We start from the raw sequence: 72,089 nt of genomic DNA, 5'->3' as shown, positions 1-72,089 counted from the left end.
TCTCAGGCATAGGGCACACATATCACTCTACCTCTAAACCTGGTGTTCCTGGACGCCCCGGCTGCCTGCATTTTAAATGCATCCCACTAAAGCCAGACTATCCAGGCTGGAGGACAGAAGTAATGAGACGTGACACTGCCCAAGGGAAGGAAAAGGAGGCCTAACAGATATAGGTAATCCTTCTCACCAAGCTAACGCCTCTTAGCCTCTCGCCCCGGCTGTCACATGAACCCAGAAAAAGATCCAGGAGCCATACGCATATAGACAAATGCAGACACACTAGCAGCGTAATCATTAGAAGCTGTCAGCTTTGCATTCATACATGTGTTGTTTGAAGAGAACACACTGTTCAGTCACAGCACTAAAACCTCTGACAGGTAAAATTAACATCGATCATCTCATTACAATGCAGCGTTCAGCAGGGAAACCTCATTTTTCTGTTACTTTGACACTCACCACCAACTTAAACATTGTTTAAGCAGCCGCTTAAGCTAGCCCCCCAACAAGGACAACACGCACCACCAAACCGCCAAAACTGCTGAAGAACAGCTTGAGGAGGCCTGGACATGTTAGAGGTAGCTTGTAAGCACAAAATAAGGCAGGTGGTTTCAAACATATGGTCTGCACCAGCCACACACACTTACAATAGCTTCTGCATCGATCGATGTGCTAATGCAAGGCTCATTTATCACCATAATTCACTAACAGATGTTGGGCGCTATGATACCATTACCCCAGTGTTTGCACAACACAACCCGGGTGTATGACAACAATGTCTCAGAGAAGACCTGACTGATATTATCTGCATCGATAGAGAACATGATGGATTGTTGTGTACTTGTAAAGGTTTATGAAGTGTAGCACTGATGGCTGAGTAGAAGCACTTCTGCTAAGCAGTTACAGACGTTAATATACTCGATGTAGCGGTTGTGGAACAAGAGATTAGGTCGGATTTATTTGACAGATTAAACTTTAGTTGAACTATCAGCCACTGTATCAAAGGATCACACAACATGGCTTTAATGGAAATCAATATAAGCCACGAGTGAGCGCGACTATTTGTTTTCACTGTTTATTTCTTTGTTGTGTATTTTGTTGCACTCATGACGCCAGAGGTTGTATCGAATGTTTGGAGGTGCAACAAAAAAACATTTATTACAGTAACACAGACTGAAAAAGGACTATGATACTGATATAAATGAAGCTTTTTCACATGTTTACTGTTTGCTGGAGCTGAGCTTTAAAGATAATTTTGGTTTTGGTTGAAAAATGCAGCATAGTGCCCTTCAGACCCTGTGCGCTGTACTATTTATTTAAATACACCTAATAAATGATCAATAAACTAGTAATTAGGTCATATTATTTCAGATCACATGAAGACACTTTTGATACGGTTAATTAATTGTGTAATTGCAAAACTCAATAATCCACAAAAAAATTAAAAATTCTAAATGAGATTTGAGAACATTATTTATCATTACAGCTTAGAACAGCATGAAGAGGGCTGAGGGCTAAAGGCTGAATGAGCGCAGGCATGTGGCTCCTGGTTAATGCATCACGTCAGTGTGTAAGCGTCCACATCAGATCTGATTGCAGAAAGATAAAAGTGAGGATAAGTGAGTAATAAGTTTGGTAAAAACTGATTTAAACCTTTAGTTTTGTGTTGATTAACTAAAATTTTATTCAAATTTTGCAAACAAGTTAACTTTCTCCACTCAGTTCATTAGGTACATGCTGCTAGTACTGGTTTTTCTTCAGAACTGCTTTAATTCTTCATGGCTCAGATTCAACAAGATGCTAAAAATATTCCTGATGTGACAGCATCACACAGTTGCAGCAGATTTGCCGGCTGCACATCCATCATGAGAATCTCCCGTTCCACCACATCATAAAGGTGCTCTGTTGGACTATGCTTTCATGTTGCTAATGCGAAACTCTGACCTGACCATCTGAATTTTGCAGCAGAAATCAAAACTCATCAGACCAGCCAACAATTTTCCATCTAATTTGGCAACATCTAATTTGAGTGGCTTCCAGTGTGGTCTTCTGCTGCTGTAGCCCTTCTGCTTTGAGGTTCTACATTCAGAGATGCTTTTATTTTTACATACCTTGTGTAACCGGTGTGTTCGTACATTGTTTTTGACAATGAAAGGTAAAAAGAAAGTAAATAACTTGCTCGCTCCAGCTCCTCTCCCACAGGGGAATTGTAGAAAAGGACGCTGTATTTATTTTTACATTAAACATAAAGTACAAACTTATGTGCAACATATTTCACACAGATCAGAAAAAAACCCCCACCAGGGTGGATAAAGATATAATTACTGTTCTAAAAGAAATGACACGAGCTCCCACAGGGGAATTGTAGAAAAGGGAGAAGCCGAAGGGCTACCCCAAATTTATAGGGCTGCACCAAAGAAGAAGAAGAAAAGGATGAGGCGGGGCTCTAACTGATAATGAAGATAACTTCAGGCTTGGAGGTCCTAAAAGTCAAGTATACCAGGAACAGTTTTGTGTAATTGTAACAATATATAATTTATGTATTAATTTATTTGAGGGACTGTTGCCTATTTACACACAGTGTATTATTTACTAAATTACCAGAGTAAAACAGTAAATTACCAGTTAAGCGCAGCATGTTTTGAGATGCAGCTTGGAGGAGACACATGTTGACAGGTGTCAACGCAAAACTTTTGCGAGATCTCGCAAAACTTTTGCGAGATCTCGCAAACGTTTTAGCTGCATTCTTTGGACGCTGGCTCGAAGCCGACCGGGAGGTCGAGGCACGATGTGCCGGGTAAGCGGTGTTCCTCCCGGCTATAGTAGGTCTCGACCTCCCGTTAGCTTCGAGCTAACTAAGAAGAGTGCGGCTAAAACTTTTGCCGAGGTTGTTTTGCGAGATCTCGCAAAAGTTCCTACTCTGGAAGAAGTTCATACTGAAGCTCAGAAGTTCAGAACAGCAGCAAACATAATTGGTATGTAAAGTGCATTTATTTAAATTAAGTTCTGCTTACATTTACTAATGTATATTTTAAGGTGTACCAAAAACACACCAAACTATAGCTGCAGAATCATTCAAGTCATCCAGTTAATTTACTTTTTTGTGGGTTTGTCTCATATTTATCCCATTTGACATCAATACAATCTAAAGAAAAAACACACCACATTTCAGGTCATAGGCCACAAAGTTTGCTTATATTTACGACATATAAACGTCAGACATGTAGACATCTATCTTTCAGTGCTGTATTATCCTCCTCGTCAAGGCCCTGACAGCGTCAGCAGCACAGAGGGTGAGGCTAGGCTGGGCAGGGCCGGGCGGTCCAGAGAGGATCAGGGGAGGTAAGTCACCAAAGCAGGAATTAATGAGCATTATAGTATTAGGTAAAAATAAGTCCCACCTTAAATCCCTCAGGATTCCTAAACAACCACCAGCACCTGTTACATATGATGAAGAGGATCACAGAGGAAGACCAGGCTCCTGTGACAAGACAGATAACTGAAAAAAGTCTGCGCTGTTTGTGTAGCTGATCTAAAATCAAAGCTTGTGAAATGATATCAGTGCACACTGTAGTTTACTGTTGTACTGAATATTTCAGCTGTACATATCTACTTTTTATACAGGCTGCTGTGCTGTTATATTTTTTATTATTCATTAAAAATATTTAACTTCTTCCAACATAAAGAAATACATAAATTCGGGGAGTCGGCTCTAAACCCTTAAAACCGAGACAGCAGTCTTTTGATCTTGATTTTTAATTGCTGTTTCTTAAAAAAAACAGAAAATATGTCTTTAAAAGTCACACATGAAAAAAAAAAGACAAAGATGATGAAAATTTTAAATCCTCTTAAATTTAATAATGCAAAAAAAAAAAATCACAAGAAATCCAATCCTCCACATTTCTGTGACCTCATTGGGTTTCTGGGTGTTATCTTTTACCTTTGTTCCCCACGTAGGCAGGTCTGTACAAAGCTCTGTGACCACAATTAGCAAAGAAAAGAAAACAAACAAACCAGTGCAAGCAGTGATTTGCTGGGCTATTTTTTCTTTGGCTTAAATTAGAGTTTGCCAGCTAACCGTGAGCTTGTGGTAAGCTGATCCCACAAACAGGGAACATGATACTGTCTGGAGGTGGTTCATTGTGCTGGAGGGAACAACAACCCAACCCACCTGTTAGTGATACCTGGAAAGCACAAATGTTACAAATAATAGGGCTGAATTTTCTTTTAAAGACCCTGTTGCTTTGAGCCACTAATTAATTCACAGAGTTCAGATTTCTCTTGGAAATGCTGTAATGTTAAGAAACCAGGCACTACGAGGAACAGCACATGCCTCAAGATTACTGACTTTTAAGAGCTTCCTTCAGGGTTCTGGAAATTAAATCTTCTAAATTTGCAATTGTGAGTGCTTTAACTGTGGTTGAATTTCATAACTGGGGTTATTACAGTTAAGTAAAACAAACTAAATCAAAGGATAGTTAACGGAAATGAAAAATAAAAGCTAAATAACTGAAACCTGAGACCTACAACACTCTGTATGAAGAAACCTTCGCAGGTTTGGTCTAATTTGGTCACATTTGTCATGTTTACTAAGATTTTGATGTCTACATGACTGCGAGTGAAGGGTTTGCATTAGAATATTTGCTATAAAAGGCTTAAATTTGACAAATACGACCTGAAATTAAGACAAAAACTGAAACTAATTCAAAAACTAAACCAAAATGAGCAAACCCTGTAAATGAAAAGACAAATGTAAAACTAAGTAAAAATAAAACCTGTAAATTATTCGATTAACCAGTTAGTCATTGGCTTTAATGAGCTGTTCCTAACGCTGAATAGTCTGAACTTATCAATACAGTGGTTTAAAAAACTAAGTTCACCTCATGATTAAACAGTTTAGCTGCAATAACTTGAAGCAAAATCCTCTTCTGTGTGATGTATCAGTGTCTCACATTATTGTGGAGGAATATTACCCCACACACCCCTCACACTCTTCACCCCGCTGCCTTCTAGCAAGAAGTACCGAAGCATCCGGGCCCTCACTGCCAGACTGCGAAACAGCCCAATGTTAGACTCCTGGACACTTAGTGACTGGACTGGCACACACATGCTTTCATACACCAAGTTACTTTTTGCACAATGGTCAGTCTTTTGCACAACCAACTGTCATTTTTGCATGTTTCTACTGCACTGTTGTGTCTGTATCGTTCTGTTCTGTCCCGTGTTGATTGTCTGTTATATGTGATGTGTAGCACCATGGTCTTGGAGAAACGTTGTCTCGTTTCACTGTGTACTGTACCACTGCACATGGTTGGAATGACAATAAAGCCACTTGACTTGAATTTTGCAGAGTCATATTGACATATTTGTGACTTGAGTTTGCAGGTATTCATTCGTGCAGAGCTCTCTTAAGGTTAAGGATTTTAATCAGGTTAAGGTCTGGACTTGCTGGCTGGATCATTGCAAAACTTTGATTCTTTTGTTTTTCAGTCATTCTGTTATATATTTCCTGCTGTGCTTGGGGCCATTGTTCTGCTTCATGACCCAGTTTTGGCGAGTTTTAGCCATCAGACACATTTGACTCTAGAATATTTTGGTATACAGAGGAGGTCATGGCCGACTCGGTGACTGCGAGGTGTTCAGGTCCTGTGGATGTAAAACAAGCCCAAATAATGACCCCTCCACCACCGTGCTGGCAGGTCGCATGAGGTGTTTGTGCTGATATGTTGTTTTTGTTTTTTACCATGGTGATGTGCAGTATGACCTAAAGTCTCCACTTTGGTCTTTTCTTTCCAAAGTACTTTTTTTTTTAAACTTTTGTTTTGTAAGGATACAGTTTGGCAAACTGAAACTGTGCATGCATGTCCTTTTTACAGAGACAAGGTATTCTTTTCCCAAACAGTTCATTCTTGTTCAGTGTTTTTCTAATTGTACTGACAAATTATGTTTAACAGGCTAGCTAAAGTTTCTAGGGTCTGAGATGTAACTCTTCTGATTTTGCCGTTTCTCTGAGTATTGGTCTGAGCTCGTTTGAAGGTCCACTCCTGTCTTGAGTTTTAATGCACACCTGAATGCTCCAGACCAGCGAGCTTTCAAAACCTCTGCTTTTATGGGGATGCTCAAACTTGCTTATGATCAGTTCATTGAATCAAGCAGCAGTAGTCTCACCTGGCTGTTACTACTGCTGCTTGGTTCCTATAAAAGCATTGAGGGTGTCCTAAGTTTTTCGCAGGATTGCATCTAAATAAAGATTTTGTTTAGAGGCCACAACATTTCTCAAAGGGTTTGTTCAGTGAGGCATCTTCAGTTATACCAAAGCCAATTACATATTCTAGGTCACACCTGTACAAAGGTATGACTTTTCCCTTATTTATTCTTTGTATTCACCAATAACCCACCAAATGTTGTTACTGTTATCTCCTATCAGTATTTTCCATCCATGCTGACTTTATATTACCTGTGTCTATATAATCAAGAGATCTTCTTTTCTCTTCTCTTTACACCCCACAGCAACAGATGAGGAAGTCACTTTTGTCGTTTGTTTGCTGAGAGCTCCCGGCTTGAGCTGAGAGGTAAAGCTAACATGCAGGAGTTTTGGGGGTGAAGGGAGGGGAGGATGCAGAGGGGGTGGACCTGTCTGAGTGGAGACTGCATAGAGTTGTAAATGAGCTTGTAATTAGCTCTTACACATTTGCCTGGAGGGAATTAGTGTGTGCGTGCTTGTATGTGTGTGTGTGTATGTGTGTGTGTGTGCGTCATTGTGTGTTTTTTAACCCCTTTTCCTTAGAATAGGGGTTGACGGCGATAAGCAGATAATACTAATTACTTCTCCTCCCCATTGCTTGTTAATTGTGGTTGGTGTGGATTTATACAGCGTGGTAATACTCCCCATTCCTCACACACACACACACACACACACACACACACACACACACACACACACACACACACACACACACACACACACACACACACACACACACAAAACAGATGCATGCCCCCTGCTTTGTTGGCAAAATCAACAGGTCATTTTTTTAATCAGGATATTTCTGTTTAAGCCGCTGATTAATTATGCCAGTTTGGTGCTTCATCATATATTAGTCCAGCCAATGAGGCAGTGTGTGTGTGTATGTCTGGTTGTTTTAATATATTCATGGAGGTTAAATACCTAGAGCCTGACGGCTTTGGGGTCAGACCTCAACAGTATATGGAAATGAAAATGCTGTGAAGAGTAATAAATGGATTAAACCTCATTTTATTATTACAGGGTGTCTCAGATACATGACTGACTCAGACCAGGGGTTGGCATAGTCCTCTTTTGTTAAATAACACATTACAGTAAAACTTGAAGGACAAATGTCAGCCTTCCTGTCTCCATTTCTTTATGATTTTTTTATGATTAGCATCACACCATTCTGGGAACCCAGTGACTATCATATGACAACTATGAGATCCAGGTTTGTCTTTCTGTAAACAAATCAGGCAAAAAAAAAAAAAAGCTAAAGAAAAATCAGCAGCCGAAGTTCAGCAACTGGATCTATTTCTGCTCTCCTGAAAAGTGATCGATCACTACAAACATAAACCAGAGGATTTCCTCCAACTTACTGCTGTTAAGAATCAGCGTATCGTGTTAAGAAGATGAAACTTAACCCAGTGTGTATTGGGAAAAAGTCAAGGTATACTCTAGACAGACTGGCAGTCTGTCACCTTGTTAACACCCATAAGCTGTGTCCCAATTCAGGGACCGGAGTGTGTATTTAAGACCAGGTACATCTCGATGGGCAAACGACACTCGGTGTGAAAACTCTGCTTCATCAGGAGATTTGGAATGAGCCACAAACATACAGAAAATGCAGATGATGTTTTTTTAAGGAAAAATGTGGAAATCAGTAAACTGGACAATATTGTTTGCACATATACATAAATAATATTAGAATATTGTAGATGCTACAGAACTATTTGTAGAGGCACCACTTGAGTAATTGAGCAAATTTAAGCACAACAGCAAACATAACAATCAGGAAAACAGAATTACAAAACAATAAGATGACATAGTTAAAATATGATTAGAATAAAAACCTATGCTGTTCACAGAAAGACACAGTTAGTTTCTAGTTGAGATTTAAAATCTGTTTTGTGAGGCCGAAAGCCTGAACTGTAGGAGGAGGCTGCTCCAGAGCTTTGGAGCTGCGTTTGCTGCAGCTGACGTCAAGAGAAAAAAAAAAAAAAACAGTCACAAATACCTTATAATGGCTCAGTATACTTTTATTGTTTTGACAATTCAGCTTTTGTTTTTTTAAAGTAAAACCTAGATAGTCCCTAAAATTCTAGTTGTGCCTTTTCATAAAAGGGAAATGAATATAGAGTCATGAAAATCAATTATTTAAATGATTTTAGGAAAAGGCTGCATCATAAAAAAGTAGTAGAAGAACACGACAGGGACTAAATGTACTGTAACCAGTAACTGAGGACATGCCAATAAGCAAGTCATCTATGACTGTACAAATTATTTTTCTGCAGTAACTGTGATTAGGTTGAGATCAGGTGATTGACTCAGACACTGATGAATATCTCATTTCTTGGCCTTGAGAAACTCTCGGGTTGCTCTCACAGTTTGCTTTGGGCCATTATCTCATTGCACAGTGAAGCCCTCTCTGATCAGCGTTGCAGCTTTTGGCTGAATCTGAGCAGAGAGTACAGCCCTGTACACTTCACACTTCATGCCACCTCCACCGTGTTAGACAGTTTTCTTTCTCCAGATTTCTCTCTCCCCATCTTTCTGCTACAAGTTCATCTTGGTTTTCTTCTTCTTCTTGAGTGTAATATGTGGTTTTCACCTTGTTGTAAATTTCCCTTCATGAAAGCATCTCTTGACTGTGGCGTTTGACAGTGACACTCCTACTGTACCACCACAAGAGTTGCTTGACTTGTTTAGATGTGGTGAAGCTGATTTGATTAACTATGGAAATAATTCTGTGATCATTCACTTTAGTTTTCTTTCCGATCTTTTGGTGTCTCTGAGCTGGTCAGGATATTCACTCTTTATAAGCAATACCCAGATTATTGATGTGGCCTCTGCTAAAGTTTTTGCTGTCTGATATATAGTTTATATTGTTTTTTCACCCCACAAAGGCCAAAGGCCTCCCTTACATCAACAAGTCGGACCTCCTGTTGAAGCTCCAATAATAAGATTTTTTAAAGTTTCCTAAATCACCATTAATGTACACATGGTTTAGTTGGATATAATTAAAATAAAAGTTGAGCTGGAAGCATTTTATTAAGAAAAATTACAAAACAATAACTGTACTTCTGATTTCACATGTACTGTTGGGATTACATAATTTGCAGTGCCTCAATAATGCAGGAATCAAAAGAACTCAGTGAAGTGTTGATATTTACAGTACAGCACTAATTACTTTGTTATTTTTATGATACAGGCCTTAGTTTTGTTTAGAGGCAACATTTTATGATCCCTTTTTAGTATCTACAGTAAAAAAAAAAGAGTCACGGTGAGTGATTTTCTATTTTAAGACTATATAAAATGAACCCTCTGAGCCTCCCACTGCCTCCTCCCCTCCACAAACACATGCATAATCTTTTTATTCCTCCATCTTATTATTCATTCTGCTCTAACGGCTTGGGAGTACTTAAGCAGATTTTGGTTCAGTCTGCTCTCAAAGTGTTAAACAGATTGGGTAGGGGGGTATTTATTTTAATGAAGGTGTGTGTGTGTGTGTGTGTGTGTGTGGTGGTCAGTGGTCAAATGTCTGAAACTTGGATGGGTTAGATTAACTATGAGCATGATCTTCACTGAGCTCATTTCCCCCTTTCTGTGACAATGAGTGTGACTGACACACACACACACACACACACACACACACACACACACACACACACACACACACACACACAGCTAACCACCTTTCCATTAGCTCACCAATCCCACCTGGTATTTTAATCTAGATTTAGGCTCTAACACGTATCAGATGATCGCCTTCTGCTTACAAAGTAATTCTACACCCTTTCTATACCCTAAACTCTCGTAAACAGCATCTCAGGAACAGATCAGATCTGGAAAACCTCTAAAACATTAATCAACTACTTATTAAAGGAAAATCAGCTAAAGACATTTTAATAAACTGGATCTTTGTCTCCATTCAGAATATTGGAAATAAAGTATCCAAATACACATTTAGGTGTTTATTTTAACACACTTTGTTTATTTGACATTTATGCAAATTGGTGTGTGATTAATGAGATACCTCATTTGCACATTTTAACAACTTGCCTTTAGAAAAATAACTTTTATAATGTAGTAACAAGCTGGAGAAACTTCATGGTGATATCTGTTACTTTAAAGAATTAGTTTACCAATTAAAAATGTATGATCGCTTCATCCTGTATTTACATTTTTGTTCTGGACAAGTTTGGAAAAAGATGTAATAACAGATATATAATGCCACTTTTGAATTCTGAATTCTTCTTTTTTTTTTCTTTGACAAGGGAATAAACATCAGAATAGGGAGAAACATGTAGTGGAAAAACATAATTAGATAATCCAAAATGTCCAAAATGTTTTAGAAATTACATCTTTGACCCGTGTTGTGACTTTTGACCACCTGGCTCATAGCTGTCTGTAGTTGTGCTTCAGTTCTTAAGTCAGGAATTATTGTTTGTCTTTTACCATATCCAGTCTCCATCCTCGGCGGATCACATTTTATCCTTTTCCCTGTAAGAGCTGTTTTTCATGCAATAGTCAAAATTTTGAAGAGGTGGATATCCTCTCTTCTAATCATTCCACTGCTGATCCCAGAAAATCTGCAGAGGTCCCGCAATCTAATAAGATCTCATAGATGATGATTGCTGTGTCTTACACGTGGAGTGCTAATCACTCTCTAATCAGTACTCAGTTTTTTCCCCTCTTACACTTGAAGTTTTAAACACAACATTTCTGAATACTTGTAATATCAAAATATAACTCGTTATGTAAGTAAACAACTGAAGAAAGAAAAAAGGTTTTACTTTGTTCTCCTTAATTTATTTGACCAGTTGCTGGTTGCAGGTTACTGGGTTAAAATCATTACTTAAGTACCTAATCAAGGCAAAATAATCATTTTAAAAAAGATATAAAACGTTTGCTCTTTTGCAGCCGTGGGTCCTGAATATGCAAGCCTTGATTCCAAAACTGTTGGCACAGAGTTTTGGAAATAAAAACAGAACAAAATACCTTGCAAATGTCATAAAACAACATTTTATTTGCAATAGAACACTGGGAACATCAATAACAAATGTTTAAACTGAGAAATTTACCCTTTTTAAAATAAAAAAATTACATTTTACAGTGTTCCAACTTTTTGACAATTGCAGTTGTGAATTGTGGAAAAAATATTCAACCTTTGAGAGTAAAGGCTTTAAACTTAGTTTTTGTTTGGTTTTTTGTTTTGTGAAAAAAGGTGTTCAAAGCTAATTTTCATGTTAATCTCGTGGTTGTGCACGTTTGATGTGCACACAAAGGTAATTATGTGTCAGCCTGACAGTCTGTGTTTCACATGAACACAAGGTTAAGAGTCCAGATGTTCTAGCTCAGCCTTTGATGTCTGCTGGGCTCATATCTCTATTCTAGACAGAGTTCGAGACAAAAATTTAAGCTCCTTCTACTTATTTTAAAGCAGATGATCCTTCACCTGACTGCAACCTTTATGCAAAGTTAAATTTACTCTAGGGAGTAATCGGTGTCTGCCTGCGGGGGAACTTTTTGCAGACCCTAACTCCACATCTATATAACAGCCTAACTTTTTCCTCAATGTTGTGCTTTGTGCAGATAAAGTTTATGTTTGCATTGCAGCTGACAGATGCTTTCAGGGTCCTTAACCTGATTAATAACAGAATTGCCCTCAGACTGATTAATGAGCTGCTGAGATCAGAAGGATTGAACCGGGCAGCGGATCATTAATTCCGTGTCCTGGAGTCACTCTGCTGCACGTCGATGTCCAGGGGCGTTTTCATTATGTCTCGGCCTGACGAGAGGTCGCAGAGGATAGCCGATGTGCAACCATGTCTGCTTTAATTACAGGGGTATTAGCTGGTGGGGAGATCCCTACAGCTTTGTGTCCGACATTCCCTCTGGGCCAAATGTCCAGGCAAATGTGACATTTTTTTTATATCATGCACTGTAAAATCGAATTAGTTCCCAGAACTCAAAAAAATTAAGGAAACTCGTTGCCTCAAAAAAAATTGAGTAAAGCTTAGCTAAAAATGACTAAATTAGGATAACTTATTTATTTTGAGTACTCTGTACAAGCTCATTTGTTCCCAGAACTCAAGAAAATTGGATCAAGTTTACGTAAGATGACCAAGTTAGGGCAACTTACTCATTTTGAGTACACTGTACAGACTTGTTAGTTCCCAGAACTCAAAAAAATTAAGGAAACTCGTTGCCTCAAAAAAACTAAGTAAAGCTTACTTAAGGTGACTGTTAGGACAACAGCCATCATTGCAAGTCTGCAGTATTAAGAATAACTTGATATTTCTGACTGTACAATACGAATTGTTTACTTACTGACAAACATTTCAAGTTCAACTAAATGAAAAAACAATTTGTGGTAACCTGAATATGATTAAAAATAATTAACAACACTTTTTGTAATGATGTTAAAATGAGCCCAACTTTTATTTTCAAACACAACAAAGTATAACAGCCAACATACTGGACACTGTTCTGCTGAACAACAAACAATTATATTGCCATCACTGTTATAATTTCACAATGAAACAAAGTCTCAGATGTAATTATTCTGAAAATAAGTTTAGGCCTACCACAAGTTTGTTTTGTACTTACATTACTTATATAATAAAAATAAAATATTTGTTGTTCTGTCACAAGTGCAGTCTCTGATTTAAACAACACATTTGTTTTTCATTCCAACACATGAGCTGGAATGTTGTAATGTTTTAAGGATGCTTGTTTCCAGTCCGGGCATTACTGCCTGAATGACTGTCATGGATCGAGGTGATCCAAATGTAGGTGCAGAAGAAAGTCTTTAACTTCCCTTAAGTACAGTGGCAGTGGATGTGGGTTGGAGATGCAATGAGCTTGAACCTGCAGGCGACCATCTTCACTGACCACACCATCTGTGACGGAGGACTCATCTCCCCTGGTGTCCTGCAAGCAAACAATCATATTTTTTGGAACATGAACTTAATTGCTTTCTTAAAACATTTTTTTCTGCATTTGGTATAAAACAGAGAAAACAGATTTAGACAATCTCAGTCTCCCTCCCCACCGGAGAGGTGACATTCAATGTCCCACTGTCAGTCTGGATAGCCGTGACCACCACCCAACACACAATAATGTCATGAAAGCATCATTTTAAAAAGAACTATGCAAACATGGCCAATAACTTTCATTCTAATGATGTGCAAAATGATTTGGGCACAAAACTAATTTTGCTGTTAGAAAACTTGCAGACTTCACTATTTACAGTGTAGACCCTCTAAACTAAGTTTGGGGGATGTGATCTTTCAAGAAATGCAGACAAACTGTTGTTTGTTTACTTACACAGCATGTCTTGTAGAATTAACTGGAGTCACCAGCAACAGCATCGCACAGTCATATCTCAAGTCTAATAACAGAAGACAGGAAAAGATCAGTAAAGAAACAACTTCCCCAAACCAAAGCACAAATAAAACAACAAGTAAAACAGGCTGATCTAAAGTATGATTAAAGTTCAGCCTGATTAACATAAATGTCACTGACAGTTGCTAATATATTGGAAAAACAAAATACTTACCACTGAGTTGATGTATTTCTGTCCAACAACAGGAGTGCTGGTCCCGAGCCTCAAAGACAGTAAGAAGCAAGCAGAGGGAGAAAAAGCAGAACATTTTTCAGAAACCGATTTGATCCTTAATGGCTGTGCAATTATTGTAACATAGAGTTTGCTTATGTTGTTAAATAAAGTCTAGATTTGACATTAATAGTCTCTGAAAACGTTGGAGCATTTTTGCAAATATGTGATGTCTTGATAAATTAAGCAGATATTTGAAATTTACACAGCTACATTGTGGCCTGAAAATATCTTAAAAGTTTATTTTGTGACCCAGAAAAAGTTTTTAGCCGCGCTCCTCCGCCATTGCCGGGCTTACACAGGCTCCGACAACCACAGCTGACAAATGCGATCCTCCTTTTCCCCAGACTACCCTTTCTGGGTCACAAAATAACCTTTTAAGATATGTTCAGGCGAGAATGTAGCTGTGTAATGCTCAAATATCTACTTAATTTATCAAAATATCACATATTTGCAAAAGTGCTTCCACGTTTTTGGAGAGCTCTGTTATCCACCAGCGCGATAGCTGACCGGGAGGTCAAGGCTCGATAGAGTCCGCGAGCACAGCTAACTCCTGCCTTATTGTTTTCAAACCCCTGCGGTCTTTTGCTACTCAGGTTAAACATGATATATATAATTAGTTAGTTAGTTAGTTAGTTATGGCGATGGATTGAAAATACCCCCCACCCCTAATGGCTGCACCTCCCGAAGAATTTTGTCTGGGCTCTTATCTCACTTTTTTTTCAAACAATCAACAGAAAATTTCACAGACATATTTTTATGTAAGGTTTTTAAGGCTGTGGTGTTAATTTTTAAGTAACATGAGCCCAGCGGCAGCAGCAACGCTAGGCTAACACTAACTAGCTAGCTACATTATAAACCTGGTGCTAAACTAAGAGAAGCCACAAAATCAGTTTGAATAAGAGTAAACATTTACTCACCAAGTCAGTGTATCAGGTAAAGATTCACAGCAATGAAAACAATAATATCTTGAGCTGACGCTTTTCCAGGTTTGCTCAACATATTCCATAACAAATGCACCATGAACATGCGGAGGACGGTAGTGACAGGGCATTTTCAAAACACATCTTTCATCCTTCTGCACTGAGAAGCAAAACTTCCATCTTACTTTGTTTTTCCAAGTTAAGACAACTCAAATAAACTGAGTTTATCAGCGTTTTTGCATAAAATGTACTGGTAACTTATTTAAACTCGAGTTCTAATAACAAATTGATAAAAATTGAGTTCAGCCTATTTAATATTTTTAATTAAACACAATATTACATTTTACAGTGTGGGACATCCGGGTTTCATTGTGGCATCCAAGTGTGTGGCAGAAATACTGTCAGATATCAGACTATCACTGGTGACATAAAGGCAGAACAGCTTTAACAGAAAACCTCCCAAAAAATTTTGTATTTATTTTGCATTTTTTGAGTCTTGATTGGCCTCCTCTTCAGACACTGAGCCATTTTGTGGCCTGAACCCTTTCTTGCCCAGCTTTCCTCCAGCCCATCATCCAGCAGGGCTCCAACTCCACTGGTCCATCTCCACCGATTAACCAACCTAACCTCACTTGTTTGCTCACTGCAGTCATTCTGGCAGTCAATGTATCCTCAGGCTAAGCCAAACAAGCTGATCAGCCAGCCACCTCTGTACACAGTACCCCCCACTAAGAGGCTAATGGCCGGGATGTATAATCCTTCTCAAAACAACCACAGAGATGCTAATTGTATCCCGCTATAAATACTGGCCGACTCCTTGTCCTCTTTCTTCATTTGCCTATAAACCTGGAACAGCCTACGCCCTTCACACCGGCTTCCCCGAAACAATTTGCACAGATACCCGGAAAAACTCCGTTACATAAGACAGGCTCTAGATAATTGAGACAAGTGTCAATAAACCTGCAGCATCTGAAAAAGGAGAGCGGCAGAGAGCGCGCGGGGCTTTACGCACGGATACAGCATTTCATGCGTCTTTTGGCCACTTCTTCACTTCTTCTCTGAGCTGCTGCGAAGCAACAGGTCGAGATGTTCCCCCTGCCGATGTTCACACCGGACCAGGTAGCTCGGGTGTGCGAAAACCTGGAGGAGACCGGGGATATCGAGCGCCTCGGTCGGTTCCTCTGGTCCCTGCCAGCCGCCGTCCCTGGTTCCGCCGGGGAAGCGCTCAACCGACACGAGTCCATAATGCGAGCCAGAGCGCTGGTCGCGTTTCACGGAGGGAACTTCGAGGCTCTTTACCAAATCCTGCAGAGTCACCGTTTCACGCGCGAGTCTCACGCCAAGCTGCAAGACCTGTGGCTGGACGCGCACTACCGAGAGGCAGAGAGGCTCCGTGGGAGACCTCTGGGCCCGGTGGAGAAGTACCGCATCCGCAAGAAGTTCCCGCTGCCCCGCACCATCTGGGACGGCGAGCAGAAGACGCACTGCTTCAAGGTAGGGTTGTGGTTTCACTCTCGTGGCTTTTGGTGAGAGAGGGTTAGGGTCGTGATATTCCAAACTAACCCGCGTGTTCCCTCATTTCTGAGGAAAACACGGACTCTGCAGTGCCAGGCTGCTACAACAAGCATAAACATTTCTGCAAACTACACATTAACTAATAAATCAGAGCTTTTTAACATGACTGTTGTATTCGTGGTGGCTGGTCTTTGAGCTGTTAAAATGATGACGGTCAGAGTCATGGATTTCCCCTCAGATCAGAAATTTCTGAGACTTTCCTACTTTTTAAAAAAAACAAAAGTTGAATAATTTCATTAGTTAAACTGTTTTTGTGCAGATATGACAAAATTAATCTAAGCTTATCTGTATGATGCAGCTGCGTGTGTGTTTAAAATGAAAGTTCCACTGTGGATCTGTGTTAAAATTGTGGTTTCAGCAAAATTCCTCTTCTTTTTCTGTAGCCATGTTTACGAGAACAATTTCCAACGCACACCTTGCAGACTGCTGGTTTGCACAGCAAGACTTCTTCTGTTAGATTTATAAAACTTTTTTCTTGTGACACATTAACAATGCTTTCCAGATGTGCAGAGAAGCTCGACTCAAAAGAAAGAAAGAAAGAAAGAAAGAAAGAAAGAAAGAAAATGTAACATTTTGATGCCATGAGATTTGTTGCAGTTCCTCAGGAGGCAATTTGGCGACATTTTTGCCTTTTAAAGTGCAGTTTATAAATCACAAATCGGTAAAAGTATACAAAGTACAGCTTTAAAGATACAAAATAGTATGTTTGGGGGAAGTAAAAATGCACTTTTCCTCTTGGAAGTGTGTGTCTGAAAGTGTGAGCACCCTCTAGTGGCAGGGTGGTGAAGTATCATTCAGAGTTAATCTTTAATTCCAACCCTCAGGAGGGGTAGCTTCTCCAGCAGCTTATTAAACCACTTAGCATGATCCAATTTAGTGGATAAACATTGTTATGTGTGCTTCTAATGTAGATTGTGTTTATATATTTATAAATCCGGACTAATGTGATTATACCAGGTATCATATAAGAGTGATTATTGCGGTTTAATAGGATGATATTAAAATAACACTAACCACTTTATTGTCGTCACCTTCAGTTGATCCGTCATATGAGACACGTGGAGTCTTTAATGATCCACATCATTTTAATTCGTACCCAGGAAAGAACTCGCAGTTTGCTACGAGAGTGGTATCTCCAAGATCCGTATCCCAATCCGTCCAGGAAACGCCACCTGGCCCAGGCCACCGGGCTCACACCTACGCAAGTCGGGAACTGGTTCAAGAACCGCCGGCAAAGAGACAGAGCTGCCTCAGCAAAGAACAGGTATCTCAGAAGTTCCACATTTTATACAAGTTATGACTCAGAAAGAGAGAGAAACCCCGTTTAGTCAAGTTAAAGAGACTAATTAGGTGAAGTGGCTGTACTTGTCTGAAGATCAGCTCTGACACTCACACTCTTAAAAACAAGACTTCTCACTCTTCTTCTCTTTTCTGTCCCCTGATGCAGGCTGCAGCAGGATCCTTCCCTCCTGCCCTCTGAAAGCTCTCCCAACGGCTCCCTCCAGGGACGCCACCATCACCCCCACCTGCTGCCCGCCTCCCCTCGCCACCCGGGCAGCCCCGAGGCCAGCGACTGCAGCACAGAGCCCGAGCCCAGAGGAACCGGAGCCTCCACCCCGGAGATCTCCGTCAGCAGCGACAGCGAGTTTGAGTCTTGAGACGAAGGACTCTCTGTCGCAGACGGGCAGACTCTTGTTATTGTCTGTGATCAGACCCAGACACACTTACAAAGACACTTGAACTTTCAGCGGTGGGAGGAGGGCAAGGATGAGACCACTTGTTGTGGATGTGAGTGGACAAAGTAAAGATATGCACTTAAAAAAAAGCACCATGGCACATGACTCTGACTGTTATGTATTAGTTTAATGTGACTCAGTGCTGTAAAAAGATAAACATCCAGTTGAGTTTCAAACTCTCAGGCGAAGTATTTGTAGAGATCATGCCTATGAGCTTTAGAAGAGATTTTGAATATTAATATTTTAAGGTCGAATGCTATTTTGGTAGAGACAGTTTTCACAGTTTTTATGGAAGCTACAAAAAGAAAAATGCCTTGTGCAGGCTGTTACTGTATGTCAGTATGTTAACACGCACATTGTTTCATTTGATTATCTTCAGATAAGAACCAAAAACAAACTGTGAAAATCCCCTAGAACTGGCAGAGACGTCCCCACACAGTGTTACAGTTTTATCACTCCTGAAAAATTACATTTAAAAAATGCACAGCTGCCAGTGATGGCACACTTAATGATAATAAAGGCACATTTATTAAAATTAAAAGCAGCCGGTAAATGTACAAAATCTATCTTGCTGCGCTGCAGTTTGCATGTTAACATAGGGACGTACCAACTCAACACATTTCACTGCCTTAAAATGGAACTAAGGGCATCACTGTTTTGCAATGCAATAACAAGCAACACGTTTAGAGAGACCACGCACACATGCTGCTTAAAATACAAACCATGTCATTGTGGGCTGTTTTACCTTTTTCGCTGATCAAAATCTGCTGGAAATGCTCCTGAGCTGCTCTGATGATGACGAATTCCTGCAGGAGCCGACGCAGAGGTGAAAGAGGAATCAGAGAGAATAAAACACACTCGTCGGTCTTAACTCAATGTGCCTATTACATCTGAGAACAGTGAGACCTAATCAGGCATGAGACTGTCCTCATGACAACGACACACGCAAAGGCCTACTGTTTGCTGTCTTTCTTAACGACCATCATTTCTCATAAAGTATCGTTTTAATGATAAATGTGTATTTTGTAATGTTTTGTGTAAATAAATGAACCTATTTTTATCCAAAGCGATGCAGTCTTTTTTTTAGCTGTGATCAGTATGAATACACTGTGTTTGTCTTTCTTTAAATCACCTTCAATATCAAAAAGCTTGAGCTTTTTTCACCAAACAAAATCAGCATGAAGCCACAGATTTACTCAAGGCTTACAAAGAATCAAATGTAGCCTGTTGAATACGCTTTTAAGTATCATATTAATATAAGGTGTAAAAATTTTGAGTTTTTTAAACTACTCTGCAGTGGGTTACAGTTACAATTGCAATACCAGGACTTATGTAGTTTCTTAAATCACCTTTAGTGTTAATAATAACTTGAAGCAATCATTTTCTGTGTAACTTATCAGTCTCTCGCATCACTGTGGAGAAATTCTAGCCCACTCATCTTTACAACACTGCATCAGTTCATTCATTTATGCACAGCTCTCTGTCTCACCACAGTATTTCAGTCAGGTTGAGGTCTGGACTTTGGACCATTGCAGCCCTTTGATTCCTTTATTTTTTCAGACTATTTGTTGTAGATTTGCTTCTCTGTTTGACATCATTGTCCTGTTGCATGACACAGTTTCAGCCAAGCTTTAGCTGTTGGACACATGACCTCACATTTGACTCTAGAATACTTTAACAAACAGAGGAATTTGACTCAGTGACTGCGATGTGTTCAAGTGCTGTGGCTGCAAAGCCTAAACCATCACCCCTCCATCACTGTGCATGAGGTGTTTGAGCTGATATGCTGTGTTTGGTTTCGATTTGTGGTGCCGTGCACCAAGCATCTGCAGTTTGGTCTCGTCTGATTTGTTCACATGCAATTTTGCAAACTTAACCTGTGCTGCCATGTTCTTTTTAGAGAAAAGAGATTTTCCAAACAGCCCATTCTTATCAAAAGTTTGTCTAATTGAACATTTAAAATGCTAACTGAGGCCTGCAGACTCTGAGATGTAGCTGTAGGTCGTTTTAAAATAACTGTGAGCAGTAGCGGTCCTAGCCTGTTTGGCGCCCTGGGCGAACACTCCCTCTGCCCCCCCCCCCCCCCCCCCCACACACACACACACACACACACACAAAACATATTAAGGGTTGTAGATTAACATAAAGCTGTTGTACACACACACACATATGAAGAGAGAGAGAGTATGCATAGTATGCAAACAGCTACCAAACAGCCATCATAATTCGTCATACAATGAGAACAGGACAAATCAACAATTGACACTGACTAATTAATATTAAAATCTGTAACATAATGTATTGTTTGGAGTTTAGTCTGTTACTGTTACTATTTTTACCATTTCTTCTTGGAGCAGCTGTAATCCACATTATTTCCTTAGGGATTAATAAAGTATTCTGATTGTTTCAGGATGACCTGCCATTATCCAATCACACATCTGCTTACCTGTATCTTTTGCTCGTTTCTCCTCCTCTTCTTTTCTCTTTTATATAAACTGAGGACCTGATGGCTTTGAACTTTTCTTGTCCATCTTCCATTGGTTTGAATTTTGCACTCCAGTATGAACACAAATCCACCAACCCGAGGATCACCACAACATAACCTAATAGACCTACACCTTAGTTCACAGATTTGCTTTGTCTAAGGTGTATTTCTGAGATTTCACACAACCCAGGATTCAAATCATGAATACATGATGGACTTGGATTTACAACATTATAAATGAAATGTGCTCTATTTGGAAGCAGCAGGCCCCCCTCCCCTTTCGACGGATTGTGTGTGAGACTTTAAATCATCAAACTGTAAATTTTAAATTGTTATTGATCCCTTTACCCCGAGTCCTAAAGTGTATATTTATTTTCTTACTCCTCTTATATTCATTTTTTGTTTACTTGCACTGCTGTAACTCGTCGTCTCGTCTCTCTATATACTGGACTGTATGTAGCGGAGATGACAATAAAGTTTACTTTGACTTCAGCAGCGAGCAGGCGCACCGAGGGTTCTCTCGCTCACTTTTTGTGTATAGAATTTCGAAAAAACATCGGTACAAATTATAAGTCTGTATCATGATGTCTGGTGTTTTTGTGTTTGTTTTTATTTTGTTTTATTTTGCGAGTTGGTTATTAGATGCTGCTGTCAGAGAATTCCCTGCCGCCCCGCCCTCTCCTCCCTGCGCCGCAAGCAGCAGGCGCACCTCGCAAACGGAGGGCGCCCTTACTTCCAGCAAATGGGCGATAGAGAACCGATCGGTGCCTGTACCATTCCCAATATGCGCTGGCTGACGTCGGGGCAGCATGAGTACGAGCATATATTTTTTTGGCGATGCCGGTGATGCCGCCCCCACCACGATGCCGCCCCGGGCAACCGCCCGTGTCGCCCGTATCTAAAACCGCTACTAACTGTGAGCATTGTAGTGGCTTTTTGCTGGGAAGATAAAGGCATTATGTTACACACACATGTATGCTGCAGCCCAACAAAATGCCAAAACTTCTGCTTTTAGGGAGGAGCTCACAAATGCTCTTGATCAATTAATCAAATGCAATTGATCTGCAGCACGTGATACCAGCCCTCTAAATTCCCATGAAAGCAGTAAGGGGGTACTGTGAAAATGGTCTTTTTCACATGACAGTGTATACAGCCATCTGAGAGAGAGAGAGAGAGAGATAGAGAGAGAGAGAGAGAGATAGATAGATAGATAGATAGTACTAGCTATCTCTTATAAGCTATAAGAGTTAGCTAGATAGTACTAGCTAACTCTTATACTAACAGACACCATGCTAGCATACGTTTCTGAAGAGAAATGCACAATTCACAAATGTCTGCAGCTTCCATAAAAAATACATATGTTTAAATGTTGTTTGGAGAGACTTACCTGACTTACCAGGAACAAATGCTGTCTGTCTTTCACAAAAAAGACTTGCTCCTCTGTAGATGAGGTTGGTTCTCAAACTAAACAAAGATGGCGGCCGGAAATAGACGTTTTTTTACCCTAAACCTATAAGAAGTAGAAGCTAAGCAAGCTGCATGACGAGCAGAAAGGAGCCATGTCATTACAGGGGTTACAAAACAAACAAAAAAAGGTAAAATATTAAAACAGGTTTCTTCTGGCACTCACCCATAATTTGGATTCACGCTAAATGTTGTGAAATTGCTGAAATTTGGGAAATTACAAATGACTTACTGTTTTTATCTTGTTATTAAAGATAACACAAATAGACATTTAAACTATACATTTTAATCATATGTTGCTCTGTAATTTCAGTTTAAAACTATGTCAGCACTGACAGAGAACATCCTGCTGCCATTCAAAAAGTTCTGCACCGTCAGGCTGTTATAGGTTAAAAACTACTCAGATATTGGATGTGTAACTTTAAAAAAATGAACGAATGGTATATAGTACAACTTAATAAATATCAGACCTCCAACATATTGTATAGTATTATGTTACAAGGCAACAAAAACAAACAAACAACAAACAGTTCTTTACCAACCTCAAAGTGAACATATACAGAAACGTTTTCTCAGCTGTGACTAAAGGACATTTAAAGGTAAGTGAAATGCAAAATGTGCAAAATGTCAGTCACATGTTTGTGTAAATTCCTCTTTTCTTATCTCATAACAACACAGTGTAGAATAGTTCTTCTTCCTGCCTGACCACAAAAATGGGTGTTGTCACGCTCAGTAATCCCACCCACACCAGAAGGAGCAGCAAAACAGACCTGTCACTTTTTAGCCACTGCTACACTTATGTGCAATCTTAGGGCTGCACATAACACACAATCGGCTGTGTGTCAGTGAGGTCCCTGTGCAGACGGGTGGGGGTATTTTGATTTTTGCAATATTAATTAAGAATGGACAGCCAGGGGAGGAAAGTGGTGGTCAGTGACAATGGGACAGGGGTAAGTCAAGCAGTCATATTACCACATAGTCAGATATCCTGCTAACAGTACTGGATGTTGTCTTTTATTTTTCTTTCCATGAGCGTTTAGTTTTAGCGTGAAAAATATTACTAATCATGTTAACTGCATGTCTCTTTAAGATATCTTGATGCAAAGTAACCTTTTGCATCGATGTCTATCTTATTTGTTTTATTGTCAATCATCTGGATCATTTAATGGCAAATATGTGAAGAAATCCCGGGTGTGAGACAAAGTGCACTGCTGTGTGATTCCACATCTGTCTGGACTTGTCACTCCTGCCTTCAGTATGCGCGCACCACCATAAATGGCTGTGGTGCTTTGAAGTGAGCAGACATTGGACAAAAACCAGGAAGAGAGACTTATCAGAGGAGATAAAATCACAGAAGTGGCACTCAGTGGTTGATTTCCGGAGGAAGATGCGTATTGACAGACTTTACTTGCTGCATCCAGAAACGACCAGAGTCGTGTTTTTACCCCTGTTAGGAATGCATTGCATCCCTCCAGGCTAAGGAATGTGTGTCTGTGCCCACATGGACAAGTTAAGACAGTGTAGTAGGAGGAGTAGTTATGGCAGATAGGAAAGCATGGGAAATTTGGTAAATCTATTGCTGTTTAAAGGCTGCGTAAAAAAACCCAAAAATCACACACTATATATATATATATATATATATATATATATATATATATATATAGTGTGTGTGTGCTTTCCAAATGAGTGCCAGTAAACGTGATGAAATTGCTCTCGCCACTGTCTGTTAAATAAGAAACAATTTGTTAAATGTATTACAGTAATACACTCTAGGTCAGGTCCTTGGAGGCAGATTAATCCCAGCATCAGATTAAAATGAACAAACCTGATTTATGAATGGAATTTTACCTGCACAAAAGGCTTTTAGTGCAAGAGTACAATTAATACGTTAGCCTTAATGCAGGGCTACACAAACACAAACTGACTCTCAGTTTCATTTTCACATCCCTGTGCAGTTTGTCAAGTGTGGTTTTGCCGGCTCCAACTTCCCAAAGCACATCTTCCCAGCCCTGGTGGGCCGGCCAATCATACGATCATCGGCCAGAGTGGGCAACATCGAGATAAAGGTAAGATTGATGTAAATGAAAGGACTACACATGGGTCTTTCAGTTCACCTAAAGTCAGAATAGAGGAGCATTAAAAAAAGAAATGGGGAAATTACATCTACTGTGTGCAGAGTTCTATTAACAGCAAACAGCATTAAAACCACTGACAGGTGAGTCATCCTGTTACAGTTTAGTGCTCTATTGAGAAACCTGGTGTCGAAGCATTACAGCATTCCCAAGAAGGATAAGGGGCCCTGCAACACCACAAAAACTACTACTAAGAACATAATAAATAGCCAAGACGTAGACTACAAGCACAATGGTCCCACCCAGTAACCCACAGGACTCTCAAGGTCCACGTCTAGAAAAGTCAGAGCTGTTTTGGCAGCAATACAGGGACCTGCACTATATTACTCAGGTGGTTTTAATGTTCGAGATGGCACAGTGGTGTCTGGAGCCTCTGAATGTGGAGTGTGTGTTACCCCGGTAACAGATTGGTGGCATGTCCAGGGTGTACCCTGTGTCCCACCATGTGACAACTAAGATAGGCTCCAGCGACCTTTGACTGGATAAATGAAAGAAATTGGATGGTTTTAATGCTGCAGCTGATTGGTGTAGCCATCTATAAGATCTAGATACACATCCTGAGACTTGATCATCTGTATCTCTGGTTCTCATCAACTTCCTGTGTCTCAGCTTAAAGCGTCTTAGAAGTGCACACCTGCTAGCTTCCTAAGATGCTGAGACTGTTGAGTTCATAGACTCATGTAACCTGAGATCATTCAGACCTTTTAACCTGATAATCCTTGCAGGATCGGAGCAGAGAAAGCATGAAAAGGTCATTGGTACAAATAAATAAGTAAACAAATTAAGGCAGGCTGTTATGTAATAAACATCACATTTTCATAGATTTTTATTTAGTGTTCACTTGAAACACCAGGTTTCCCAGGATAGCTGTCTTATATTTGTACTTGTGTATGGATGTGCATGTTTGTAACTTAATATTTTATACAGTATATTTAAAACGTTTCAACAGAAACAACAAAAATCAAACTGATGCTTTTTTTAATTATTATTTATTAAACCTATACTTTGCTGTAGGTCAGACAAGGAAGAGCAAAAACAAAACCATTAATATTTCCTGTCCCTGTCATCTTTTCCACCAGGACCTAATGGTGGGAGAAGAGGCCAGCGAGTGTCGCTCCATGCTGGAGATGTCCTACCCCATGGAGAATGGCATGGTGCGCTGCTGGGAGGACATGCTCCACCTGTGGGACTACACCTTTGGCCCAGAATGCCTGGACATCAACCCAAAAGAATGCAAGGTATGAACCCGTGTAAGACAGACAACGACGGAAATGAATGGGAAAAAAAACTGTACAAGGACTAGATTATTATTGAGTTTGTGTATGTTTTCTATCCAAGATCCTACTGACTGAGCCGCCCATGAACCCGACCAAAAACCGCGAGAAAATCGCTGAAATCATGTTTGAGAAGTACCAGTTCTACGGCATCTACGTGGCCATCCAGGCCGTGCTCACTCTGTACGCTCAGGGTAAGAGGGCGCGAAACGCTGCACAAAAATAAAGGGTTTAAATCCTGATCTGCTGTTAACGGTGCAATTGACTGGATATTTAGTTAGTTTTAACTCCCGCTTTGTTAAATGACTCTGTCCACAGGTTTGCTTACCGGTGTTGTAGTTGACTCAGGAGACGGCGTCACCCACATCTGTCCAGTGTACGAGGGCTTCTCTTTGCCCCACCTTACACGCAGGCTGGACATCGCAGGACGTGATGTCACACGCTACCTCATTAAGGTGAGCTGGAAAGATCAGTGATCGGGCAAAGAGTTTTTTTTAGTGTAAGGAAAGTATATGTACAGTTTCACAGCAAACATATGTATGAAAAAATGTTCTTCCCATCAGCTCCTGCTGCTTCGCGGCTACGCCTTCAACCACACTGCTGACTTTGAGACCGTGCGCATGCTGAAGGAGAAGCTCTGCTATGTGGCATACAACATTGAGCAAGAGCAGCATTTGGCCACAGAGACCACTTACCTGGTGGAGACATTCACGGTACGTTGGAGCAAGCTTTAATTTATTCTGCCTCCTAAAGTCGAGAAACGTCAGAAAAAATAACCGATTTCTCTCATTTGTGCAGCTTCCTGATGGCAGGCAGGTGAAGGTGGGCGGAGAACGATTCGGGGCTCCTGAAGCTCTTTTCCAGCCTCATCTCATCAACGTGGAGGGAGCTGGAGTAGCCGAGCTGCTGTTTAACACCATCCAGGCTGCAGACATTGACCTCAGGTCCAATCCTCCTCCCTCGCCTTTCTCTAATTAATGAAGCTGAACTACTGCAAACACGCCTTCATCAGGTCTGTCTCCCGTCTGCTTTCCCATGCAGGGCCGACTTCTATAAGCACATTGTTCTGTCCGGGGGGACCACCATGTACCCGGGCCTCCCATCCAGGCTTGAGAGAGAGATCAAGCAGCTCTACCTGGAAAGAGTGCTCAAGGGAGACACTGAGAAACTATCAGTAAGAGCTTTCATATTAATGTCAGTAGAGAATGGATTCGATTAAGAGCCTGTAAGGCGTTCTTCAGTGCATTTGCATAAATATAATGTTTCTGATGATCAGTGTCATCTGTATCATGAGCTGACGAAATGTTAATAGAATACATTTTCCAGTTATTTAATAAATGTCACCAGGCATTCATATAGATGCTCTGTTTTATTCACTGAACCTGAGGGCTACTTGCATGCAGGTTTTTCTACAGCAGGTCCAGTTTGGCTGTGATATAAACTTTCTGAATTTAAATATCTTTATGAGTTAAAAGTTTAGAAAAAGCTCAGTTTGAATTCCACATTTGACGCTCTGCAACATTTAAGGTTAAGGTTATCTCTTTTTCTTTGTATTAAAAATAGGTTTGGGCTATTTTATTACAGATACCAAAATGCATTTACTTTTTGTTGTTTTAAAGCCAAACCAATAAAGTGTGACATTTGTCATATTAATTAAATATATATCTAGAAATTGAAAGTTTATTTTGTTAACCTCATTACTGAGGTCGTTTCTCTTTTAGCACTTTTCTTTGTAGCAGCACAGAATATAAAAAAAGGCTTAAAGGAAAGAATTGTTGTACTTAAATATCAGGGCTCTGTGTTTTAATGACCTCTCCTGACTTTTCTCTTCACCCTTGCAGAAGTTCAAGATCCGAATCGAGGACCCTCCCAGGAGAAAGCACATGGTGTTCATGGGTGGTGCTGTGCTGGCCAACATCATGAAAGACAAAGAATCCTTCTGGATGACTAGACAAGAATACCAGGAGAAAGGCCTGGGAGTGCTGCAGAAGCTGGGAGGTGGAGTCAGATAAAATAAAACTGAGTTAAATAGAATTTTAAAAACACAAATTAAAAATGAGGAAAATATGAACTAGGTTTTGTACTTTTAAATATTAACTCCGTACCTCTCACAGTCTCATCTCTATTCAAAACAGTTTTAACTGAGCAAAATTACAACTTTTATCATTAAAAACACAATTGTAGGTTTTTACATACTGTTCTAAATATAACAGTTTTTTGATAAAACTTTGATGACTAAAGTTAAAAAATGTCAGGAATTTATTTGTTGCATTAATAGCAAGTTTATGTTTTATTTAACCTTTTTAAAACTCATAGATCTGTGCTTCAGTACTGTGCAAAAGTTTTGAGTCACCCCTCATTTTTTTTATATGTTACTGAAAAAATGGGAAATAGGTCCAGCAATGTATTGAAACATGTGCAAATGTATATAGAAACTCACTAAAGGAGGCCAAAACAAAGTATTACAGTTCTATAAGGCTTGAAAGTCAACATTTGGTGTGACCACCTTTGTTCTTCAGCACAGTCTGAACATGCCAGTCACATGCCTCCCTGAAAGGAAGTCTTTGAAAAACCTTTAGAAAGTCTGGAGAACTATTGTTGAAGACCATTTTTAAAAATACAGAAAAAAACTTAACATTTTATCTTAACTGAGTCTTAATTTATCCTTGTGCAATACTCACAAGGCTATTATAACACAAAAACATGAATATTTGGATAAAAATGACTTAAACGCAAAGCCAAAATGAAATGATTTTGTTAAACTCCATTACTAATTCCCTTTGTGACTCCACATTATGCCAACCAAACAGTAACCTGTTTGCTACTGTTTCTTAGAAATATTTGTCAGTAAAGTTTACTCGCTAAACTTGATTTAATCAAAAATAGATTACAGTCAATGATCTTCCTCAAACACAAAACTTACCCAGTTTTTACTTTGGCTAGCTTAGCATCTAATCACAGGGATCCTCTTTTCTTTACTCTGTTTATATGGTTGATGGTGTTAGCTTACTGTTATTATCAAAAGTTTAACTTTATTGGCTCATATAAATGATTAGTTTAGGTCTTTTGTGCTTTTTTCCCTGCACTTTAATCTTAGTTTTGGTTGATGTATATTATTATTATTATTAGTGGCAGCCTCCCCAGGGTTCCTGGTTGTTCCTCCCTTTGTGTTTCCTTACTCCTGACTTGTTCAGTGTGTATGCGGGTCTGTGTAGGTCTCTGGGGTTATTTTTATCTGTTTAACTTTGAATGTTAGTATAGCTTCCAGTCTGCCCTCCCCAAACCCCCGACTGTGACTGATTGTGTGTTACTCTCACCTGCATCTCGTTCCTCACCTGTCTGTCACTTCTCAGTGTATTTATAGTTTGGCCTTTGTTATAACACCTGTTTCCCGCCCTTTGGTGCTGCTCATTTTGCCTCGGTCCCAGTTTGATTCCTGATTTGTTGCTCCTCCCGTTCTGAGAGATTGAGAGATTCTTCTTATTATCTGTAAAAATAAATGTTTAATGGACTGGCAAATACAGGCTGAACATTTGAATGTTCTGAGTGGGAAAAAAAACTGTAAAGAATTTATCTGTGGGTTTGTTTGGTGTTTTTTTTTTTTTAAATAAATGTCAAATAGAATTGTTTTTTATTGTACATATTTCTTGCTGTATGCGATGAAAAATGATGCAAAATGTGACCTGTTACTTTTCTCATAGATATAAAATTGGGTACATACACTGACTTAACTGGGTACACCAGTTCAGCTGCTCATTGCTGCAAGTAACTAATCAGCCAATCAAATAGCAGCAAGCTAATGCATTCAGCTGTATAGACATGATGAAGACAACCTGCAAAACTTCAAACTGAGCATCAGAATGAGGAAGAAATGTGATTTAAGTGGCTTTGAATGTGTCATGGTTGTTGGTCTGAGTATTTCAGAAACTGGTGATTTATCAGGATTTTCCCACAAAAACATATCTGTGGTTTAAAGAGTACAGTCTGGAAAAAAAGGAAAATATCCAGTGAGCAGCAGATGTCTGCATAAAAATGTCTTGTTCAGGCCTGAAGTCAGAGAGGAATAGGCCAGATTGCTTAGTAAGTAAGTAAGTAAGGTATTCAGAAGCGCATCTCTGAATCCACAACACACTGGCCTTGGAAGCAGATGTGCTACATCAGCAGAAGGCCACACCGGGTGCCACTCCTGTCTGCTAAGAACATAAAAGTGAGGCTACAATTCAAACTGGACAACAGATGATGAGAAATGTGTTACCTAGTCTGATGTGTATCAAGCTCTGCTCTGACTTTTGGAAAGGAGGGTCAGAATTTGGAACAGACGTGGATTTATTAATGTTTCAGGCTCGAGGTGCATTAATGTGGGGGAACATTTTGTTGGCACACTTTGGGCCCCTTAGTACAAACTAAGCATCATTTAAACCCCACAGCCTGATGTTGACCATGTCCATCCCTTTTTGAACACAGTGCACCATCTCCTTATTGCTGCTACACACCATGTCCCAAAGCTCAGATGAAACCGGTTTCTTGAACATGACAATGGGTTCACTGAACTCAAATGACCTCCACAGCCACGAGATCTCAGGCCGACAGAGCACCTTTGGGATGTGGTGGAAGAGGAGATTCTCATCATGGATGAGCACCAACTGTGTGATGCTGTCATGTCAACATGGACCGATATTCCCGAGGAATGTTTCCAGTACCTTGTTGAATCTGTGCCATGAAGAGCTCTGAAGGAAAACGGGGCTCCAACCCGGTACTAGTGACCAATGAGTGCAGATGTTAGTGCCTTTCATTTAAAAAATATAATTTAATCTTTTTTTTCTTTTTTTTATGAGACCTTTTAAATAACATGCTCATACATCCAAAAGCAGGACTTGGCTTGATGGGTTAATTAATGGATTAATACATGAATTACTAAATAGTCAATGATAAGTCTCAACACTCAAAGTCAGTAAGAAATTAATGTGAAGGTGTAAAATGACAGTGTTAGTATTTGCTGCCATCTGGTGGTTAAATCTGCACCCGTCAACACTCCCAACCCCACTCCAGCACTTCACTCACCGTAACCACACGGCGAACGGATATTGCAATTTTTTTTATTGCGATACTGAGTTACCTGACAAAATACAGTCATGTGTTTTTACACTGAAAAGAAATAGTGAGCTCTCACAATGAACACATGCTTCACGCACACATACACGCACACGTACACGCACACATACGCGCACGCCACATTCGCAGAACCTTCGCGTTAAAATGAAAAAAGCATGCAATAATGTTCAAAACACATCTCGAAACTGAACCTCCTCCCCTCCCCCGACTCGGCTGATCCAAAAACTCCAGAAATGTTGGAATGTCCACATGTTTAGGTTCGATATCTACCCAACAAATTCAACTATTCAAAGTTAGTTTTAAATACACAATAATGATCATCGACAACGACACTGAGTCGAACAGTCAGTCGATAGTGATGACTTGCAGCAGGAAGTCACCAAGAGGCTGGCGACGTGCACATTTACATTCTACCAGTCGCCGCGAGGCTCCCGGTTTTATTGGTCAGACTGTCCTCTCAGTCCGCTTATAACAAAAAGAAAGAAAAACAGGCTCGGCCAACAGTAGAACTCAAAAGCGGTGAATCGAAACATGAAACGGATGCAGTTCTGAAAAGGAATAAACACTGAGAGAGATTTTAAATACATTCGCGAGTCATTCAGTAAAATCTGTTGTCCTGGTGTGTGGATGTGATGCGCTTCCGTCTTTTTTCTTCCCTCACTTGGTTTAAAAACACAGAGAGATGATGCCTTTCTATCACTTCCCTCCTACTCGCCCATTACTCCACCTGCCAAAACCATTAAATAGAATATGCAAGCTGGGAGTAGAGCTTCTTCTTCTTCTTTGCTTTCCTTTTTTTCTCTTCTGGAAGTAAAAATAAAATAGTCTTTGTGGGTGAGCCTAAAAATAAACCGCTGATTTAAAGCTTCCCTCATGATTTCTTTCAAAGCAAACAGCTGTTGTGTCACAAGATGGCCTTTCTTTTATCTTCTTTTTTCGTCCCTTTGGTATTGAGGTTTGGTCGTGGTTATCACACATCTCCCCTTTTTTTTGTCACTGGGGTGGGGGGAAGGGAGGGAGGGAGGGGGGCACAGAAAGCCTCGTACCCCCACTTTTTAACAGCATAGTTCCATCCAGCAATCAATCTGCAGACATTTACACATAAAAGGAGCAAAAAACCCCCCAAAAAAGTAATAAAATATCCAATTTTCACCCAGAACTATACAGTGGAAGGGTTACATCACCGCGGTGGACTATTTGCCTTGTTGCGGCGCGCGCTCGCAGGAAGTGATTAGTTTCCAGGCAACAGTAGTCTCACAGAATTTGTCTTTGGATTCGAGCCTCTTCACATGTTTTTTTTGTTTTGTTTTTAATGATGTAATCGCTTCGTGGTATAACTCTGGGTTCATGTTTCAAATAACAACCAAAATCCATTTATTACACATTTTCCATTGTCACAAGCAGCACACTCCTTTACACTAGCAGCCACACTGAGTGGTACATAGTACAACTTTTTGGCAACACTCCCCTACGTTGGTCCTGCTCTGTTCTGCACGTCGGTCCATTTAGGGAAGAGTTTACCATTTGTTTGTTTGTTTGTTTGTTTTAAAGCTCTGCTCCTGGTCTGGAGAAGGGCTGCAGTTTGTCACAAAAAAGTCCCGACCCACGACGAGACACAACACACCGTCGGAGAGAGAAAAGAGACAGAACAAGAGAGAGAAAGAGAGAGAGAAAGCAAGAGCCACCATCCATCTCCTCCTCCTCCTTCCTTTCCTTCCTTCCTTCCTCCTCCTTCCTCCTCTATGCCTCCCACTCACTCCTCACACACCGACTCGCTCAGGTCCACGGCGCCACCCCTGGTGAGCCGCCGCATCTTGCTGAAGTCGTGGTCGGTCCTCAGGTAGGAGAGCGAGGGGCCTCCCTCGCTGTGGCTGGCCAGGTCCTGGGGCTGGGCCTGGGGTGGCAGGGCCCTCATCTCGCCGCCGCTGCGCCAGTACAGGGTGTATTGCTGCGGGTCGGACACTCCGAAGGTGGCGGCACACAGCTGCGCCAGGGCCTGGCTCGTCTCCCCGGCTCTCCACTGCAACGTCCGCACGGCGCTCCGCTCCCCGTCCTGGAACAGTATCCGAACGCACCTCTGGAGGCAGCGAGGGAGGGAGGAAGAGAGAAAGAGAGGGAGAGAGAGAAAAGGAGTGAATATATATACTGTATTTATGCAAAACACAGGTCAAGAGGCTTATGGAGTGAGGGCAAACGAGGGGGAGGAGAGAGATGGAGTCAGAGGAGGAGTGAGGACTGTATAAGCACGGGCTGATACGCTGCCACAATAAATGAGCCAAAAAAAATAAAAAAAACAACAGAAAAAGGACGTTCATGAAAGAAAAATGCCTCTTCAACAAAGCTCCTGCTTCCCACACACAGCCGGCAGGTCCGAGAGCTTCACGCGAAAGCCATCTTCATGAAACTGCTCTGTTTTCCCCTGCTCTGCTTCATGTTACAGCTTCACTGACAAACTCCCGGCATAAATCCACTCCAGCGAGTCCACTTCCAAACTCAAATATCATCCATTAAACTCGCTCTGCTCTGGTGCTCTGCTGAAGTTCCCCCCCCTCTCCTCCACCACCGCCACCACTCAGCAGACACAAACTTTTTTCACATTTTCCACAGAGCAAAAAGCGAGCAAACCCAAAACTAACAGGTCTATTGCAACAATCGCTGCTCTTCAGGCACTTGAGCCATTATATAATGTCAGATTCGACCACCTACAGACGCCCTCACAACTCTCTGTAAAGCACACACACACACACACTGTGAAAACATGCTGGACATAATCCTTTTTACCAAACATCCAACCTTGAGAAACCAGGGAGAATCCTCTTCCCTGTCGCTCACGGAAACACACAAACAGACAAACCATCCAGCCTGCCTCCCTCAACACACACACACACACACCACAGACGAATAAGTGGCTTTTAAAAGAAGCAGAAAAAAAGAAAGAAAAAGCACTCAATAGCAAATATAATCAACAGGTCAGCCATTATCAGAACTTACAGAGTCACTGAGCTCCTCGCTGTCCGTGTGCATATTGTGTTTGCCTGCTTCGATGGGTAGATGCAGCTCAATAAATTTCATGTTATCTGACCGCCCACTTCTTCATAGCACTTGGCTCACTGATCCCCGCCTGTGTCAGTGGAAAATCTGGCTGCCGGGTGAGTTAGATCGGCTATTTGAAGCCAGGAGAGGAACCACGTGACGAGACAGAAACGTTGTGGATGACAATGCCTGTTTTCCATGGCATCTGGTGGACCGTTACACAAACGTGGGGCCAGCAGGGTGATAATAGGAGAGTGTAGATAAAAAGTCAGCATGCGTGTGTGTTAGCGTGTGTGTGAGCGCGCATTAGTGCACAACCGGTCGTAAGCGGCCCCAGATCAGAGGATTACCTCTAAAATTGTCTAAAAACTAATCCCCCCAAATGAATTTGAAACGTGTTTGCGCTCAGAAAACCAAAAAAGGGAAATCCAGGTGTGCTCTTCCACCTCTGATTTAAAAACCGGCTTTCCAAAAACTCCAGCTCTGTCCCCGACTTCATCAAGAAGCTTCAGCGGTGATGCCCGAAATCAACTTTGAGTCAAATGTGGGTCACTGCTCCTTTTTTTTCTACCCCACCTGCCAGAGTCACAGATAGAGGACAGTGTGATGTTGCTCAACACTGTGTCGCCATCAGTGTAATTAATGTGCTGTAATATCTGACCTCTTTGGATGGATTATCACCTCTTTTTCGATGTCACTTGCTTCTTTCGTGCAATTTTTATGTGCCAAAGCGCACTGTGACAGTTCTAAGCAGATGCTGGCCGCTCCAAGCTGCAAAGACCGCACGTTTGATACGAGAGAGACTTTGATTGTTCTGCCAGAAGAAAAGAGTTTTTAACTGGTGCCATCAAGCGATGATTTGCTTTGTTATTCTCTGACAGTCAATTAAAGACGAAGCCAGGGTAGCCTGCTTCTGAGTGCAGCTTTGTGTTTAATCCATAAACGTGCAGAAAATGGTTAAAGCTATACTGCTGTCCAACACCAGCACTAGTCAAAGCAGCATGCAGAAGCTTTGCAGCTGCATGGAAACACTTGTCTTGGCCCTTGTATAAGATAAGCTAAAGTGGATCCAGAAAGTATTCACATTTACTAAACAAGCTATTTCTAGTAACTCTGTAATTATGCTGAAACTGCCAAACTGATAAATTAAAACACACAGTTTCTTGGTGAAGGGGTGAAATCAAAACCCCAAAGTAGACTCCTCTGCAAATAGAACAAAACCTGCAGATTGAGAACATCTGAGTAAAAGATGTTCTGGTCTGATAGGCGGCATGGTGGAGTGGTGGTTAGCACTGTTGTTCTGTGTGGCGTTTGCATGTTCTCTCCGGGTACTCTGGCTTCCTCCCACAGTCCAAAGAGATGCAGTTAGTGGGGTTAAGATAACTGGTGATTCTAAGTTGCCCATAGGTGTGAATGTGAATAGTTGTCTGTCTCTCTGTGTTAGCCCTGCAGTCCGAGCATCCTGAACTGGAACCTTGATGGATAGATATTCTGTTCTGATGAGCCTTATAACCCCAAAAAACATTTAGAGAAAAAGATTGGGACAGGAGATAGTTGTCCTCCGATGTCTTCTTAAACCTGGAAATAGCAGCAGGACTGAGCGTGCAGGATGCAGGACATAAAATGCCCACATCCTTGGTGCGAATTAGACTTCAAGCAGCTCCTGCAATTACTTCCTCTTTCTTACAATCTAAGACGTGTTGGTGAGCGGGCAGGGGATAGACTGTTTAATACCCAAGTCTGATGCTTTGCTTCTTACACTGGGCAGCTGTAGCTCAGGTGTTACAGCAGGTCCAATCAGAAGGTCAATGGGTTAATCTCTGACTGCTTCAGGCCACATGTCTAAGTATCCTTGGTTAAGATACCAAACCCCGAGCTGACACCCCTAAACCCCCTTGAATCCATCCGTTGGAGTGTCAGCGTGTGTGAAATGGTGGATGTCCAGGAAACGCCAGGCACTGCTTGGTAATAGCATCAAGCTGAGGGAAAGGCAGAGTGATCAGAGCAGAGAGACGGAGATAAACCACTTGACAAACAGGCGACGGTTCACCTTTTTAGCATGACAGTGACTTGAAGCTAATAACCAAACAGCCACTCTGGAGTGGCCTCAGAGCAGGTCTCTGCCTGTCCCTAAGTGACCCCATCAAATCCCAAACATCAGTCGAGAGGTCTGAATAGGCGCCTTGCATCCCATCAGGCTGAGAGAATCTGCCAAGAAGTATAGAATAAAATAAAAGCTTATTTTGGCTGCTCCCTAATTCACAACAGGGTGCCACAGCAGGGTAGCTCTGCATGCTTAATTTGGCACATTTTTCTTTATGCCAGATGCCCCTACTGATTCAACCTCAAAGGGATTTGCATCTCCTCCTGGGATCAAACCAGAGATCTTCTGCTTGTTAGGCAAACGTGCAAACCACTACATTATGGAGCCAGTCCAAGAAAAATGGAATAAAAAGTCACACTTTTACAGGCTTGACCAGAGTTATCCAAGAAAGCTCAAAACTGTAAGGAGATTTCTGCAAAGCTACTGATTAGCATTAGTTTTTTTTTTAATCCATATTATCAGTTTAGTCCAATTCCCTGCATTTGTAATAACCTTCATGTAGAAAAACAGATTAAAGAAAGAAAAAAATAAGACATCCCCCTCACATGTGTTTGTTTTTCTTTTGATCGTCATTCATCCACCTTTAAGATTTAGTTTTGTGTCTTTAAACCGTTTCTGCCATTTAGTCGTCCACATGGGCCAGAATATCCCATTAGAGTTGTCTCACTGCATAATATGCAGCTGTCCACACATAAATCACCATTTCACACAAGAGAGGTTTGTGTGAAGGCTGTATACTACATTACTCCACAACAAACCCACATGTAATGCTACTAGGGCTTGTGCACTGCTACAATCGAAGCAGGCGGCGCCTACTTGGCTCTGCTGATTCTCTTTCTGTCTCTGGGCCTCTCGGCTCCGTCTGCAGCTCCACTCTTTCAGCGCTTCTTGGACCTCTGGCGTCAGGCAGCCCGAGAATGGCTGCTCCTTGTCCAGGCTCTGGATCAGACGCAGGCTGGCGTACACGCTGGTCAGGTAGTAGCCACCTGTAGGCGAAAAAGGTGTAGGAGGGAAAAAGAGTGTAAAAACAGGACTAAATCTTGCATCACATAGTACTTCCTCCTACTCTGTCCTTAAAAAGATTGTCTTAAACTTCACTGCCATGTTCTGCTTTCAAGAGATTTTTCTTTTTTTTGTTATTTACTTCCTAAATTCACTTCCTACACTCTTCCTGTGTAAGTCAGAGGTACGAATTAATAATAGAGGATAATAATATAATAATACTGTAGTAACAGCTACCAAAATACAAATAAGACAGAGTAGATTATGAACAGTCAGTGCAATTTTAAGACAAAAAGCGAGTAAAATGTGAATCATTAAACGCAGATTTGTGGTAATATTTGAAAATGTGTATTTTTTACTGATATGAAACCAGGAAAAAAAATTAACTAGCTGTCATAAACCTTCATAACATCTGTTCATTTTATTTTGCTGTTACCTGTGTTCCTTCTTTCTGTCTTTTGTTTTTGTCTTTAACTTCCTGTTTTAGATTGAAAGGTTAGCTTTTTGTGTGTGTCTCTTCTGGTTTTAATTCCTGTTTGTCTTCCTTTCCCATTTTCACACTTGTGTCCTCTCTCCTGCATCCCTGACGATTTTTGATTGTCAAATACATCCAAGTGTCACATCAGTGTGTTTTTAAAAACCTCTTGTTTCTACTAATCGAATTAATTCATTAAAGTCACTTTTCTTTATATGGGAATAGGTATGTAGTATTAGTAGAAGTCCAACAGAACAGTGTTTGTTAGACTAATTTGCATTGCCACCATTTAAAGATAAAAACACATAAGAAAAGCTTCACACAACAAAAAAAAAAAAAAACACCAAATCATTTGTGAATGACCTTTTTAAAAACAGTTTAAGGTTGCACTTAAAAATATTCCAGTCTGGATACAATTTGATTTCTTCTTCCTCTTTCAGCTGCTTCCTTTACGAGATGCTGCGGCGGATGATCTGCCTCCATCTCACCCGATCCTCCTCCGTCACACCAACACTCCTCATTCACTACACCCATGAATCTCCTCTGTGCTCTTCCTCTTCTCCTCCTGCCTGGCAGCTCCACCTTCGACATCCTTTGTCAAATATATCCACTCTCCCTCCTCTGCACATGTCCAAACCCTCTGACCCTTGTTTCTCGAACTTTCTCTCCAAACTGCTCAACCTGCGCCGTCGCTCTGATCTACTCATTTCATCTCCAGCTCGGTCTCCTGTCTTTTTGTCAGTACCACCGTCTCCAAAACATACATCACAGCAGATCCCACTCCCATTTTGTAAACCTTCACTCATGCTGCCATCCCTATGTCATAAATCACCCCTGAGACTTGTCTCCATCCCCGCCACCCTACCGACACTCTCTTTTTTATCTCTCTCGTGCATTGTTTATTGCTTTGGATGGTTGACCCCTCTGTAGGTAAAGATTTCAACACCAAAAGAGTCGACTGCGTTTTTCTGTCCAAATGAGGATTTAAATAATGATACCTTGCAATTCCCAGAAGAAGTTACTGACCCCCAAACTCAGAGGAATCAAAAGCACCTGAGAAGGTAATTTGGTCCTATTTGGCCTTTGGCTCATAAATTACTTTTGATTGTTATATCATCAAATGTTTATGTTGTCTGGCTATTACAGACGGTGGTTAAAAAATAACCTGACTCAGTTATGCACTGTGCTGTCCCAAAACAAAGACAGCAAATGTAACAAAACTATTATGATAGCTGCTCCTGCACTGCACAGTAACAGAGGTTTAATGATGGCTGTTGTACCAAAGATATCCTGGGACGACCTGAGACAGTGTCACGGTGCGACCGATGCCGCAGTTTAGGACCTACCCTCTCCTCCGAGCCACGAGGGCTCCAGCAGCTCCATCATGTACTCCACCTCTATGAGGATGTGAGGCTTGTTACACTCCACGATCACATAAGACAAACACGGCAGGAAGTCGTCCCAGCTAACTTCCTGTCCTGCATATATATTAAGAGAAGGAAAGGAAAAGAAGAGGCTGTCATCATTCGTTCTGACAGCTTGAAATGAACATTGTACCAAATAAACAAGTGTACAAAAGCAAGCAGGTTGTGCTGCTGCCCACACAGATACAGTTTGAAATGTGAAGGTTTTGACAGTGAAGAAACGCTCTGCAGAGACGCCTGACCTTCATTTTTTTCTTTTTTGTTTTTTTTTTTACAGCCAGGATCACAAGCAGCAGCGACAAAGCCCTCTATCTGTAAACGCTACAGAAAGTGAAAAGTCTCCAGTCTCAAACTTGATCTTTAACTAAAAACATCACAAATCCACACAAAACTCCAGCTGAAGTGACTCCATCTCTGGCTACCTGTGTTTCTGTCTGTGCAGCATCCAGCAGTCTCACCGTGTAAGGACCCCATGGCCTTGTGCACGCACTTGCACACTTGGAGCAGCAGCAGCACCTTGTCGATGGGCGAGTGCGTCCGCTGCATCAGGGCCAGTTTCTGCTTCACCCTCTCCACCTCTCGGCTGTCTGGAACGCCCGTCCGAACACCGAGCCTTTCCATGGTGGCGTCCCCTTTCAGCCGGAGCAGGTTCTCGGTGAGACGCTGGGTGGAGCCGTCCTGATTGTGCAAAGCGACCAGGGCTTTCTCAAGGTGGGACCTCAGAGGCCTGAGCACACAGGAGAACATGGAGCGCTCCAACGCCAGGTCTGCGAAAAAGGGGAGGGGCTTGTTATTCGGGAAAACCAGCATTTATTCTGACAAACTGATGCACAAGGAAGGAAGAGAACTAATTTTTGTGTTTTGTGCAACTGGGAAATACTGACACAGAAAGGTCTGCAGCAACACTTTTCATAATGCATGAAATTCCTTTTAAATTAAGAAAAAGAAGAAGAAAAGCTTTTTATCCAGTTTTTATTCTGTCCTGCATTTTGAGAAGCACCCATGGAAATTAAAACAAAGGTATGTCTCTATAAGAGGATCTTGAGGCCACACCTTCTTCCAAATGATGTAATCACCTTTTTGGGTGAGGAACAGTGTTGTTCCACTGTGCATCACTGTAAATATAACTATAAATATATATATAAATATAACAACATCCACTCATCTTCAGGTAATTTTATATTTAAACAATAAAAATACAATTACAAAATTGGCTCCCCCTCCTATATTGTGGTTTGGTCTTCTGCAGAGGCGTGTCTAGAAGGTGGGCATGGGTGGGCACCAGCCCACCCTCAAAATGTAAATGCCCCACCACCAAAGCCTTCAAACCAGAGGAATGTTAATCTTGTAGTTCCTGATATCACTGGATGAGAGCACAGATAGGACTAGTTGGAATGTAACTGAGTACATTTACTCAAGTACTTCACGTAGATTTAATGTACTTGTACTACATTTAAATATTTCCATGTATTCTATACTTGAAATGCAATTATTCCACTTCATACGCCATTTTTTTAAAGCTTTCGTTACTTCTTATTTTGCAAATTAAAGAGATTCACACATCAGTAAATCAACAATTATAACCCCAAAACATCATTAGTACATTTACTTTAGGTACTTTACATATATTTGAAGATACAACCTGCAAACTATTAACCTAGTTAAATAGGATTATAACTGTTACTTAGGTTAAACATCCAAATTCTTTTTTCCACTTTGCAAAACAACTATTCATCACAAGATTGTGTTTAAATTCTCATGCAGTTTCACTTTTCACACAATAAATCTGCAAAGGCAGGGCTGTATATGAGCTTTAAAATGATGTCATTAATGTTATAATTTATTCAATTTAATATTTATAGGTAAATGCCAATGTCAGTTGTTTTCTATGGCAAATTTAAAAGCAACAAGGTTAAAAGTAAATGTGCTTTGCACAACAAGCAAGATAAAACCACAGTTCAGTAAAATAAACTTTGCAAAAGTGAACTTAAAAGAAAGCATATTTGAGATACTGTTCTTTATGCTCACTAGTCCATAGAAGAACTTTTTTTAATTCACACCTGAGTCTTGTGCTTCAGTGCTGCCTCCCTGTACGGTATCAACACCCATGCTGCAGCGCAGTAACATCTCCTGATGCTAATGGATTAATGAAATCAATTAAAATAATGACCTCATTAACCTTGCTGAAATTTTAACCAATTTTCAAGTGGTTCGGTTTAGTATTTGTTCCTGATTTCCCATGAGACCCCACGGCTGGCTCTGCATCCCAGCCCACTGCCACTCCATTTACAAAATCCTGGAAATGTCTAAGTGGGGGGCGGGGGACCATTAGGGACCGTAACATTTTATCTACATTTATTTTAATGATTACTGTTCTAAAATACTCAGCCATCATCCAGTGACCTGCGATAAAGTGCACATAAAGTAAAATTACCTTCAGAAAACAGACAAATATATGAAAATACATAAAAAATTCCAATAAATAACATTGGCTCAATTTTTTTAATGATCTCGCCCACGCCATGTCAAGTCCCATTGTCTGGTTTCAAATGAATATTTAGATTATTTATTTAGAACCTTATTCAGATAGCAATGGATCTGACAAAGTACGCTTAATGGAGCGATCCACAGAAACACAAATTACAGCCTTAAAAGGTTTAACTGCTAACACACATTACTTACAGAGTGTACTGCACTTGACTGTGTGCTTCCTGTTTTGCCTCACATCATATAAAATCAGATGTGCTTTGGATTCGGGAGATTATTGCTGAGTGAAATGTTGTTCAAACTCTTCTGCTGTAGTGCAGAGTGAGTATTTGTAGAAACAGCTCCTATTTTGCATGGTCACATTAACCTGAAAGCAACCCTCCCTGCAGTTCACCTCCCGGCACAGTTTTTCCATTAACCCTTTTCTCAGAGCACAAACCTTTGCAGAGACACAGGAATTGTTTCAAGGTAACACAAATCAAAGTGATCAGCAGTCCTTCTCTGGCTGCAGACTGAGACTGGTATTTGTGCCTGCTATTCTTAGTCAAGACATAGTTACAGCAGCACATAAGTGCTCCAAGAAAAAAATGTCTAGACTGTCATTTCGATCATCTCTCATCGCTTTGGGCGTGTTAAAGCCTGGGAAGACTGAAGGTGGTGAGATACTGTGTAAAAAAGATAAAAAACAAACAAACAAAGAAAAGGCGATCTACGACCTTCTTACAATTTATTATGAACGCTTATTTCCATCATTGAAAGTTACAAATTATTAGCAGGTAGAGCTAAATCAAAAAAAATTGAGTTATTATCTCAAAATTGAAACTTCAGATTTAGTCGAATTTTTGAGTCTTTTTAATGGCAGAAACAAGTTTCCATAATTTATGGCAAACATCCTGGCAGTTTTGATTGCATAGTATCATTATAATTAATAATAATACCTTGCAACCTACCATTGCAGCTATAACAGTTTCAGCTCTTCTGGGAAGTCTTTCCACAAGGTTTAGGAGTGTTTGTGGGAATTTTTAAACATTCTTCCAGAGGAACATTTGTGAGGTCAGACACTGATGTTGGACGAGAAGGCCTGGCTCTCAGTCTCCAATCGAATTCATCCCAAAGGTGTTTTTTGGGGCTGAGATCAGGACTCTGTGCAAGTCAGTCAAGTTCTGTCAAAGCACACTCACTCATTCATGTCTTTATGGACCTTGTTTTGTGTACTGGTGCACAGTCATGTTGGAACAGGAAAGGGACATCCCCAAACTGCTGCCAAGGTTGGGATAATTTAATTGTCCAAAAGGTTGGACATGTTGATGTGCTGAAGCAATAAGAGTTCCTGTGCGACTGAACCTTTGCCTACTACTTCATGGCTCAGTTGCTGTCGTTCCCAATCACTTCCACTTATAATACCACTAACAGCAGTGAGGAAATTTGTTGACTGGACTGGTTGCACAGGTGACGTCCTATCACGGTACAACGCTGGAGTTCACTGAGGTCCTGAGAGCGAGCCATTCTTTCACAAGTGCTTGTAGAAGCAGTCTGCAGGCCTAGGTGTTCGATTTTAAACACCTGTGGTCATGGATTTAATTTGAACAATGATTTGGATGGGTGAATGAATACTTCTGGCAATACAGTGTATTCATTACATAAACTAGGGATCCCAGAAACTACAATAGTGGCTCTAACTAGCAGCAGGCATAAGCTATACTTTCTCATCTTTGTTAGTTTTTCTGGGAACTCCTTTGTATCTCCCAGCCAATTTTCCACCTCGCTTGCACAAACCTGGCTCCCTCCTCGCTCTAGTCTCGCCTGCTTACCCACAATTCTTAGAGAAGTGCTTCACAGATGTCACAGAACTGAAATAAGGGTAAACCTTAGCTTTCTGTTCAGCAGGTCCTCACTTACATTTACCTAAAGATAAAACACGCTTTAAAACCTGCCTCCAATGAAGAAACAAGCATATTTCTGCAAATGTTAAACGACTCCTTTAAACCTCCCTGATCATGTAATTAGAAATGACATTTTCTCATCCTCTGAAAAGCTCAGGAGTGTGTTTTTTTTCTTTTGGTGTCAACACTGAACTCGTGTACATGTAACGGTTCACATGCGAGCCTTCCCTTACACGTGTAAAAAACACACACTCGGTGGTTCTCCTGCAGTCAGTGGGCAGTCCTGACTAAGTGGGTAACAATTCTCCAGTGCACACTGTTTTTCCACTCATCATCAATATCCTCCACTCCCTCCTCTCCATGCTTCATGTTTCCCTGCTGCATAATCCTTGAACATCTCCCCCATCTACCTCACTATAGCACTCCCCCTTGTGATCAATCATTCCCACCCTCTAGTCTCTGTTTATCCACCTCCCTCTCTGCTCCATGTCTCTCTCTCTCTCACACACAGAGCTCTGGAGAGTAATAGATTACATGCAACGTGATTACAACCCAGTTACAGAAAAAAAGCTGACTTTTTCTTTTCTCTCTTTTTTTCCCTTTTATTTTTTAAAATGTTGTTACTCACAGTTCAGTAACTGATTACATTTTCAAAGTAACCTGCCTATTTCGATCTCTCCCTCCCACCCTCCTCTGAATCGTGCTGCTCTTCAAGTGAGCGTGGGACTGTGATATCTTTTTATGATAAACGAGGGGGAGAAAAAAAAATGCAAATGCCTCCCACCGACGCAAAGCGAGATAAATCAAAATCGCAGCGCAGGAAGGAAGGAAGGAAAGGGAGGACGGAAGGCAACGGCCGACCGCTCTCCCCTGAAGCCTCTGAAGCCAGGCAACCATCCGTCATCACACATTTACACACAATCACACGCACCTGCGAGCGCAGACGCACACACGCGCAAACGCTCGGCCACACACAAAGCAGTCCAAACACGACCAAACCTACGCAGAGGAGTGTGTCAAAAGATCGAACTAGAATGCTTCCAGAGTAACACCCTGCGATGTCTTTACAATAATGAGACGAGTCCCGCTTTGAATGCGATGGATGTGAGTGCAGGCGCGTTGGGCCGGGCTTTCCTAATGCTATTTTCTAAATACCAGAGACAATATGAGCTCCACTGAATGAGACTCTACCCCCCCAACCGCCCCCCCACGCAAACTACTTTGTGTTGACAGTGCCTTTCACTGGAGCCCGAGCAGCCCACCATTTATCAGAAAAGGCTGTCTGTTTCCACAGACCTGCATCCTCTGGCACAGTGTCTATTGAATCACTGTTTTCTAATAGTACAGTTTGTTGGTTTTTTTGCTTTGTTTTACACATTTCTATCTCTCCTCGGTCCCTCGGTGCACTCACCATCGCCTCCTTTTTAAAATGTGATAAACCAATCAAGCATTCATATGAGAAAGGGTGGTGAGGATATTGTGCTCAGACTGTGATCCAGCACAGTCAGCTAAATTTGATCGAATCCTTCCCTCGGCGAAGCAAACTTACTTTGAGCTCCTCTGTGGCTCAAACTGAAAGATACTGAATGTCGTACAATCATGTTTAACTGTTTAGCTTTGCTTTGAGGTGTGAAGCGCTTTTGAAGATACATGCTAAGGAAGTGAAAGGATTGAACAGTCCAATCGGAGCGGGGCTGCCAGGGGGGAGTGGTGGGGAGGATCATCCACACAATCAGATTATTGACAAAATGACCGCGCTATAGAAGCAGAGGACCAGCAGTGCAGTACCAACTACAGCATTGAAAAGACTCACAGTTGAATGGATAACACTGATCATCTCACTAAAAGGAAATTTAACCTTTATATGGATGCTACTAGTTTTGTAAGTTTTTGAGGCCCTCTTCTAATCAGGGTGTGTGGCTTTATCTCCACATGGGGGATCATCATGTATGAAATCACAGCCAATCAGTTCTCTGGAAAATAGCATCACCGTTCCTGGAAGATCCTTCAGACCTCTGTTTGTGGACAGTTAGAGGGTCTAAATTTTTTAATAGAGCGTGAAGTCTCTGTGTTTCGGTAACTGATCTTTAAATAGATTAAACTTTGTGAATATTGTCACTCTTTACTTACTTTTAATCCCAAACTACTGTACAGAGTTTGTCCTCTCTCTCTCTCTCACACACACACACACACGGATGATCTGATATCGTCGTGTTGGTGTTGTTCCCAGATCATCATGAAAATGTTGTTCCAGGTTTAACATTGCAAGTGACCAATCGCATTGTTGTGACAAATATTGATTCTGCTTACCGTTTATTAAAGGGTTACGGTTAGGGTTAGGGTCCGTTGATCGGCGGACAGAGGCGGTTTCTCGCAGCTTAAGTACAGTTTTTTGTTTCGGTTTTTCCCGAAGTCGCAAAAGTATGACGTCACAACATTGTGATTGGTCACTTGCAATGTTGATCCTGGAACAACATTTAGTATGATGATCTGGGAACAACACCAACACGACGATATCAGATTGTGCCACACACACACATGGCTGATTTGTCTGTAGCAGCTGTGTCACTTTCAGCCCATATTGTGTGTGTAACCTCTTCATATGTTTTTTGTAATATTGTAGTTTTATCTTCGTAAAAATCCTCCACTCTGCTGCCTGCACTGTTATCCATGGTTATGATCAGCAGGATGCTGCCAACACCAACCCGTTCCTGTGAACACACTTGTAGCTAGATTGATAAAGCCTGGTTTAACTCATTGAGCCGATAACGGCCTTCGTGTGATTGCTTATCCTGATCGCCAGTGTAAGAGTAAGTGAATCCAGATAATAGAAAAAAATGGCACAGGTCTAGCAGACTAGGAATGGATGATCTGATATTGTCGTGTTGGTGTTGTTCCTGGAACAACATAGTAAATGTTGTTCCAACGGACCCTGACCCTAACCCTTTAATAAATGCTAAGCAGAATTGATATTGTCCGTGCAACATTGGAATTTCATAAATGCACGAATGGCTTGGCGCGCCAAAGAATAACGTCACAACAATCTGATTGGTCACTTGCAATGTTGATCCTGGAACAACATTTACTATGTTGATATGGGAACAACACCAACATGACGATATCAGACCGTGCGACTAGGAATACCCCACCATGATAAGAGCACAAAGCAAGGCCAGCAGGACAATGCTCATGTCTTCAGCTCGAATTATGAGAACTGACTTCACCTCAAATTCTCTGCAACAACATTCAATCTGTGCAATGAGCTCAAAACAATTCGGATCCACAGAGGCCACTCAAAGCAACCATCAGGACACCACAAAACACCCTCAGGAGGAAACTCAACTTAAAAATACTTCATGTTGAATTCCAGTTATTTTCATTTGTGTAACAAAGTAAAAACTAAATGTTCCTCATTGGAATAAGATTCTGCTAATAAACCTGCTCCAGCTCCAGCTTAGAGAAATTTCACACACAGATCAAACTATGTTTTAAATGCACTGTGTTTCATATCAGAGTGTATTTGCATGTTAATTATGTTTGCATTTGCTTACCCTTCTCATTCTCTGGCACCAGGGTTTCAATGGGAGGCTCCAGCTCTCCGCTGTCCAGCAGGCAACACTTTGCCTGGGACAGAAAGAGGCGCAGACCCTGCAGAAGCTGCACGGAGGTCACGCGTGATGAGGACGATGCCGAAGGTGAAGACGTCAGGGATTTGAGCACCTCTCTCTGCTCTAGGAGGAAGTCTTGAATGATACCCCCGAAGATTGAGCGCCTGTCTCTGGACAGCTCTTCCACCAGCCGGGTGAGCCGCTTGTCTGGTGCAAAGAAGCACACAAATGCCTCGCTCATGCGGTGCAGCCCGCCGCGACCTCGAGAGCGCAAGAGTGGCGGGCGATGGTAGGCGTGCATTTGGGTTTGGGACATGCTTTCAGGTTCCGTGTCTGAGTCATGGTCCTCATCCATACTGCTGAAGGAACTGCTGCTGTCGAGCTCAGCCAAAGATGGAGCCGGGCGGCGCTCCATGGCCAGAAGTGCCACCTCGATGCCTGGCTCCTCAGCTGGGCCAGACGGCTGGGGCTTCGGAGGCTCCTCCACCTTGGCAGATGTCTTGAAGAGAGGAGATGTTATTGCATGATGTGAAAAGCGACATATTTACAATAAATCAAGACAGAAAGGAGGTGTGCTCACATATCCGTATCAGTATAAGCATGCTTTGACGTGCAAATAAAGATCCTGACTCTTATTACTTGTGGCACATAGACAGACATCAGGTCATCCTCCTCAGCAGATCCAGGTGAAACAGCAGGAGTTCTCCTCAGGACGCCTGCACCGGAGTGAACTCTCCTCTGTGGGTTGGCGTTGGTCTTGTTCAGCCTTTCTGACCCACCAGGTTGCTCAACCGAAAGGGGAGGTGAGAAGGAACCAACCCCCTCGAGGGACAGATTCATGGAGGACTCAGAGAGCCGGAGCCGCATGCTGCGCTTGAAGCGGTGCCGTTTATTGGAGGCACTGTGGTTTGTGAGCTGTTGCTGCTGTAAAAAGGGAGGAAATGGATTCAAGGGTAGATTGATGAACTGTTTATTTTTCTATAAGAGATTATCTATAAGAGTAAAGTGCAGGGTGTAGTTATTTATCAGTTGCACGGACGTTTCGATTTAGAGCACTTGTAGAGGCCAGAAAAGCACCGACGGGTGTCCTTGAAAGGTCTCAGAGAAAGCTTCTAAGCAACTAACCTTGCAAACCTCCAGCTGCAGAAAGAGCGGGTTAATAAAGCACAGTTTGCCTTGTGTGCCCCTTGACAGCGGGGGACATCGGTCCTGGACCCCAGTCTGGGCCTGACTGGTGGATGCAACTGGCTCCATCGGTCCATTTTGGATGTCTGAAGCACTCGGTGAACTCCAGAAGTCTAATTGAAAAACCAGGAGAGGGGAGATAACTTAAATATTTAAGTCTTTATTGTACTTTATTTTACAAGTGTTTAAACAGTGTTCCCATTTTTTTAATGTTTCACCTGCTTGAAAACTAAAACAATGCACAGCACAACACACAACATTAACCTGTGTTTTTTACTGCAAGCTGATCCAGAAGCAGACTGATTTTGCAGAAGCATGATGAGAAAGAGTCTGGTTATCACTTTTCGCAATGAAGTCACACCCCACTGCACTACAGAAGCATGCCGCGCATTTAAAAATAGACGCAAGCTGGCAGCCACCACTTTAGTCAGCTATTACTTTACTCTCTCATTCTCTCAAACTTTGGTTTTCTGTCAGCAATCTCGTCCTGAACACATCCAAGTCCTTAAATCTCATTTAGGTTCAGTGTAAAAGGGGAAAAATACCCTCTCTCCTCTGGTTAGTGAATTATGAGAGAGTAGGACAAATAGGAAATACCTTATGGTAGCAGCTCTGTTGGGCTGAAGTATTTAGGCAATTCAGACAATTAGACAGGCTGACCCAAAAATGCTGACCTACGTTAAGTAACACTTATTATTTGGAGCAAGTGAATGTACCTGCTGCTGCAGTTTATTTTTTAAAGAGGCCACCAGTGACCGACCTTGTCCCATGTGTGAGATGGCCTCCAGCTGCCTGTGTGTTGACGCTCTAACGATGGCATCAGGTAGCTGCAGAGGCAAAGGCAACACATCCCTGCAGATCATAGAAAATGAAAAGTTCAAGTTTGAAGATATGTGAGATCAGAAAGTTAAAACCAGACACAGTCAATTTACATGCAAGGAAGTCTGTGGACAGCTAAAAATTACGGGAATAAAACTGGTTTTAAAAACCAGTGGGCATCAAGATGCAGAAGAAGATTTAGGACCCAGCGTGCAAAGACTTTGCTCCCATTTAGGTGCAAAGGCATTAGGGGAGATCTGCCACTTCTGTTAAGAAATAAGATTTGGGCATTCGGCCATCCATATCATTCCAAATACTGGGCTGAAGTGAGGACTCTGCGTAGGTTGAATGTTAGCAAGAAGAATGATTGAGATTTATTATCAGTTATAATATTATTACCTGCTGATACAGTAGAAGGCCACCAGTCGACACAAGTCAGGGAAGCTGAGTGCTGAGCTCTCCAAGGCGAACGCTGGTTATACACAGACAGAGTTTGATTGACAGCTAATGGGAGCAGTGGGACACTCGTTCAGCTTTAACAGGAAATGTGCCAGCTGCAAAATAAAATCTGGAGGACCCATCCTCTCCGGCCCACATCACTTCACCGAGAGTGTCTGAGCTGCACTGCGCCACAAACGCTGACTGGGTTGTCAACTCTCACACTTTTGACATGAGACACCTGTTTTCAGTCTGTCTCACACTCTCATGCTGCCAAAACAAATCTCGCTCCAATTAAGAGGAAGCCACGAAAAGAAGCCTTTATGAAAAGTAATCCATGTTAAACAGGCTTTCTCTCGACAGTCTGAACACCAACATCACAGAAAGCACAAGAGCTGCAGTTTTGTTCGTTTAGTTAGTGGATGCACACTTCGCCAAACTTCACCAAAATCACAGATCGACTTTCGTGGATGTTGAGTTTTGCCTCGTTTACTTGACTCTACATTTTTCATCTATTACACATTGAAATTCCTACAAGAGAGCAGAAAATCCCTGTGATGAGTTTGTGGCAGGTTTGACCTTCACCAGTAATACATGTAATCCATTTCTGACAAGCCTTTAACAGAAACGAAAGTTTACTTTGTTTTATTGATTTATTTGATTATTGGATTTATTTAATGAACTTTTCTCTGAGTTTATTGAATATCTGCTGCATTCAACAGCAGCATGATCCATTCGAGCATCTCAGAAAGCAGTGCAGCCATCCTCTGTAAAGCCATTTGTTTTGCTCTTTTTAACAGATTGATGTGTAAAGTAAAAAGTTTTCTCGTTTATTGCTTTTTGAAGTTGGAAGTTTTTGAAGTAGCAAAGATTTGTATCATTGTACCACCTTTCTGCTCCATTACGGGTCCCTACTGCAATTTTTTTTAGCTCCATCTCACCCTAACCCAATATTCTGTCACACCAACTTCAAACATGTCCTTCTTCACTACATCCATGAACCTCCTCTGAGGTCTTCCTCTTTTCCTCCTGTCCAGCAGCTCTATATTCAACATTGTACACTATCCTTCTTCAGCACACATCCAAACCGTCTCATGCTTGTCTATCTTAACATTTTCAACTCTGCTTCCTGTGTTTTTGTCAGTGCCACTGTCTCCAAACCATACACCTTGTTGTAAACCTTCCCTCTTACTCTTGCCCCAGGCCCTCACAACAGATCATTATGTTTTATAAAAAGGCTAATTTTGAATATTACATGTGATATTATAAAATAATTATCAGTTAATTTTGTTTGTGCACAGCTAAAAAGATGTAAAAACAAGCCTGACGTGGTCTTTTTTAGAGGTACAAAGATGACAACTTAGTGGCTGTGTAGGTAATTTCTAAAAAATAAGAGTCATGTGGTTTGCATTATCAACCCTGCTGCACTCCAACACAAGCCCTTTCCCCCACATCCCCTCGCCCCTGATCTCACTCAGCCTGACTCTTGGCAGCTGTGGATGTGTTGAGTGTTATGTGTATCGCTTCAACTGCAGTTGGCTGATAATTTAGCTTGTTTTATACTCACTGGAGTCCTCCTCACAGATGAAGCACTCCTTAACAGAGGAGGCACTTCTGTCCGCTGTCACCCTCAAACACAGCACCTTCCTCTGGGTAGAGCTGCATTTGCGCACTAGAAATGTCTGTAAGCACAAAAAAAAAATCACCGAAAATATGAACAAAACATTTTTTTTTTTAATTTTCTCAGGTCTAGGAGATGATGTCCACTTCATGACTAAGGTTAATTTTCATGGTTTTCAATCAAATGCATTTCATTTTAATTAGTGGAGAATTGCAGTTGGCATAAATAGGTTGATGATGATGTTAATTAGATGAGGACATTTAGACCACCCTCAGTAAATAGGAAGCCAAAGCAGGGAGATCCAGGAATCATATCCACGTAAGGTTTTACAAAATCCTGCTTTTTTAGTTACATATGTAACCATCCAGTTCATTGGTATGCACAAAAGATTATTCATTATTGTTTTACCTGATTAAATAGTATGAGTAATATGATTGATAGTTCCTCACCCCGACAGGTTCTCTGAGCAGGATGTAGAGGGCAGCTTCTTGGTTGAGTGACAGCTGCAGCCACACAGGATGTGTGAGCAGCAAACGATCCAGGACGCTGAAGGCCCGCTGAGAGCCTCGCTGGGAACTGCCCACCTCCTGCATCTGCAAGACAGATGCAACCAGAGAAAAAACTAATCAGACAAGCTGTTCCTGTCAAATATTTCAAATTTCAAACTTGAAATCATGATTTTTTGTTTTAAGGACAGAAGTTTAGAGAAGCAGATTGTGATACAGCAGCACAGTACCAAGGAGGTTAGCACTGTTTCCACACAGCGGGGAAGTCCTGGGATCAAATTCATCATGTGGACAGATCCTTTCTGTGTGGAGGTAGTAGTTAGGGTGGTTAGGTTAATTAATTAACAAATTGTGCATAAATAATCTGTCTTTCACAGTCCAGTGACAGACTGGAAACCTGTCCAGTGTATACCTCTTCTACACAGGCTAGACTCCAACCCCTGTGACCCCGATAAAGGTAGGAGGACGGATGTATGTGTTTACTTTCTGCCCCCATAAAAAGTGATTAGGTTTCATATTTTAATTGCTGTTGTTAGCATTTTGTACCAAGGAAAAAGCTTTGAAATGTCTTTACTTTAGTTTTATTAAATAGTCACAAACCATTTTATGCTTTATTAAGAAAAGTAAACACATGTTAGACTACTACTGATAATAATGATAACAATAATCTATTTACTTATGAAGTCCCACAACATCAAGAATCAACCAAATTGGGCACACAGGCACATCTTAGGCCACCAAGTTTTTATCCATATCAGATATTATGATATCATCATGTTGCCTAGCAACAGGCAAAATTACCTATTAGTGGCATTTAAGGATCTAGTACGTTTTAGAAAGGTTTGATATCATGTTAATTACACAGCATTAATGTAATATTTATACCCACAACAGTTGAATTACACATAATATATTATGATGTCACTACACTGCCTGGCAACAACCGGACAAATGACCAGTTTTTAGCTTTTATGTACCTAACATGTTTTTAATGAGGTGTAGTATCGTTTTTATTCCACAACAAAAACATCTCACATATGTCCACAAAAACTGAATTGTTCATGATAAATTATAAACAGCATCATGTTACCTAGCAACCACCTACCAATGGGCTAAAACAACCTATTGTTAGCATTTATGCACCTACCACACCTTATAAAAGCATTTTATCATTCCAGTTTCATGAACAGGCCAAACAATACTGTCGCATGGGCATACAATAACAATAATAATAACAAGTTATTCACATGATGTGGCCCTTCCCCACCAAAAGCTAGCATGACTCAAGAATCTTCTGTGTGGTCCAGCTGCTAGCTTAGCATTAAGCTAGGCTCCAACACTGCTGAGGGAACACTTTTAATGTAACACCAGACAAGCTATAACACTTCACTTGAGTAGAACAGACTAAATTGTTAATTATAGTTCAGAAGAATATATTATGAATATATAAAATAGTGTTAAATGTCAATAACTGCATGGTGTTAGAGTGGTGTTAGCTTTTATACCCAAGTCCTCCAAAACCTAATCAGTGTCAGTATGTTTACACTGTTGTACTTCCTGTCTTTATTAGCGTCCCCTCCTTTTGTGATGGTTTGCCCTCATTAGTGTGACCTGTGTTTAGTCTGCAACACCTGTTTCCAATTAGTCATCAGCTTCCCTGGAGTATATAAGCCTCTAGCTGTTTGCTTACCACCTGTCAGATTATTAATGATTTCTGTTTAAATATGGCTTGACTTTTGCCTGCCCCTCATTTGGATTGTTTGTCGCACAAACTGATATCTTGTGTATGACCATCGTGCGTTTTCTGGATTGAAGACTTTTATTTCGCCCCAACCCCTCCGCCAGCCTCAGCAAAGTGTTATTTATGTCGTGCTGTGTGTGTGAGATTTATGCAGAGTGCATTCATTTTTATTTTATAGTGTGCTGTAAAACTATACTTGCTTGAGATAGATAGAATTATTAGACAATAGAAAGTCAAGAGATTGAAGTGGTGAGCCAATTTTTTTCTTGATAAATTATTCATGGTCTCATTTAGATCATATTAGCAATCCATTCCTGAGCTTTGTGGAAGAAACACCACCAGTTTCCTGCCATGTTTTTTTTTTAACTCAATGGCCCTAGCGATGACACTGTGGCTCCTTTAGGCCTGCGCCACACTCTGACTTTTACCTGCTGCCTGCCTGTGAGCGGCTTTAACCATCCTCATCCTTTACCAAACTTCACAAATCCTGAACATTTAAAGCAGCTTTACATCCTTCTGTTCCTTCTATAATCTGCCAAAGTCTGCTGTGTTTCACATGCTGCACACCTCTCCTCCTTCTGTCACCACTATAGCAGTATTCCTAAAGAATTTATTGCACTTACACTATCTAAACAAATTCACCTTTACGTGGACGTGAAGTGAAACTAATTCCCTGTTTTTTGGGGATTTTTTGTGTTTGCTTATTTTTGGCTCTTTAATGTAAGCTTTCAGTCACAGTGTTACTTTCTCTGTAAGACTGGCTTGCTGCTGGATGTCACACTGTGTGGGCTGCCGGCGAACGCTTGCGAGCGTAGCAGCAGATGGTTGCTATGGCAACCTGGGCCTACACATCCTACCAGGCATTCCCACTCAGTGAAACACCCTTTCTCTAACAAGTTGGAGATGCGTGCACACACACACACACACACACTGTTGGCTGACGGGTGACAGGTTTTTCCGGGGTGCAGAGGTGTTTTATTTCTAGGACGTACTTCTTTCCTTTATTCTTAAGGAAAGTGAAGGAATGATGTCGTTAATAATCATTATATTTCCAGTTCCTTCTTCCCCTTACATCACCGCCGAAGCACAGCTCAAACGCAGCGATCTGTTTCAGTGATATTAGTAAAAGCATTATGAATATTGTTTTCCTTTCAGTATCACATTTGAAATTTTCACATTTTTCATCACCTCCTGTCACCTATTACATAACCCTCCCCTCCTCCAGGAGAAACCAGTTCCCAGTCTGCACCCTGCAGGACCATTAACTGTAAATAGCACAGGAAAGGTTAGAAAACAAGTGCAGCACATATCAATCACATTAGGGTCTGTGTTTTATGATAATAGCCACCTATATAAGATGCTTTCTCTACGTAAGAGGAGAGTTTTAAGCGTGTTGTTGTTCTTCTTTAGCCTTTTAAACCCAGAATGCTAGTTTTCCAACACCTGTTAACATTACTTAGTTGAGTTGTTATTGTAGGGTTACAAATTTAATTTAAATAAAGAAAGCCACTTGTTGCAGAGGTCAGATCCAAGAGTTGAGCTGCTGACCATAAAATCAAAGAAAACATGCTTTATTATCTCAACTATCTTAAAAATACAGACTTCTTTCATTCTGTGTGGGTAATTTTAAAAGACCTTTCCACATATATTGCGTCCATGTGTCTTTAAAAGTGGTGCGCTTTAATCAAAAAGCTTTTTCACCATGTTTCATGTTTGTTAATGTTAAAAAAACTGCTTACCAAATATTTGATGTGGCAGCAGCACCTCAGCTGTCCTGTCTCATAAAGAAGATGGTGGGAATGCAACAGATTAAAGTACTGCATTTAAGTACTAAAAGTCTTGTCTCTTTTTTTACTTTTTAAATGATCATTTACTGGTCATTTTAAATGTAGATACCAGTAAGAAAATTAAAGCCGAGTGCCTTAAAGCTCGTGAGTCGTGGAAAACATCAGCCAAAATCCCCAATAGACTCAATGTGGCCCAACATCGATGGCTAAGACAGATCTTGCAGGTCTCTTACCAAGACCATGTCACGAATTAAGAAGTCCAGACCGGACTGCCACACGTCCCCTCTGTGACATTGTGACTGAGCGGTGTATGCCCTTTGGAGGTCACATTTTACGCCAACTCCCGCACCAACTGCCCAAGACTGCCCAAGCAAACCAGACCGCCCCCGTACAACATGGCGAAGGACTTTTGTTGATGATTTACGCACCTAAGACATTGCATGGGATGAGGCCGAAGGAGCTGTAGCTGATCGATTACGCTGGCGGAGATCTGCCACCCAATATGGCGAACAGCGCGGGAGGGTAAAAATCCTTAAACCTGGATTACTCTTAATTGTTAAAGGAGGCCAAAATACCTGTGACTACAAACAGTTCTGGCTCCATAGAAGTGAAAACCGACCTCAGACCTGACTGCTTTAAGCACTTCCCTGATGACTTAATGCTCTTAATTGCTTATTTGGGGTCTTATAGAATAATATACATGAAATCAATTTTGGAAATTTGGCCACAAGTTTCAGAAAGAAGGATTATCCAGGATTTCCTCATACATATGGTTACACAGTAGGATCCGCCCCTCATTTATCACATCCAAAATACCAATATAGGGATGGCAACATCAGCTTGAATCAGACAAAACACAATACTTGAGGGGGTAGGGACAAATAAGTGAATACTTCTACCTACTCCTTTTCAAACAAATAATGGAATAATATATTGTAATGATTGTGAAGGCTCATGTTTGAAATGTTTGAAATAAAACGAACTGAACTGAACTGAACAAAACACAATAAATAGTAATAACATTGTCTTTTGCAACCAGAGGTGTTGCCCCTTGTGGGTGTTGGGAAAATGCAGGTGTAAGTACCTCCACTGTTTACTTTACTCCTCAAACCCCTGGTCTATGTCCTTCTGCAGTCTATGCCCTATAACATAGCCTGATCTTGAGGTTTGAGCTAGCTTCCTTTAACAGTTCCCATCATTAGCCAAAGCTGAAGTTAATAAAATCTGCTATTTCTTGATATTGCCTTTTTCATCGAGCCGTGGTCGGCCATCGGCCATGCCTAAATGTCCACTGTCATAAATTTCAAACCTAATTTCAATCAAGAAAATCCCTTTTTGTTGGCTTGAAATACAAAGACTGCTTTTGTTTACTTCGAGTAGCTATTGTTTCAGAAAATACTGAATTGTGAAGCTGCAAATCTGCCACTGTTATCCTGGCAAGCCTCACGACAGGCAGTTTTAAATGAATAAAACAAAGGATGAATGTTTATCCTTCAAAACAATAAAAAACTCAGACACACTTTACATGTGCGTCACAAGTCAACAAGCAGCAGCACTGTAAACGTACAAGTCATATATCAAGCTGCTTAATGAATAATTAAAATTTAAAATAAGTTTTTTGTGTGTATATGTGCGTGTTTTTACGACTGAGTGGGCTTGGAGAGTCACATCATTGTGTATCTGGAGTCAACCACAGTCCGATGACCCGAACACACACACACACACACACAAACACACACACACACACACACACACAAGGCCACAAGACAAGCAGAGAGAGAATGAGAGAAAAAACACAGAGCAAGACACAAATGTTTTGCTAGCCATCTTCAGGTCCACCTTACATAAAATGCAGTGCTGCCCACACACACACACACACACAAACACACACACACACAGAAAGTCTTATGTAATTCCCTCAGAGAAAGAGAGGGAGAAACACAAAAGAAAGATAAAAGATAAAACGATGAAAAGAGAAGAGAGAAAAGCCGGCACTGCAAATTAAAGCTTGGATAAGGAAATCACAACATCGGTGGGCCCGCAGCGCTGCGAGCTGGAAGACTGGAAATGTAATAAGCAGAAGGAGACAACGCACGCTGTATATCTAACAAGGTGTTTTTGCACCTGAGGGCAGCAGCTGCAGCATAAGCAGCAGCAGTGGGAGCCCAGCGGGGTAGAGCATAAAGTCTGATGCTGCTGATCGCACTCAGCACTTAACAAGAAGTAGATGAAGAGACAGTTAGGGCAAGGCTTGACTGAAGCGGGATGGGGAGAGGAGGAGGAAGAAAGGAGTGCTGAGCCCAGTAGTGCGATTCAGTGGGGAGTTGTTGAGGATTTTTAGAGAACCTTAAATTATGTTCCTCTTCTGGAGAAAAGGTAGAGGGGAGAAGAGCTTGTACAGTCAAAACTGGAGTGAGCGCTACAGAGGGGGGGGAAAGGAGAAGCAGCAGGCTGTTGGTGGGTAATTTGAGCAGGAAACATCAGGTTTTATTGTGCAAATAATGACTGACTGCTGGAGAAAACCTGACTACACCTTTTGGAGAGGAGATAAGAAATTTTGAAAGAAATCCGAACATGAGCGCGATGCTGCACAGAAGGACTGCGAGCGATGACGAGCTGACGGAGTGACTCAAACCCTAACAAAGGATGATTTTACAACAGATGTGAGAAAACACAGCAGGTGCAATAGGTATGAGTGTTTTGTTTAGATTTTATAGGCAGTGGTGCATCATAAATGGTGTACAGAGATTACATCACCACCTGTCTGTCACTGGACAACAACTCAGGACTCGAGAGAAAAACGGCTTTTAGGGCTCAATGTGAGTAAGTCACATTGTGGGGGATGAAAGAGATCGCTAACAGTGACCAGCTGCTATGCTAGAAGCTCAGCTTCATGCAGATGGTCAACATCGTGGTGTCCAGATTTGCAGGACGCAGTTTGTCCGCCTCCACAGCAGCGTCCACTCAGGATGCACAGAAGCACAGTGGCGCCCCCAAGGGATCGAGCTTATTTGAAGACTTCACAGACAATGACCCCAAAAAGCTCTGCTGTGTCATGCATGTGAGGAAGAAGAGTATTGTCAGGTGTGCAAGGCAACTACTGGTTCTACAGCCATGAAATATGATTGGTCTTCTGGAGCCTCTACCCGCCCACCCCCACCCCTCACCAACACCACTGGTGTAAAATACAGCTGATCTGCAGATGAACAGCGCCATTGGATCTAAGAGTGGATAGGACTGTGCATAACACATTTACTCAATGTGAATGGACTCATTACGCTTTAAACATGTCATACTACTTTATTGTTTTACACCATTATTAGATATTGAAAGCAAATCTACATTTCATGTAGATTCATGTTCATTTGAAATACAAATCTGAAAATAAAATAATCCCACATCATCAACAGTTCAGGCTGCTGGTGGTAGAGGTGGTGCAAGGTGTAGGGGATGTTATCTTGATACACTTTAGTACATTTAGCACCAAATAAGAATCCTGCCTGAGTAACACCACAGCCTGCCTGAGTATTGTTGCTGACCACATCCATCTGTTTATGACCACAGTGTGTCATCCAGCAGGATAACACACCATGTTACAAAGCTCAAAATATCTCTTGAGCTACCAACCTCCTGAACCACATCCATGTGACGTGGCACATCTATAGTCGCATTAGTGGTGAATAGCGAGTTTGTGTTGCAGTTCACTGCAGAAAAAACATCCAGTGCTCTGCTTTTTTTTATCGTTTTTAGCGTTATCGTCGGTGTCCCTGGGTCTTTTCCCGAGTGTTATGAATAAATCTTCTTTTTTTGGTACCGGTACTGGTTTTATTTTGTTGTATTTATCCGCGACACCTTAAAGGCCAGTCCATGAAAATATTGTCAGACATAAACCAGTCTGTGGTGCAAAAAAGGTTGGAGACCGCTGACATATATTATTAACTAAAACTTGTGCATCCTTTCTTCAGCAAACCCTAAGTGTTTGCTTTGACAAATTACCTTGGGTTCCAGTAAGGAGGAAAAAGTCATCTGCATAAACTTTATACCTACCTGCAACAAGTAATCCATCAAAGAAAGCCTAGTGTTTTGCAGTCACAAGGAGGGAGAACATTTAAAAATAAATAACAGAATGTGCGATAAAAACTTAATGTAATGTAACATTAGTAATAACCAAAAACTTGACGAAAAATCCAGAGAATTGCAAAAAAAAAAGCCCTCCTGAAATGTGAAATCAGGCTGTCCCAGATTGTTGCATGGTGCCCCTTTATTCTCCCTCCTGCTTCACACGGTGGACTCCTGCATTTCCCAGCATTCATTTCAGCAGCCTCCAGAGAACACTCATAAACTTGTTTTCAGCTGAGTTTTATGTGTAGGTGGATGTAGCCATATAATGACAGAGGTAGTAATAGCAAAGCAGCGCAGGCATCCAGTTAAGCAGAAACCTCCACGATTTACACATCTGCAAGCTGTGATCTGCAAGCCTGATCAGTTATCCCAAATAATGAGACGGGAAATGCTGCTGGTGATTGATGCACTGTCAAAAACGTCAAAGAAAATTCTAAATCATCCGTACAGTGCTTCGCATTTTGCCAGCTACTCACAGGGGAAAAAACAAACCCAAATGCAATAAGTCCAGGGAAAGTTAGAGAGGCTCCTAAGACGGCAGCAGAGGAGGAACGAGGCGGAAACTTAAATCTCAACAACCCACCCACTTTTCACTGAGCTGATGCGGCTACGCTGCCTTCAGCTTCTGCCACACCGAGTGAAATCCACCGAGTTCTCACAAATGTAAACCCCAGCCAATAAACATGCAGCGATAGTAATGCTGAAAGCAGATAGCAGTGCCGTGCACTTTGCTCATTGTTACATCCTACATACGGTGTTTCCATCTGGAGTCTTTGATAAGCAGGCGCTGGAAATTCACTTTTTTAAAATTATCTTCTACAGATTTTACATTTGGCAGGGACATTACATTTCATGGATATGCGCTGATGTTGCAGCTCTGAGAAATCCACAGGATGCACAGATTTCTGCACATTTATAGCAGCTTACCATTGACAAATTAACATGACTAATAAGAATTAACAGGTTATTGTGCACATTTATTAATCACATACAGAAAATGTATTTTTCCCAAGTTCTGTTAAACAGAGCAAGAAACTTTTAACACAGCTTTTCCAAACATCCTAGTTTTATTATAGATGCTTACATTACTTTACGTTCCCCATTTGACCTCCCTGATGCTGAAAGTCAGTTGTGCGTTGTTTTTGCTGGATAACAGCCTGCAGTCGTTTGTTGTCGTTTTCAGTAAGTATCACTTCCGTCTCTTCAGCAATCCCAGGCCATTCTTGTTTCATGGGTTTTTCTTTCTGAAGCTTCACATATCCTTCTTTCATCATGATTCCTTCCATCTTGACAAGATTCCTGGTTCCAGATCTTCTGAAGCATCCCCACAACATAATACTCCACCATGTTTCACTGTGGAGTTGTTTTCCTCTCTCTTCTTTCTCCAAACATAAGCAGCATCTCTGTGGCCAAAGAGACCTAGTTTTTGGGTCATCTGAAATCTTGTGCTACACTTCCAGTGTACATAATATGTCTCCAGGTGGTCCTTTAATCAGTCAGTAGTCAATAGTTTTCTTTCCAGAGTCTTTGAAATCTTTGGCTTCCCACCTCTGCCAGGTTTAAACTGTCTAAACTGACTTCTTTTGTTTTTGACATGATGCGTTTTCAAGAAATAGCTCAAACCCATGCTGGTGTTTTTATACTGTGTGTTAAATAAAAGATAAGCCTTACTTTTAGTTTGATTTTACAAGTTTTGAGCATCACAAAGTTAAACCACATCATTGCACAGTAGAGGTTTGTGCTATGGCTCAATAAACCTCTCATTTTTTCTGTAATTATGTAGAAAAAAATATTCATTCATTCTTAGAAATGATTAAAGAAAAGTAGAATGTTTAGAAATACTATGTCGACCATACCTTAACTGTTAAAAATGACTTTTGACAAAAACTTCATAGGCCTAATAGCTGTCCTCACCTGTATAGCTTTCACTCCAGCAGGTCAGGCTCAAATGCACTCTCAGCAGATCAGCTGATCTCAGTGCTAACCCAAATCAGCTGTAGGTTCAGCTGATATGCATTGTGCAGTTGGCAAATGTAGCGTAGAACATGCTATTTGAGTCTTTTTAGCTCACATCAGTTGCTGCTTATTGCAAGCCTCTTTGCAACCCACTGTCACCACAACACCTCTTCTCTTGTCATTTCAGACATTGTCTGAAATGACAATGTCTGACAATGTCTGACAATGTCTAGCTCACAATGATGTGAGCTAAAAAGACTCAAATAGCATGTTCTATGCTACATTTGCCAACTGCACAATGCATATCAGCTGAGCCTACAGCTGATTTGGGTTCGCACTGAGATCAGCTGATCTGCTGAGAGTGCATTTGAGCCTGACCTGCTGGAGTGAATGCTATACAGGTGAGGACAGCTGCTGCAGCAGAAAAGATTTTCCTACTCTGAAGAGGATGGTGGCAGGAAAAATGTGTACAGGCATTAATGTATTGCGATGAATTTATATTTGTTATTTCTGACCAATATGGCGGCCACATTGCTGGATTTATGAACAGTGGCCAGTGGTCTATCTACATGAATGTAACTACACACTATTATACACACAGTATACGCCAACTCTAACTTCATAATAGTTGAAGCCTTAACATGTCGAGCAGAGGTAGTTCTAAACTCAAACACAAATCAGACTAACAACTGTGTACTTAAGGTTCAGCATAAATTCTTGCTTTGACGCCAGCCACTCTCTCATCAGTCTGTAAAATCTCTCATTTGCATAAGAGTGACCATGACAGTGGATAAGTATAGCCAGCAGCCCATCACTGCATGCGTAGGATGACTAATGGAACAACATAATTGCAGTGGGCTATAAGTATCCACAGGGGGCAACAGTGGGCACGGGGGCCTGCTGACTGATGACAGGTGTCCGTTTTGATGCCTGCTGCATAAGCGGCATAGCAAAGGCACTCAGGGCCAGTGACAAGGAAGTGAGAGCTGTGTGTTGTGTGTATGTGTGTGTGCATGACGAAGTAGTACAAAGGCATTAGTATGAGTCAGAAGCAACACTTGGGCTGTAGGAGAGAAGAAGGACTGTTAGCATAACTGTGAATTTTCATAATTTTAGAAGCATATCGGTTAACTGATGTGGTGATTCAGAAGGAGCATTATCACAAATAGTTCTGTCAGACCAGAGATGTGTGTCTGTGTGTGTGTGTAATGAGAGAAAAGCTAAATGTGATCCATTATGATGTCAAATCATTTAACTGTTCCATTTTTGCTCCATAGTGTGACCCAGAGGTCAGCCTGCAACCTATAATCATTCAGCTTTTGTTGATGGCAGCTTTAGGTATATAATGCATGTTAAAATCTTATGATTATTTGAATTCAGGATAATTTGGCGTGAATAATTGCGTGTTTAGCACTGAAAAGAGCAAATATGAGGTGTGGAGACTGCAGTTATTATGAGGTGTAAATCTAATATAGGATATTTTTAGATTTGATACGGATCCCAAATTGGATAAGTATGCACATTCAGGCAGAGAAATAAAATGAACCGTGATTTAAACATAAGAAATGAAAAAAATAATCCACAGTATTGAAGTCCTCCTATCTATAAAAGCACATTTAGACTGAAAAAACACTAGGAGTATAATTATAGTACATATTTACTGCAGTCATTAACCCTAAAAAAGAAAAAACTCTGAAAAGCACGTACTGAATACAAAACAGCAGCTTGCTGATGAACATCTTGCGCGGGTTAGCAGCTAAAGATACAGATATTTTCTCAGGAGTGACTAAAAGCAGAGCTGAAAGTATGTGAATGTTAGCACTAAATTCAGCAGGTGAGCAGAAACACCAGCTGAATGATAGAGCTGCCTGTTGAATGGAATGATGCACGTGTTAGCTAAACTATTAGCTATAGTAACTCGCACAGTAGTGCCAAGCAGCAGCTGCTGGGGCAGAAAAATAAAGCCAGTGTGGACATGCCAAAACTTGAGTTCACTTTGAGAGCAAATGTTTCCCTCTATATCAACTGCACAAGGAGTCATGTTTGTCTGAAAGGTTGAAAGTTATCATTATTAGAGAGGTGGATGCTAACACAGGGGGCTATCATGCTAGCTCTCTGCTAGGCTCTCACCTATGTTATTTTAAGTTGGTGAAATTCGCATATTTTTGGTGTTGGTGCCTTTAAGAATATTCCCATTACATTTTTCAGTAACACGTTTTCAATTCAGTAATCACATTACAGTTAGATTTACTCATTACTGCATTTTCACGGACAGCATGCTAACACAAACCTATAGTGAACAACTAAGAGTGATGTTAAGGCTGAGTCCTGACCCCAGCCCAGCAGCAAGAGCCAGAACTTCAACAGGTAACAAAGGCAGTGATGAGTTTCTACCTGTTCATGTTTCTAACGTATTGATCGCTTTAAAGTCTCAGATTTTCAACTTTGCTTTGTGTTCAGACTTAAATACTCAAACAAAGATGTTATATGTGTGCTCATTAGGATAACCGTTTGTGTTGGTGTGCGGGACTGTGGCCCAAAGGTTTATATTGTTAACTGGTTATTATGTGACAACGCATTTAAGCCATGTTACAGAGTAACATAAAAACTAATTAACAAGTAATGTAACAAATTACTTTTTTTCTGTGGAACAGTTAAGTAATGTACTGCATTACTTTCAAGAAAAGCAGTGACTAATGTGTAATACATAACCTTTACTGAATAACAACCCCAACACTGCTTGCTAATAAGGGAAAGGGAGCAGCTGAAAGACAACATAGCACTAATTAGCAGGTATCTGTGTCGGTGGGTACACACATGGGATAAAGTGGGCCAGTGTTCTAGCACCTTCAGCTAATGAGTATTTAAATCTTACAGTTTACGATACAAAAATACTTTCAAGTAAGCATTTTTGTTCTGCGCAGTTTGACACAGTGTGTCTGCTAGCTAAAGGTACAGATACTGTATTTTACAGGGACAGAAAAACAGAAACAACATGTTAATGTGTAAAACTGTCGGAGGTGGAAGTGTGGGAGAAGAGGACAGGAAATAAGAAGAAACATTTAAATAGGAAATTTAAAGCTTACATAATGTGATGTGCTGCTGGAGTTTGGTTTTTTTCATATTGTATACAATATTGTGGTACATTTTAAAGTGATTGATGTTAAACGGCTTCAGGGCAGGCTGTGGTATCCTTGGTAACTGGCAGGTTAGTTCCTGGCTATTATGAGAGACATTGAAAGAAACAGAAACGGCACTAAAATAATTTGGAATAAAATTTTGTGTGAGAATTTTGCAACAGGAGGTATGCCTTGAAAGTTCAAATAATTAAAACCACTACAGGCATGTAGTACACAACGGTACTATATGCGTATTTGTATTCTGGCCACAAATAAAGAACAAAAATGACAAAACAATAAAGTACATCCGTTTCCCAGGTGACCAATCTATTTTGCATGTGTCACCAGAGGGCACCAAAGGCCCATAGAAAGCATTTTCTAAATACAAATAAACTTTAACCTAAGGTAATCCTAAATGTTTATTTTGTAACTACAATATTCTGATATGTTATTTGAATGCTTGTGCACATGTAAACAGTATTTATAGACTATTTACATATAAATAATTTAAATGTTCTTCAGAAATGTACACATTAATTTGACTGACCAAGCGGTGGTTAGCATACCACCCAGACTAGCAAGTTTCGACATTAGCAATTTAAGAAAAAATATACACAAGAAATAAAGTTATTGATATCTAGTATTCTCTAATATTGATTATAAATAACAAATGAATAAACTTACGTGAGTGCATTTACGCATCCTCAAAACAGACTTTAGCTACTGTCAATCCACTAAGTGTTGACCACGCTGCATAATACTGTAAAAGAACAGCTATTGGCCAATAAACCCAAGAAGGACCAATCAAAGAGCTCAAAACTAAACCAATAAAATCTGATCTTTACTGAAAGCATTTTTATCAGTAGTGGTTAAGCTTAAAGAGGAAAAACCTTCTAAAGTCTTATTTGTGGTAAAAGTAAGCAAACTTTTAAAATATGTTTTTAATCAGATATGAGTGAATCTGTGCATTTTTTAATATCCTGGTTTAAATTTAAAGTTTAATTTAATAATGCTTCAAAATGTGTTTCAGTGCAGCCGCTGAGTAACAGGATCTGCTTCCAGAAGAACTTTGGTAGGAGTCATCAACATGAATTTTCGCTGATATTTCACCCTTTTGCTGTCTTTTTATTAGCTAGGATTTGGAAAGCATTCATGATGCCTCATATAACATCTACTCATATAGTGTAGGATGCAGCTGGGTGAATCCAGGAAGAGGAGGAAACCTCAGAGCCAGCAGTCAGCTGACTTCAGCTGGTCCACAAAGAAAACGTGCTGGAGCCCACATTAGACATGTATGCTGCTTTTTTCTGAGTGACTCATGAGCTATCCATGCACCTTGCTAACTAAGCTTGATAGTATTAGCGGGTAAATTCATATTCAAACCACTCATCCAAATATGTGACGCAGCACGGGAAAAGCCAGTCAGAGATGCCAACCAACAATCCTGGCTGTGCACAAAAACAAACAAAACACAAAAGAAGAAAATCACGAACAAGCAGACATTCCAATATTTCTGTTTGTTATCTTAACTTCAGTGTCTGCAAATATGTCTCAAAACTGTCAGAATTTTTGTAAAATGTAAAAAAAAAAAAAAAAAAGTAAAAAAAAAGATAATTCTGTCTTCAGAATGTTAACTTCTAGTCCCCCAGAAAACTTCTTTTTCTTCACAAGGCAGTAGGTGGCGTCACAGTAGCCTCATCTATTTTTAAATACAGTCTGTGGTCCCACAACAAAACAAAGTAAGTGGTCGTCATCAGCTTTGAGAAAGTCTAAAAATGTGGACTAATGTGAGCAGTGACTATTATTATTTATATACAATTAATCAGTGGATAAAGTTTTGACTGAGGTTTTAATTTACTGCAAATCTTATTTACTGTGTCTTTTTCCCACCGTGTTTTGGAGCTTATCTGGAAAGCCTGTACTCGATTTGGAGTGCCAAAGTTGTCCATCTGAACAGGTCACTGAATCTTGCATTTTCCTCATAATAAGAGCTGGAAAAGTTGCCAGGATAACAGCCCGGCCACATTCACTTGTCTCCCACGAAAACTGGAAACCAACTTTCTTCAAGACGCTGTCACTTTGCCGTTGTCACTTCTCAAAATCACATAACAACTGGAATCTCACCACGCGACTGCCAGATTTTCTCACACCGCTTTCAGCAAAAACAAGGCGAAACACCTCTCCTCTCCTTCTTAATCTCTCTTTATCCCGGACTGCGGTTAAAGCTGCGATCCAAAATGTGCTTGGAAACAATAGGATCCATACCCTTAAAAAAAGTATTTTCAGCATCGCAGTTCCTCCTTTTTTCTGGTGTTGCTTGACCTCTGCATGACTGCGTGATTCACAGTGTAACTAATGACGCATGAGGAGCTCTTCATACAAAATGGTATTTTTGTAAAGGACTGTTAGGTAATGTCAGAGGTTTTTCCATAAGCGGGAGTGAATAATATCTGTAAAAGTTGAGTTTTGTCAGGGGTCTTTGGAGAAGATATTGATTGAGTAGATATAGCGTCTCGTAGACTTTGTGCTAAGAGCAGTTTTAGCAGCTTTTTAAGACTTTGATTAGGAACTTTAAAGTTTCGTTTTATTCTATCAAACACTTTCCCCCAAAGAAACCTCAAACTAGACGATCATGTTAGAGTTAGGACTAAAAATGTTTCCTAAACTATTATTTTGCTGATAAGACTTTAGTGCGTGCATGTGCGTCCATACATTTGGTTAGTATTTAAATTCCCCGGCTTTCCTGCGATATCTACCGTGGATTTAATCTCACGAGCGCAGACTTGACAACGACAAAGAGGGATCACTTTCATCTTTCATTTTCAGATTGTGTTAGAGTGACCACAAGAGGACAAAAGCCTGCATTAATACTGTACTCTCTCTGAAGAAGCCAGGGAAGGAGGACGACAAACCAGATCTGTTGGTTTTCAAGTTCTGCTCTATTAAACAACCCCTACTGATTTTTTTTAAAGTCCTGTCACAATCAACCTAAAAATAAAACAGTCAACTATATGTTTTTTGACATATTTAAGGAGTCAGATTTAGCAAACTCGTCGTCTTTAATCCATAAACCAAATTCAAATCTTTTACTTTGTGATGTTTTGTTGAGTCGGTGTACGTAAGCCCTAAACCTCTCGTCTTGAACATCTACCTTGGAGCATTTATCCACCAGACGTGCTCAAACCTGAGAGAAAAAGCTGTCAGGTTGCCTAAGAAACACACCTATATTAGGACTATAGCAACACACTTCCTAATTTAATTACACTGCATGAAACAGTAACTAAACGATATCCTCCAAATCCTGCTGTTTTACATCCACTCCATCAGTGCTGTGGTGCATACGGTACCCTAACAGTGAGGAGACAGGGCGGGATCTGTGGTCTTAACCAGGAGGTAATGAATATGAGGCAGTGCAGAGCTTCTGATCACATCATGTCTTATCGGTTTTAGAGTATTTGTACTTCAAACGCAGAATGTTGTTTTTCAGAACTCCATCTGTCAATAACTTGTTGAGGTGGAACTGATTAATTTCAACCTAAAAACCAATAGAGGTGGTAATTTGGGGATATATCTTTTATTATAAAAAGGCACTCTGTAATTTGTCACGTGTCCGTGACCTTTTACTTGTTAATACTACATATTAGTTGCGAGTTAGAGGAGTGCACGTGTGCAGTACGACAAAAGTGATCACTTCTGTGATGGTTTCTTTCAAGTGGTTATGTAGGCGTGTTATTTTCTGGTGCCTCTTTAGATGCAGTTGAAGCTTTACCATAACGTTACAAATGCAGCAATCATTCTTAACTGATAAAGACGACATCTGGGGACCTCCCCTCTACCCTTAATGAGAAGTACTGACACCGATAAAGATCAATGACATCATTAAAGACGTGTTTCAACCACCGGTAGACCACTCTCACTTGAAGTTTGTTTCTGCCGCTGACAAACTAAAACACTTTTTGGCATCTGTAAGTCATAATTTATGGTTATTGTCTAATTTCAAGTTTTTTACTCAGACGTTTTGCGTTAGCAAGTCAAGGTTTTGAGATAATACCTGGAAATTGGGACTCAAGCTTCTGAGAAGATCCGTTGAAACTTCGAGCTTATGGATGCAAAAAAAATGTGTTTTTTCTACAAATGATTGGCACTAATTATTAAGAAGAGATTAGAAGCTGTGTTCTTGTTTGTGTGTCTGTTTATTGTTATTGTGGTTAATATGAAGCTATAAACAGAGAGCTATACCAGTGAGATAATATCATAAACATCTGCTGTTTCCATACAAAAATTATCATAGTTGTGCTTTAAGTTCTCTCTGTTAAGACCTGAGGGTGTTGGGGTGGCGACCTATTCATGGTGATACCTCACCTCTCCAATAAAGACAACAGCTCCAGCAGCAACGTCACGACCGTGGTTGGATAAGAAGGAGTAAGTATTTTCCCCATTTTGCATATACTTACAAAAAATGCAACTTTTTTTTACTCGTATCACATTGCATGAAGCATTGGGTGCTACTGACAATTTGTTTTCCTGTAAAGTGCTGCCCTGCCCTACTGTGCATTTAAATGAATCTGACTCAAGCTGACTGGAGAAGGCGTTCGCATTGGAAAGCGAGCGTCTTACATCCTAAGTTAGTGCAGCTTAACTTGATTATACTGCTGGGACACACTGATGGGAAATGGTTGATATCTAAAAAAAACAAAAAACTAATTACATCTTTAATAAAGTTTTGATTCGTTGCCCAAAATAGCCTCTAACTGAACAGTAAGAAACTGCTCTCAGCAGAGAAACTGTCTCCTGTGCCAGCAATCCTTATATATATATCTGCCAGACTTTTCAAAATGGTGGACGTTTGCTTCAGGAGTGAGCACCTTTTTTTCTGTTTTTTTACTCTCTTGTGTTTCAAGGTGATGACACAATTTCTTAGCAGTGAAGAGGGGAAGCCTGCCATATACATGAGTCAGGTTACTGTAATGTGTCTGTCTGCGCACCGTTTCCAGCACAGAGGACAGGCTGCTCAGCAAAGGACTGAACTCTGTCCAACAGCTCTGAGCGTCATGCCTGGGCACTCTGCGATCGCACTCCTCCTACACAACACAGGGCAGAAAGCAGCCCCCCTCCCCCTACACACACATAAATATATACGCACACATTTGGTCAAAATCAACATGTCAGTCCACCATTCAGCAATCACAGACTTCTTGTAGGTAGGACGGCATAATCACAGCAACGACTCGCAAAGCAATCAGTAATGCTCGTGGCCTCATCTGCATCTGCATTTAAAAGAAGGGTGGGGGTCTTAAAAAAATAATAAATAAAAACTGTTTTTAAAAAAAAAAAAAAAAAACAGCAGTCATGTAAAGTCACAAAACGCCACTTACAGTAATGCGCCTCTCAGAATTAACGAGCAAAACAACAGCGAGGAAGTGGGAACATCACATCTACTCCTACGCAGGCAGGATGGCACTTCAGTTTTAAAGTTATGTAACAGTCCATTGGTGTGAGATTACATTCACTTTGCCCTCTGAGGGGAGACAGGAGATCAAGATACTTCAAAAATAAAAGTCTGAGTGGCTAATTGAACACTGGCATGCCTCATGAAGGTGCAGTTCAACCAAAAAAAAAAAAGAAAGAAAAGAAAAGAAAGCCAGGCGGATGGATGGGTGGATGGATGGTCATTAGTTCACCTCCAAAACCTGCAGAGATGAAAATTTGCATTACTTCTCGTGGGTGGCTGGTTTGATTAGGTGCTGGAGGAAATCTGGGGGAAAAAAACGCCCTGAACTTCTGCTTGTCTGAGGTAATATGGTAATTTGAAATTTTCAGGCTGTACACAGAGAAATCTGCAGCACAACCACTGAGAGACAGAAGGAAAAACCATCAGTAAAGTTGAAGGAGGAACAGCCCAAGTACACAGTGCAGACCTGTGGCTGAGAATAATGAACACCTACACCCAAACTGTTATTATCATGTAAAAAAAACCATCCATATTAATTTCATGAAACCTCCACTTTGAGCTTTGGGTCGTGCATCAGCCTCACTCCCACCCGCCCCCCTGCACCAACGCTTTCCGACCGTCCTAATCGCTAATTGATTAATTGGCAAAAACTTTAATGTCGAGGGGACGCACACGCGTGAATCACCGAGCTGCATTGTTTACCGAGACGTCCCCTGCTGACCGGAAACTACGTTAAACAACAAACGCCGACGCGCTTTGAACTTGAGAAGAGAAAGGGGACCTTCAAAAGGGAGGAGAAAATATTAATACAGCTACTGGAGCCTGGAGCTGTGCTGCATGTGCCAACTCTCCAGGAACTACCTCTTCCTTTTTTTTTTTCCAACTTCGCGCAGTCTTATTTTTATTTATTTATATTTATGCATCTTCACAGCCAGTCACACCTGTCTCCCTTTTTCTTTTTTCTTTTTAACGCAAATTTCGATTCCAAAAAAACAAAAACAAACTTACCTTCTATCTGAAGGTGGGAACAGGTGCTGCGGGGCGCTGTGCGCAGTCTGCTGTCTTAATTAAGCGTCCGCGAGAGTTTGATGGTTATGTACGAAGAGGGTGCCGAGCCTCCGAGTCCGAGCACCATGCTGTGGGAACACGGGCTTGTCAAGAAAATGCGCACAACACCGGCGACAAGGCGGAGGAGCGCATTTTTAATTCTGTCTGAGCATCTGAAGTGATACACAGTCACAGCAGAGACACACTGTGTGCCCCCCCTCCCGCCTCCCTGACTCTGACACTCACTCACTCACACCAATCCAAATCACACCATGCCAGGGAAAATATTCTGCTTGTAAATCCACTTTTTTTTTTTTACATAGTGGACACGATATTTAATAAAGGGCGTTTCCCGTGTAATAATGCAGGAGCCTCACAAAACTTTAAGCCTTTTGTAATGTTCTCGTGAGGTTGATGGACTCCATGAAGGAGACAGCACCAGTGCAAACTATAAAAGACGAAATCATTTGTCTTTTAGGGGACACAAGGCACGTTTTTAAATCTGTGATATAACCAAGAAAATAGCGTAAAAATATTATAAACAGACTTTTTACTGCAGAAAGGCAGCGAATCGTCCCACTTCTGTTCCCCTAATGAAGCCCTTGAGTATATAACGCGCTGTTCAGGTGGAAGAGAAAGCGCGCAAAGGTCCTGAAAATGCTAATTGAAACAATTTGCATTTTCCCACAGAGACTAAACGATCAGAAATAACACAGCTCTTTATAAAACTGCCTGTGTGTGACCATGGGAGAAGCTGTGAGAAGCGTCACATAACCGGAACTGGACTTTGACGCACTGTGCGCTTTTTTGTGAGAGCTATTTCTGGACTGCTGCATCCATCTTTTTTTTTTTTTTTTTCTTACAGGTGAAGGTGTGTGGTTCTGCTAATGGCCGCCAGGTGGCGCCAGAGTCCGCGCTTTATGTCACCGACATGGCCAAAAAGCTCCAGAAGTTTTCTGAAACAGGTGAAGATTTGGTTCTGGTTCTTTATGTGTGACTTTGAACAACATTTACCTTCTTCTATATCTAATGAATGATGGAATATTTTACATATGTGAAGCAGAAAAAACATAAATAATAAACATGTTTAACTTACTAAACTGACATTTGACAACTTGAGCTGTGTTTAAACTGAATGTAGAACTTATATCACATTACTAACTAACTATAACTGTGTCTTTATGTGGCCATGGGAAACTAACTAACTAACTGGATACCTATAACTACATAACTATAAGAACTATTACTTGATATGCTCAGTATGTGGATTGGGGGTGACAAAGCATCTGGCATGTTGCCAGATTTTCCCGTTGTAATACAATAAAGCATTAGCCTACATTATTTTGACATTGATAATAAACCAGGCTAAAAAAAAATGGAAAGAGCTTGATTAAATGCTAATAAAATTCTAGTAAGTCACCAGTCTGTCACAGGGTTAATGGAAAGAGACATGTCAGGCAACCACACAGGATCACGTCTACACCTACGGCCACTTTAGAATCACCCATTAACCTAACAAGCAAAGTGGACTGTGGGAGGAAGCAGGGGTGCCCAGAGGAAGCCCACACAGGGACAGGGATAACAAGCAAAGTCCACACAGGCAGACCTGGGTCGAGCAGAAGGTTTCAACCACATACCGTCCTGCGGCGAGGTAAGAGGGCTAACCATTGCACCATTGTGCCACAAAACTCTTGTCCTGAATTTTAATTATATATGCTTTGATACTGTTGATCAT

General features: G+C 40.9%; 3 protein-coding genes and 1 long non-coding RNA gene across 5 annotated transcripts; 2 read left to right on the top strand and 2 right to left on the bottom strand.

Annotated features, from left to right (window-relative positions):
- Positions 1–12,609: 12,609 nt before the first annotated feature.
- LOC148104193 (uncharacterized) lies at positions 12,610–15,166 on the bottom strand. Its single transcript, XR_015717203.1, has 4 exons — positions 14,765–15,166; positions 13,788–13,836; positions 13,556–13,619; positions 12,610–13,159 (listed from the first exon to the last, which is right to left on the bottom strand). It is a non-coding gene; the product is annotated as an uncharacterized LOC148104193 (long non-coding RNA).
- A 445-nt stretch (positions 15,167–15,611) lies between these two features.
- six7 (SIX homeobox 7) lies at positions 15,612–19,123 on the top strand. Its single transcript, XM_006805495.3, has 3 exons — positions 15,612–16,261; positions 17,443–17,606; positions 17,790–19,123. Exons 1-3 carry the CDS (start codon positions 15,854–15,856, stop codon positions 17,998–18,000), a joined length of 783 nt encoding a protein of 260 aa, XP_006805558.1. The 5' UTR covers positions 15,612–15,853; the 3' UTR covers positions 18,001–19,123.
- A 3,669-nt stretch (positions 19,124–22,792) lies between these two features.
- Positions 22,793–29,056, top strand: zgc:101810 (actin-related protein 2-A). Its single transcript, XM_006805494.3, has 9 exons — positions 22,793–22,977; positions 23,983–24,093; positions 25,239–25,397; positions 25,498–25,627; positions 25,752–25,888; positions 25,997–26,146; positions 26,232–26,377; positions 26,475–26,607; positions 27,275–29,056. The coding sequence occupies exons 1-9, from the start codon at positions 22,930–22,932 to the stop codon at positions 27,443–27,445; spliced, it is 1,185 nt and encodes a 394-aa protein (XP_006805557.1). The 5' UTR covers positions 22,793–22,929; the 3' UTR covers positions 27,446–29,056.
- A 1,259-nt stretch (positions 29,057–30,315) lies between these two features.
- rin1b (Ras and Rab interactor 1b) lies at positions 30,316–70,580 on the bottom strand. 2 transcript variants are annotated; one of them, XM_006805493.2, is made up of 12 exons: positions 70,316–70,580; positions 51,074–51,217; positions 50,571–50,685; positions 48,965–49,037; positions 48,507–48,598; positions 47,687–47,859; positions 47,201–47,485; positions 46,505–47,060; positions 39,042–39,350; positions 38,506–38,637; positions 36,499–36,668; positions 30,316–32,622 (listed from the first exon to the last, which is right to left on the bottom strand). In XM_006805493.2, the coding sequence occupies exons 2-12, from the start codon at positions 51,215–51,217 to the stop codon at positions 32,299–32,301; spliced, it is 2,373 nt and encodes a 790-aa protein (XP_006805556.1). In that variant the 5' UTR covers positions 70,316–70,580; the 3' UTR covers positions 30,316–32,298. The 2 variants fall into 2 exon arrangements, with proteins under 2 accessions (XP_006805556.1, XP_035770095.1); XM_035914202.2 differs by having other exon boundaries at positions 47,201–47,482.
- Between the last annotated feature and the right edge of the window lie 1,509 nt (positions 70,581–72,089).

Source organism: Neolamprologus brichardi, chromosome 3 (genome assembly GCF_056152115.1).
Source record: "Neolamprologus brichardi isolate AB-2024 chromosome 3, ASM5615211v1, whole genome shotgun sequence".
NCBI classification, from domain to species: Eukaryota; Metazoa; Chordata; class Actinopteri; order Cichliformes; family Cichlidae; genus Neolamprologus; species Neolamprologus brichardi.
This window is presented reverse-complemented; position numbering and strand designations above follow the sequence as displayed.

Coding starts and splice junctions, on each gene's coding strand:
- six7 (XM_006805495.3), top strand. CDS start 15,854: ATGTTCCCCCTGCCGATGTTCACACCGGACCAGGTAGCTCGGGTGTGC. Junction 16,262..17,442: donor AGAAGACGCACTGCTTCAAG/GTAGGGTTGTGG, acceptor ATTCGTACCCAG/GAAAGAACTCGCAGTTTGCT. Junction 17,607..17,789: donor GCTGCCTCAGCAAAGAACAG/GTATCTCAGAAG, acceptor CCCCTGATGCAG/GCTGCAGCAGGATCCTTCCC.
- zgc:101810 (XM_006805494.3), top strand. CDS start 22,930: ATGGACAGCCAGGGGAGGAAAGTGGTGGTCAGTGACAATGGGACAGGG. Junction 25,398..25,497: donor TCAACCCAAAAGAATGCAAG/GTATGAACCCGT, acceptor TTTCTATCCAAG/ATCCTACTGACTGAGCCGCC. Junction 26,378..26,474: donor GCTGCAGACATTGACCTCAG/GTCCAATCCTCC, acceptor TTTCCCATGCAG/GGCCGACTTCTATAAGCACA.
- rin1b (XM_006805493.2), bottom strand. CDS start 51,217: ATGCAGGAGGTGGGCAGTTCCCAGCGAGGCTCTCAGCGGGCCTTCAGC. Junction 38,638..39,041: donor GGCCATGGGGTCCTTACACG/GTGAGACTGCTG, acceptor ATATATATGCAG/GACAGGAAGTTAGCTGGGAC. Junction 36,669..38,505: donor CTCGTGGCTCGGAGGAGAGG/GTAGGTCCTAAA, acceptor TTTCGCCTACAG/GTGGCTACTACCTGACCAGC.